We start from the raw sequence: 72,089 nt of genomic DNA, 5'->3' as shown, positions 1-72,089 counted from the left end.
TTATGAAAATATTTTACCTAATTTGGCAACTTGTTTTTCTGTCTGCCACAGCGGGTTCAAACTTTCATTCGTAGGGCTGTCAGAGGTATCGTTGGTTTGCCTGCATTTGGCGGTGAATCACTCTGGGGGAAGCACTCTTATTTTTCATCCTGCCTCGAGGATCCTTGGACTCCCCTTCTCTGGCTAATACACAGAGTGAACTATACAAAGCAGCACTTTAGTTTTAGTGATTCTAAATTTATTGCCTTTTTAATTTTACAGCGTTTTTTGCTCAGTGCATTATGCAGAATTTCAGTGTTGGCAGTCTGAATGTCTACCAGGACACACGTCCAAAAATCCAGTCCTGGTGGCGGCCGATTAACAAGAGCCTTTTGCAAGAGTCCTTAGTTTCTGCGTTTTATTCTTTCTCAGCAACACGGTTCTAAAAAGAGACAGGGTAAGGAAAACCTTCAATGGGAGGCCTGTGGGTGTCTATTTACTTCTCTGTTAAAACCTTGTATTTTTAATCAAACCTTTCAAAATGTTTCCTTCTCTGCATAGAGCGATACTCTCCTATGAGAGGCGGGTACTCTCTTTCTGATAGGACATTAAGGAGTCGTGCGGTTATGGATGCTATGATCCAACAGTGGGGCAGAATGCAGCTGGCTCGAATTGGCTCTCTCAAATCACGACAGTTCTGTTTCCCGAAGCCCTCCAAGAGTTTTACTAGAATTTCTCTTTCTTACACCTTTCCTTTCTCTACTTACCGCTTATCACGAGATCTAATATAGGGCTTCTCGAACCTTAGCTGGCATGTGAACCCCTCTGGGATGATGTCACGATACATATTCTGATTTAGTAATTCTCTGGGGAGGGCTGAATGTCTGCATTCCTCACCATGTCCTAGGAAAGGCTCAGGCTCCAGTTCCAGGCTACACTTTGAGAAACTCGGCTTTAATCTGTGTGGTAAGAGCACTGTGTATGGACTCAGGCCATTCTGGTGCTGCCACTTACCAGCACCGTGACCTTGGGTAGGTTACATTTTCTCCATGTGAATTGGTTCATATGTAGTATTATCTATCTAAAAACATTGCAGGCAGGATAGCATGGGACAATGTAAGTATAACACTTGGTAGCATGCTTTGCCTATAGGAAATACTAAATAATGTTTTTTTTAGTTGTATTTTTTATCTCCCACTCACCTACTCCTGTACAGACCACATTTTTATCTATTTGCTCAGAAAAGCAGGAGCTCCTGGGTGGCTCAGTTGTTAAGCATCTGCCTTTGGCTCAGGTCATGATTCCACAGTTCTGGGGTTGAGCTTCTGCTTCTCTCACTCCTCCTGATTGCATTCCCTCTCTGCTCTCTCTCTCTCTCTCTGTCAAATAAAAATAAAATCTTAAGATAGAAAGAAAGAAAGGAAGGAAGGTAGGAAGGACGAGCAAAGCAGAGAGGCAGGGAACAGCATCCAGAACCTGGCTAGAGGCATTCCATCACAGAGGAATGTCATCAGGCAGCATCTGCTAACCAGATAATTCTGGGTCGGGCGGAGTCTAGACAGTGGGACCATGGTCCTCCTCCTCTGCGGGGAGGTAAGCAGGGCTGGTGGGCCAGGATGGCATGAGTCCATAGTGTCCAGTCCTGGTAACAGTGGTAAGAGGGTCCTCACCCAGAGATACCTGTGTGCTGGATTGCCGTTTATGGGCAGGCGCATTCCAGGGAGCTCACATTTGAGGTTACCCAGAGACTGGTCCCAGGGTGCTCCTTCCAACATTGGCATTACCGAATGACGACCACTGACCCATTTTCATGCATCGTGAAATATCCTTCATTTGTCTGCCTCTTCATTATTTATTACACTTTTGCATATTTTTGTCTTGCTTCCTCCCGACATTTCTCCTGTGAGAGAAGAGGCCGGGTTTTGATTTTCGTAAGGACGATGAGATTTCAAATGGTCTAGAAACCTCTAGTACGTGGTAGGGATGGAGTCTTGCACGGCTCCTGTCCCTAGGCCCAGGGCACTTTGGCACTCCTTCCCGCGGCTCGAGAAAACTGGGAATGTCTCAGAAAGGCGATACTCCAAGTTCACAGCAGAGTGGACTGTAGTGGGAAATTCTTGTCTGTGTGTCTATGTGTACGTGAAGCAAATTCAGGTGCCCCAACCTCGTTCTATTTACTCTTTTAAAACAGGAGGGAAAAAACAAATGCAAGAAGGAAAGTGAGCTGAAGGTCGGTGTTATGGGCAGAGCGGTGATAGCAGAGAGTGCCAACCGTGGCGGCAGATGGAAATCCCCAGATTCTCAAAACACCCGATTTTTTTTTTTTTTTTAACGTAGGAGAAAAAGGAGAATGGACAGCAGGGAAAAGAACATAAAGCTAAGTGGTTTAGAGATCACCTATGCCCACTGACTCACTTTCCATGTAAGTAAGTGAGGCAGAGGTGGCGTGGTCTGACAACCTTGAGAATCCCAGGCCCTCCCTCTCCACTGCAGGAAGCTCCTCCCCTCTTGCTTTCCTTGCTTTCATTCTCAAGGGCAGGATTCAACCCCAAATCCAGCACAAACCAGCAATGGGTCTATTCTGTGCGGTAGGTAGTGGATCGTATTAGCTGTTTCTGCTGCTTGTCTGCTGCACAAGATGTCTCCCTTGTTTCTCTTGGTAATTGACTTTGACTCCAGGAAGGGGTCAACTCTCTGCCTGGGCCACTTAACAGGTCTATATTTTGCTCCTATTAGGTTGAGGATGAATTATGTGACCCCAACTAGCTAAGTAGAGTCTCTCACTGAGCAAAATGGGAGATAATGAACTACAAGAGTGGGGCTGAGTGGACACCCTTGCTGGAGGCAGAGCAGTGCTCCTGAGGCACCATGCCTGGGGCATCTCCTCCTCTGGAGCAGAGGAGTCACTGGCCACATTAGTTATCTGAGTTGCGTCCTGGTCATTGATAAAGTATTCTAAAGGATAAGCCGATGGTATTTGAGACAAACACCAAAGTACCTGGTTTCAAAGAGCCTTTGTCAAAGCTCGAGGGCTATTTATGGCCCATGCTGCATGCACTTTCTCACCGAATATACACCCCTCCCCCCGCTTCCATCATCTTGCATCATGCACATAACCATCAGGTTTTGCACTAACTATGGAATATGTCTTCCTGCTAGACCAGTACCATCCAGAGTAGCATACTTCCGGTTATTCTCAGAAGTACATTTTGAATGGGCAAAAATAAAGTCCAGGGGACTAGCAAATGTGGGTGGACAAAAAATTTAGGAAAGGATTTGGAATACAGGATGTACTAAGAAGACCATCTTGTCTCAGCGCCATGAGGGAGGAGGGAAGTCTCCCAAAACCAAGGGATCAGCAAATAAATATTCCCCAAAGATTAACTTTGCTTTCTCTAGTTTCCCAGGACACTTTTCCATTCTAGACCAGTTGATCTTCTTATACCTTTATTTTTATTTTGAATCTTATAATCTGAATATCATTTCACTCAATCTGAGCAGAAACAGATGAGGAAGCAATCTCTTGAAAGCTTGTGCTCATGTAAGTAACTTAAAAAAAAACCACTGTATTTTATGATGGAAAATTCTACTTTATTGTGCAAAACCTATTTTATCTATTTTACTGCGGTGAATCTAAATGGCTTCATCTAAGGTTTAAATCAATGCTGTTCAAGGAAGGAGGATACACTTTTGTTAATATGCATCATTCACTATTTTCTTGAGGTAGAGACTTTATTGGTTTTAGTCCTATAAAATAGGTACAATATAGAGTTTGATATTTGCGAAATTCTTCCATTTAGTTTAAAATATTAATTTGGTTGTCACTAAATATATGTCTTTTGGTTGGGTCATTTTATATCTTTAATGAGGTTAATTAAAATTACATAATGGGTTTATCCCTGTGAAATTTCTGTTTTTCATTAAAACCAAACTTGCAGGGAAAAAGAACATATGGTCATTTAGAGCTAATTCAGTGAAATAAAAGAGGGTTTTCACTCCTCTAATTCGAGTGAAAAGACCAGATATTCACATACTAGCCCACAAATGCACATGCATATTTCTTGGAACACACACACACACTTGTACACATGGACACACAAGCATATACTTGCACCCATAGCCAGGAAAATGGAGTTGTCTAGTTCTTTTTTGTCCTCATTAGTCGGGTGTTCTTTTCCATTTGCAGGGTTTATTTGCTCCATTTCCCTCCTTCAACATGTATGTGTGTGTTTACACATGTGTGTGTGTGTAGTTGTTGTTAAAATGGACAGTAGCTAAGGAATGGGCACAAACAGGAGAAATTTAGGGCTACTTAAGCTAGGTGAAGTAGCGGTGGATGGTTCAGAATCATCCTTACCTTGGCGTCATTTTTCTGATGGAACAATAGTTACGATTAGAGTGAAGTCCTCCAAGCAGGAAGATGTCATTCACGCTCTCATATGTTGCAAAAGAAGTAAAGCTATTTTTGGTTTGTGTTTTCCAGACGTGGGCTCTTTTGAAGCAGCAGGTGAAGAGGAGAAAAAAGTAAGGGGGTGCCCCCAAGAGAGGGTTCCGGGGCAGGTTCTGGGGGAGCAATGGAGGATGGGTTGGAGGGTTGGGGTTCCAGGAGAAAACCCTCTGGCAGAGCTTGAGGAGGTCTAGGAATTGGAGACAAGAGAAAAGTATTTTGAAGCATTGCAATAGCCTATGAATTGGATCTTCCAGTTCTTTAAAAAAGCACAAGTAATAAGTTTCTGGTTTTTAAAATTAATTTTGTTGATGATCTCTCTTTGAAATCAACTCTGTGTGAAAAAGGCCCTGGCTTATATTTGGGCATTTTACTTTTATATGTAATTTTTGGTTTCATTCTTATGGTTTTGATTCTTTATCCTGATAGAAGAAAAAAATAGAGATCATTTATAACTTTTTAAAATATTCTATTTTAAGGCTTGTTAAATACATTTACATTGTCTTTCTATTACTCCAGTGGGTTTTTTTTTAAGTTTTTATTATAATCACTTGGTGCCCATCACAACAAGTGTATTATTTAATACCCATCACCTATTTCCCTCACCCTCACCAACCTCCCCATCTGGTAACTGTCAGTTTGTTCTCTGTAGCTAAAAGTCTGTTTTGGGGTTTTTCTCTTTCTCTCTTTCTCTTTTGCCCATTTGTTTTGGTTCTTAAATTCCACATATGAGTGAAATAATATGGTATTTGTCTTTCTGTGACTGACTTATTTCACTTAGCATTATACTCTCTAGTTCCATCCCTGTCATTACAAATGGCAAGATTTCATTCCTTTTTAATGGCTGAATAATATTCTAGAGTGTGTGTGTGTGTGTGTGTGTGTGTGTGTGTGTGTGTACCACATCTTTATCCATTCATCTGTTGCCGGACACTTGGACTGCTTCCATATGTCGGCTATTGTCAATAATGCAGCTTTAAGCATGGGGGTGGATATATCCCTTTGAGTTAGTGTGTTTGTACTTTTTGAGTAAACACCCAGTAGTGTGATTGATGGATTGTAAGATAATTCTATTTTTCACTTTTCGAGGAAATTCCATTCTGGTTTTCACAGTGGCTGCCCCAGTCTGCATTCCCACCAAGAGTGTCAAAGGGTTCCTTTTCCTCCCATCTTCACCAACTCCTGTTGTTTCTCGTATTGTTGATTTTAGCCATTCTGACAGGTGGGAGGTGATATCTCATCGTAGTTTTGATCTGCATTTCCCTGATGCTAAGTGATGTTGAGCATCTTTCCATGTGTCTGTTAGCCTTTTGTGTGTCTTCTTTGGAGAAATACTTGTTCATGTTTTATGCTCATTTTTTTAAATTGGATTATTTGTTTTTGGAATGTTGAGTTGTAGAAGTTCTTTATATATTTTAGATACTAACCCTTTATAGGATATGCCATTTACAAATATCTTCTCCCATTCAGAAGGTTGCATGTTAGTTTTGCTGACTGTTTCCTTTGCTGTGCAGAAGATTTCATTTGAGGCAGTCCTAATAGTTTATTTTTGCTTTTGTTTTTCTTGCCTCAGGGGACTTACCTAGAAAAAAGTTGCTATAGCCCATGTCAGAAAGATTGCCACCTGTGCTCTTTTCTAGGATTTTTATGGTTTTAGGTCTCACATTCAGGTCTTTAATTCATTTTGAGTTTAATTTTTGTGTATGGGATAATCAAGTGGTTCAGTTTCATTATTTTGCATCTTGCTGTCTAGTTTTCCTGACACCTTTTGCTGAAGAGACTTTTTCTCATTAGGTATTATTTCCTACTTTGTTGACAATTGGTCATGTAACTGTGGGTTTATTTCTGGATTTTCTGTTCTACTGATCTATGTGTCTATTTTTATGTCGCTACCATACTGTTTTGATTACTAGAGTGCTGTAATATAATTTGAAGTCTGGAATTGTGATTCCTCCTGCTTTTCTTTTCTTTTTCAAGATTGCTTTGGCTCTTCAGGGTCTTTTGCAATTCCATACAAATTTTAGGATTCTTTATTTTAGCTCTGAAAAATGCTGGTGGTATTTTGGTAGGGATTACATTAAATGTGTAGATTTCTTTGGGAAGTATAGACATTTCAACAATATTTATTCTTCCAATCTATGAGCATGGAATGTCTTTCTATTTCTTTGTGCTGTCTTTAATTTCTTTCATCAGTGTTTTATAGTTTTCAGAGTACAGGTCTTTCACTTCTTTGTTTAGGTTTATTCTTAAGTATCTTATTTTTGATGTAATTGTAAATGGGGTTGCTGTCTTAATTTATGCTTCTGCTGATTCATCATTGGTGTATAAAATCCAACAAATTTCTGTAGATTGATTTTGTATTCTGTGACTTTATTGAATTCATGTATTAGTTCTAACAGTTTTTTGGTGGAGTCTTTTAGGTTTTCTGTATATAGTATGTCATCAGCAAATAATTAAAATTTTACTTTTTCCTTACTGATTTAGATGCCTTTTATTTATGTTTATTATCTGATTTCTGTAGCCAAGATTTCCACTACATTGAATAAAAGTGGTGAGAGTGGAATCCTTGTCTTGTTCCTGAACTTAAAGGAAGGTGGTCTCAGGTTTGTTTGTTTGTTTGTTTGTTTGTTTGTTTTTTCCATTGAGGATGATATCAGTTGTAGGTTTTTCATGTCTGACCTTTATTATGATGAGCTATGTTCCCTCTAAACTTACTTTGTTGAGGGTTTTTATCATGAATAGATGTTGTACTTTGTCAAATGCTTTTTTCTGCATCTATTGAAATGATCATATGGTTCTTATCCTTCCTCATATTGATGTGATGTATCACACTGATTGATTTGCAAATACTGAACCACTCTTACAACCCAGGAAAAAATCCTACTTGATCATGGTAAATAGTTTTTTAAGTTTATTTAAATTTAATTTATTTAGTGTTGGATTTTGTTTGCTAGTATTTTGTTGAGGATTTTCACATGTATGTTCATCAGAGATATTGGCCTGTAATTCTCTTTTTTTGGGGGGTTGTGTCTTTATTTGGTTTTGGTGTCAAGATAATGCTGACCTCATAGAATGAATTTGGAAGATTTCCTTCCCTTCTGTTTTTGGGAAGAGTTTGAGAAGAATAGGTATTAACTCTTCTTTAAATATTTGGTAAAATTTGCCTGTGAAGCCATCTGGTCCTAGGCTTTTGATTTTGGGGAGGTGTTCTTTTTTGGGTTCTGATTCAATTCTTTGCTGATAATCAGTCTGTTCAAATTTTCTATTTCTTCTTGCTTCAGTTTTGGTAGGTTATATGTTTCTAGGAATTTATCTATTTCTCCTGGATTGTCCATCTATTACTCCATTTTTAAAAGAAGGATTGTTTTTCTTTCATCTGTGACGCTCTCCATCAATGTTTTTCCCTCAGCTGGAGAGCACCCCTGGACTTTGCCATAACGTGATGCCATTTAGGACAGCTATTTGTATGCGAGGTGTTTCAGGAAAAGGCAGACTTACAAAGCAGTCTGGCACAGGTGTAACACATAGCCTGGAAGTCTGCCTAGTCACAAGATCGGTGCACCTCCATAACAGAATTTCCACTTCCATTTGACTATCTTCTGCTGTACCATCTAGGCCTCCCTTGTGGTTTTTCTCTTCAGTCACTGCTTCTAGAACTCTCCATCCTTACTGTTTAAACTCTGACAACATAATGTCTGTCCCCAGTCCTCCCCTGACACTGCTCCAGAGTTCACATTCCTTTGTTCTCACTGTCTTTTAACTCCTCATGCTTGATACTCCTCCCTGACCTTTGTCCTTCCTCTTTACTACTTCCTGTACCCCCTCACCTTCTCAAAATGTGGCTGTTTTCTATAATTCTGTCCCCCATCTCTGTTGTTCTATGACCCTTTGTTCCCCCTAAACACACATACTCCTCCCCTCTCCCAACATGGCCCATGGGCATGCCTGCCACATTCATACCTTGGGGTGTGAATGATTAATATCTCGAGTCAGTCATTCACATAGTCATTCATTCAAATGCCTTATTGAAAACATTCTCAGTGTCATGCATTGGGATAGATGCTGGCAATACAGAGATGAAGACTATATCCTTGGAAATAAATAATTCAATTAGTATAATAAGAGTCAGGTTAGGAATTTCCTTTCTGGGCCCTTTCCTTCTTTTATTTTAGTCTACCTATATTCCTCTCCTTATTACAATTTTAAGAGATACTGCTCTTTATTTCTCAAAACAATTTCTTGCAATTTTAAAGACATGATTGATTTGAAGGTGGCATGGCATTAATTGTGATCAATTATAACCATGAATACTAGATCCTGTTATCAAGTTTAATTTACATTCTTGTGTTTTTATATCAGTCACAGGGAGGAATGCAACTAGTTTATGATTGTTTAAATAATATCAATCATAAGCTTAGACTTCTGAAAAAACTTTCAAGTTAGATATCAAATAAACAATGACTCTGCATTATGACAGCGTATGCCCAGTTGTTTATTAATTTTATCAGTAAATTTCCTGTCATTACTTCCATCCACTAGACTGTGCTTTCCTTTTATCAAAATTCTGACTCTCAGCCTCACATGAGTCATTTTGTGATTATAAAATTAGTAAATGGTTAATCATATCCTGTTGGCATAAATTCTTGATTCAGTGGAGGAATTCAAAAACTCAATATGGTTGAGCTTCACATACACGTTATTCAAATTTGCAGTCAAGGAGCCAGTTTTGAAAAGATTCCTGATTTGCCACAAAGTGCGATTTAAAATGAAAAATTTCTTTATTCTTCCTCAAGTATGTTAATGCAAGAAATTGGAGATAATCTGATCTGGCATGTTAAGGGTATGTCATTCAGACGGATATATCTGTGTTGGTCAATGAAGTCTGACTCTTAGTATATTAAGATGATCCTGAATATTTATTTCATGCACAAGAAGAAAGGCTTTAACATACCTTTTAAATTTATCTTGGTTTTCTTGGATACAAAATTGAAACCATCTGAGTCTGGCTTAAAATTTAATAGAAAATTACAGCTGTCTTTTTCCTACAAAAGTATTTTTTTTCTTGATGTGTCTTTTGAAATTATAAATTTCTATACATTTAAAGGAAAATGTTCAGGCATCGTAAAAATCACAATATGCAAAATTTGATTTTGCAATAATTTTACAATAAGAAATTAATGCAGAAATTTATTTTTGGGCACTGTGGATATTGCTGTGCCATCTTTAAGGCAAAATATAATCTTTATTTCCAGTCTCAAAATGTAGAAAATTTCTAAGAATAATAGAGAAGCATTCCCACACACAGTGAAGCAGCAATTTTTCCTACTAGAGTCACAGACTGAGTTCTCTTTGGAGGAAAGAAGTGATGTTTTGTCCTTGGGGCACCTGCATTGCTGGCTGATTGTTGTAAGGCTATTTAGGATCTAAGGCTTGCCAAGTTTCTATTTTTCTTTTTTTTTTTTTAATCAAAGATCAGATCAGAATTTCAAAGGAAATATAGAGCACCTGTTTATGCCTACCTCTCCATGACTTGAGGTCTGTTTCAGTTCAGTGCTGCGTAATTTGGAGGTTAAGTATTACCAAACCTATTTGGCTCTTAGAGTTGGAGGGAGTGGTTATAATTCTAATTTTTTATCTGATATTTGATTTTTATTCACAATTTATCCCTCAACTTCTTAAGGTGTGTATAGAGGGTTCTTTTTTTTAATGGAGTACTCCTCTGAAATTCCATCAATATTGGCTTTTACTTATTTTTTTAATGATGGTTTCTCATAAAAGTTCATTTAAAGGAATTGTTCCAAAAAATAAAAAAAAATACTGGGGTGCCTGGGTGGCTCAGTGGGTTAAAGCCTCTGCCTTCGGCTCAGGTCATGATCCCAGGGTCCTGGGATTGAGCCCCGCATCGGGCTCTCTGCTCAGCAGGGAGCCTGCCTCCCCCTCTCTCTCTTCCCGCTTCTCTGCTTACTTGTGATCTCTCTCTCTGTCAAATAAATAAATAAAATCTTAAAAAAAAAAACCAACTATCAGCTGAGAGCTAAAAGTAAAAGCATAGCATTTGGGGGCTTAACGGAACTTAGAGACCACAAAAATCTAGTACTTGGAATACTCTTAAGACAGATAAGGAAACAGGTCAGGTGTGTTACTGAAATTGATTTAATAAGACTGCAAACAGCTGAGTTAGACACTGGCTCAATCTTTATTCTAGCATTTGCTCCTCAGTCATTTCTCAGTGACATTCTCTGCCATTCATCAGTGTGTTGCCACCCTATTATTATTATCATTTTATTCTTATTATTTTATTTTCTGAAATTAAAGATATGAGGAAACACCCAGCAGTATTTCCCCTTGCTCCCAGATGCTGTCACTAGTTGTCTTGGTGTTGGTGCATTCAAGAGCCCCAGCATGAACATTTTCCATGTTCCGGGCATTTTGGTTGGTGCTGAAGGGCAGAGAATCATGACCATTATTTATTGCCTTTTGGAATCATATTTATGTGGACTAAAGAACCATTCAAGATATACTAGGCTAATCCTTTTCTACTCTGTGCTGGTCTGTAATTGATGCTTCTTATTTTTTGAAGAATGCACAGCTTAGCCCAAGAATGCATGAAATGAAGTGTAACTTCATGTGGAGAAGCAGAACTGGGTGAATGTGGGGCAGAAGCCTTGGGTTTTCTCTTTCCCCAATAACAAGTTTCAAAATGCCCAGAACTCCCACACGGTACTTCCTACTCATGTGTTTAAAGCTGGACAGATTATGTCTGGGAATGATGCTGCTAGTCCTGAGTTGATGAGCTAGTAAGACCTATAAACCTCAGTTCATAAAGCATCTATGTAGGCTGAAGTGATGAGATTTGGAATCATTAAGTAGTCTGGTGTCTGTGAAAATGATTCCTTAAGATGCTCATTATTTCCAACTCTGTCTGCTTACTTCAAAGCTAGGTAAGAGAGGAGTAGGAGAAAACTGATAGCAAAAAGGGGTGGTGATGGCAGGAGCTTTGGGGGTCATGAAGGAGGGTCAATTTGCCAATAGTTTCCGAGGAACGATGGGATGCTCTTGCTGCCGATACAGCATGGATGTTCAATGGCTGTTGGATGAGTGATTGGCAATAATATTACTAATAGTGTTGTGCAGAAAGGGAAAATGCCCTGGGTATTTCCTTCTATCCATAGTCCTAGCAAACAAGTAAGTAAATAATGAAAGAATGGCAACACCGATATATGTGAGGAGAAAGTAGTAGAAATAAATAGCGACCTCGGTAGTTGTCAGCTGAGTTGTTCATTCTCTCCTCAATGCGGTCCTCGTGCCTGGCTAAGTGTCAGCTTGGTTGCTGAGGTCCTTCCCTGAAAACACATCCAGTACCTGAAAAGCCACAAATTTAGTCCAGGGGTGCCACACTCAGTCTCCAAAGGGAAACTGAGGAAGGCTTCTCGTGGAAAATAACATTTGACCTGGACCCTGAAGAATGGTCCCTAGAAAAATGCGTGTTGAAGACTACTTTTGATCAATGTGTGTATTATTTGGTGACTGGATTACCTTCTGTTAGACTGTGAGGTGGCGGTGGTGGGAACCAGAGAGGAACAGTTAGAGAAGAAAGGGAAGTTGAAGACAGAACGATGGTCTCCGAAGCAGTCACACCCTTGTGTGTGGACCCGGGCCTGCAGGCACTGGCCAGTTAGAGGGTTGTTGTTGATGGGTGTCTCTCACTGGACTGGGGACTGTCACTCCCTCCCTCTCCATGTACGCTCTGGGCTTTAGCAGGAAACTTGGCACACACTAGGTGCTCACTTATTGGGTTCCTCATGAAAATAAACCGAAACCCTTGCTCATATTTCTTGGCAGAACAAGCTAGGTAAATTCCCCCAAATAAGACGAACTCCCATAAATCCTGGCTTCCTGCATAGGAGGTCCCTTTACCCTTTCTTCCCATCTTTTGCTTACTTTCAGGTTCCCATGTTTCTTTCTGCAGCATACAAAAACCTTTCATCTGATATATTTAATTTTGTTTGAATATGAACTTTACACAACGTTACCCTTGAGGGATCTTAGTACTACTGGGTAATCTCAGGCTAGGTCTGTTAGAGGAATTTCAAGCATCCGGGGGTGGGATGGGAAGGTATGAGGTGAGGGGCTTGAAGCTGTTTCATTGCAGCAGGTTGTGTGGGTCCCGGGGATGATCTGCTCAGGGCAGGCAGGTGCTCCTGCCAGGTGTGGCCTTCGGTGAGTGCCAGCTTCAGTCCCCACATCGACTTCATTGCTGTTCTCCCGGGCCTGGACTGGCTCCCCTCACCCCCACCCCTCACCCCTGGACCCTCCGCAGGACTCGTTCCACTTCCTCTCCCTCTGTGTGCTGTAGTCTCCCACCAGTCCTGTTTCTACTTTATCAGACACTTCTTATTGCCTTCCCATCTTTGATCTAACAAGACAGTAACTGTCCGTTTGGAAGACCAAAACTGAGTTAAGCAATGCTTCGCTTTAATTTTTTTTAATATAAAGTTTGTATGCATTTTATTAAACTCTCTGAAACCAGCCATGTTTTCGTTATTTAAGATTTTCATAAAACCTCTGATCTTGGTTCAGGTTTTCCTCGTCAAGATACATTCAATTTCACCCTAGTGTTCTGCTCTACTTGTCCCGTTTGATGTTATCTGCAGGAATCCCATGAGTCTGGGGCTGCTGGAGTTGGTTCACTGCCAGGGGTGAGCTTCATGTTCACTAGCTATGCTTCCTGGTAAGTAAGAGAAAATGTGGCTTTTGAATTGAAATGAAACACAGGATAACATCCCACCCTCATAGCTTCACCTTCATGTAATTCCCAACAAGCGTGACTCAGGCGCACATGAGCACCTCCATTTCAAGGCAGAAGCAGCATCTGTGGACGCTTTCATGCTGAGTCAACTGGGAGTGTGGGTGGAAAGTGCAGCCCTTACCTGGAAAACGTAATGCCGTCCTAAGCTACTGTATGCACGGGAAGCTTGAAATGTGTTTCTGATATGGTTTTGTTGAGGCTATAAGCTCATGTTCTCATCTGCTGCAGCACGGAAAGAAATGCTTCGGGACGTGGGATGACACACAGAGTCAGGATTACAAGGGCTAAAAATGGCAGCTGGAGCTTGAAAGACTCCAGTCCCTCCAGCCTGGGCTCTGGATTTGCATCCTGCTCTGCACATGGGCAGCAGGTTCCATCTTAAGCATGTCCACGTGGCGCTCAGGTTCTTGGATTGGGGTATGTCATTGGGGGAGGAGGATGTGGAGCAGGCTGTGAATTGTGTTTTTCGACACTGGGAGTTTATTTCAGTCAGAGCTCCTGCCATCAGAAATGCTCACCTGCCCACCGAAATGTGTGAAAAGACCTGCTTCTCTGTGGGGCTGCCGTGGGGGACCGTGAAGAGCACAGTGCAAGTAAGCAGCCATCTAAGAATCATCCATGTAACTGAAATACAGATTAAAAATATTTCCTTCTTTTTTAAATCATCCTTTCAAAGCTATCCATTGGGAAGAGTAAATACTGAAGAACCTCACAACGACAGCCGTGTCCTGTAGGCAGGAGAGTATAGCAGAAGAGAAATAATGTGAAAGTAGCTATACTATGTGTCTATAAACTAGTAAGTTGACAAGTGCTTCTAGAACCCTTTACCTGTCTTGCCATTATGATACTATAGAACTGTCATACAGTGGACAGCCACTGCCTCTGTCCCCAGGGAATTTACAATCCAGTTTGAGATTTTAGGACTAGCTTTTGCAGAGCGTGATGTTAAGGACGGAAGCCATTGCCATTCGAGGACTCAGTTATTCATGCTATGCTGTGCTTTGGGGAACTGTATCTGGGCGTGTTGAGGGTGGACTGAGAGAACAATGAACTTGAAAGTCATATTTACTTTCCTCTATTGAAGGCTTGTCAAGGGTGGTAAAAAAAATAAATAAATAAAGTGTTATCTGGATTTTAGGTGGCTAGTGTGGTTCCCTGAGGAGTGTTGGTTAATGTTCCTTGACTCTTGTTAATCATTTACCTTCAGAATAGTCCTCCGAAGAGTTAGGCATTTATATGCACGTCTGTCTACACAATGTATTTCCAGTAACATGAGCCCAATTCAAATGAACACCAACTTTCCAAAAATACACCTCACAGAAGACTCTAGAGTTCTCTCAACCGAAGTTCTACCACTGAGGAACGGAAACACCAGGGCTGCTATCATGACTACAGAGCGTACCCCCTGATTTTTAGTGCAATTTGAGACATCCAGAGCTCCATGGTCATGACAATCTGGAAACCTTTTTCTTAAACTCTGCCATTCTTGCTTTTTGTGCCAACTTCACGCTTTAGGTATGAAGCTCCTCTATGGCTTCTGGTGAGTTCTAGACTAGTTGAGGCACCTGGAATCAAGACAGAGTGCTGTAGGACTATGTAGTGTCAGTTCAATAGCAATATCCAGTGGACTCAATCAAAGCAGCAGTTGTCAATGGACTGATTGGACGTTCCTGTTCTTTTTGTCTAATGTTTGGAAGTAGCACCGACCATTTTTGAGCTGAGTATGTCTCTAGAGGACTTGGGTTTGAAGGGATATAGCAAGAGGAGCTATGAAAGGTCTTGTTCACAAGGGCGTTGAGACAGTAAGTAACTGAGAGGGAAAAAGAGAGAGCTGTAACTATGTATGTTTATCTAAACTACTGAAGAGCATCATGCTTGCTACATAGGGTGGTGCAACCGGAGCCATAGGATGAGGTTTTTGACATGAAATGAAGAAGCTGAAGTTCAAAAATGATTATGTAATTGGGGCTCCTGGGGGGCTCAGTGGGTTAAGCCCCTGCCTTCGGCTCAGGTCATGATCCCAGGGTCCTGGGATCGAGTCCTGCATCAGGTTCTCTGCTCACCAGGGAGTCTGCTTCTCCCCCCACCCTCTCTGCCTGCCTCTCTGTCTGCCTCTCTGCCTACTTGTAATCTCTATCTGTCAAATAAACAAATAAAATCTTTTAAAAAATGATTATTTCACTTATGTAGGTTCACGTGACAGGAAGACAGTTAAGGCAAAGGCTGAGAACAGAAGCAGAATTCCTCCTTTGACTCCCAGTCTAGGCACTTTCCACTCTTTATTGGGGTGGTCCAGATGCTGACCTTATCTATCAGGACGTGGGGCATTTAAATAGGTAGGGGTGTATGTGTGTCATCTGCGTGCCCTCATATATAAAAGAATTTCAATCCAAAATCTTGTTTTGAACATTAAAAAAAAAAAAAAAGAAAGAAAGAAAGAAAGAAAGGAAATCCGGAACAGCAGGAATAAATATGGCATGTGTTTTGGGTTCTGAGTCCCGTAACTCTTCATTAACTTTTCGGGTCAACTTTAATGAGGAATGCCAATGCTCAGGTCTTAATTTATAATTAAATAAATGAAGGCAGTTATACTACCTCTGTGTCCCTTTGTGCTAAATTACATGATTCCTAAATTTCTGTGATTTTTATTTTTTTTAATGACTCCACCCCTACCTTATTGTTGGGGAGTGAATTGAACTGAATTTGTTAAGCTGATGGTGGGCTTTGAAGTCCAGACAGACTTGTGTTGTGAGCAGAGTCATGAAGCAATAAAAGCATTTTAACTAGAAGATTAATCTGGTAAGAATGTACTCTGATGAATGGCTACATATGAATCATCACATATTGCATAAAGCAAAAGCTATTTTAGGAGGTGAACTTTAAAGTCAGTTATAAGGATTGGAAATATGGTGCTTCAGGAGAATGTGTGGGTTTCCACTTCTACAAAACCCAGATTTGGTCTGGTGGGATTAATGACAAGGAAAGTCCTATGACCTAACAGACCAAACTAAAGCAAGGGGGAGATGCATGGCTAGAGCCACTGAAATGGTGTTGAAGGGAAAAGTCAGAAGTTTAGGTCAGTGGAGGGAGCTAATACATGATCTTGGAGACTGGGTTATGAAAAGAGAGAAATTATGCAAATGGAATTTTGGAGATATAGGGTACCCAGAGGAGATGGCCGAGGATTTCTTAAAGAATGTGGGTTTCAAGGCAGAGGGCAACAGCAAGCCCAAGGAAGATGGAGATGAATTAGACTTCAAGTACATACTCCATGTGGATTCTACCAAACGGCCTAACACCTTAGTCCTAAGAATGTGTAGCTCTAAACATCAAGAAGGCCCTATCAGCAATGCTGATACCCCTCCCCACTGCATATATGCACAGAATGGAAATAGTATTTCCAAATCGCATTAGTAATTCCATCTCCATCTTGTGTGTGAAGAGGTTATAGAACCTGGGATATGAAATGCATCCAACAAGAAGGTAAACTTCTTAAGAATACATCATTACTGTATTTATTTACTATAATCCTCCACTCCATACGTCTCTCCTCTTCCTTGTGAAAAGAGATTCGGCACTGCTGATTGTCTTCCCCCTATTCACTTTAAATGGTGGCCAAGTTCTGTGAGTCCTATTCAAAGAGGGGGGAAGAAGATCTAGAAGTTCTTCCTCACTGGTGAGTCACCAACTTCCAGGGGTTCCTCTCCCTTATCAAAGATAGTAATGCTATCAGTCTTGATGTGGGCTTTGTAAAGAAGTGAATATAATACTGATGTGGAGGTTTATTTTTTTAAAGTGGGCTATTTGAGAACCTCTGTTGCTGGGTCCTACGTGGGGGTGACCAGGAATCGAGCTCACAGCTCAATGCTGCTAATATGCGTTAGATGATAATAGTCATTCAGCCTGTGTTATTGTTTTTAAACATTGATGGTCAAATACAACAAGTATTGAAGTGTACAAAATGACACTAATTCTACAAATTTGCCTGAAGATGAATTGATGAGCAGGTCAGTAATTAGCATTCATCTAATCCAAATTCTTATGCGGCTTCTCAGGATGGCTCCAGCTCTTCAAAAGCAAATGTTGAAAAGGGAAATGTAGTAATGATTATATCCAAATTGTCTTTTCATTTGTTGAGAATAAAGACTTTCCATGTCCTCATTGTATTATTTTTAGAAAGGAGCTTGCAAAGAGCAGCCTGAAGACTCCCATTCCCTAATTTAGAAACAACACACAAAAACTATAAAAATATACTCCCTTTTTTTTCAGAAAAAGGATTATAAGCGTCAGTTTATGAAAGCATATTTGATGTTATAATTGTAGTTAAATTTCAGTCTATTATGTAAAATACATGCATGTGCACGCCTTCCATACCCAACCCAAAATGATACAGTATGCAATTTTGTATTTGTTGAAAATGCATTATTTTTATTTAATTATTTAACAGTAAATGGAAGCACGTGCCATTGTTAGGTAAAAGAAGATGAAGTTTGTCTTTAAATGTTATGAACACTATTGCATGGCACTTAAATATATGCTATAATATTGAATAATTTCCTGACTTATTTTTGAGTTAATGCTGTATATTTTGTCACATACTATACCAAAGATCACTTGGTTAGAGGTTCAAGAGTAAAGCTATAACATATCAACATAAATCTGTTGAATTCAGATCAATAGAACTCTTGAGACATACTAACATAAATATAAGAAGACAGGCATTCCGATTACTAATAATGTTTGTCACGTACCAAGTCTGTGGTTAATGGAGTAAGAAGCAACACAGAGCAGCGGTTACTCCTGCAGAAACCTCCCAGGAAACCAGAAGTAACCAACTTATAAAGTTGTTGGGAGGATTACCTCTATGTGTTTTGCCTTTCTTAACTTGGGAGGGAAATGAGTCAGGAAAGGTTCCCTATCCCTGAATCATCTGTGGAAGTCTTTCCTCTCTGTACCTATGCTACTCAGGCCTTTAATGAATCCCAGCCAATGTTGACTGGGTTTTCACTCAATGCCAAACACTGGGCTAGTTGATGGATAATAACAAGGTAAAAAACAAATGAAAACCTCCCCTGTCCTAGCCTATGTTCTAGTATGAACTGATGTGCCTTTTCCATAATTGAAGGCAGAATGATTTTCATTCATTCATCCTACGAACACTAGGGGCACCATAATGGCTCAGGCACTGTACTCGGCACAGTTAGGATAGTGAGAGGTAGTGTAATGATAATAATAACAGACCTGCAGTGGCACCTAATACTTGTCTTTACAAATGTCAGGTATGGTGCTGAGTGTCTTACATACATCCATCATTTCATTTAAGCTCATGGGGCAAGTGTTTATTGAATTTCCATTTTAGGGATGAGGACACTGACCAATATGATCCCCACTTCCATAAAGTATAGTCTCGTGGGCAAGCCAGAAAGTGAATAATAGTAATAAGTAATGTTGTGGAGCAAAGGATGAAGAGCGCTCTCAGGGGCATCTCCTATATAAAGATACTGTCAAATTACTGTAAGCATACAAAAGAAAGAGAACTTAATAATTTATTAGTTTATAATTTAAATGCCTATTTTGACATATCAAAGGACTAGAAATGATCTAATGATCGGTTCAAAGGACTTCACTGTATCACATTGGAAGAGATTTCCATTTTAATTCAATGAAAAAATGTTGCCCAACAAAAGGCAAGCATTAATCTAGGTAGCAATCTAATTAATCAAGGGTGTCAATGACTTTGGGTAGTAGAAACTAGATACAATCATAAGAAAATGAATGTAATAATCTTATAAGACATTATTTCAGTGGTGAATTTTGTCAGCATCGTTTGGATACACTGTGACTATTAAAATGAGCTCGGTATTACAGAGCCTAACACTGTGCTTGGCACACAGTAAGCACTCAGCCGGTACTTGGGCTCTCACTTGGGTCTGTCTGCTGGGTCTGCCGTAAGAGAGGACCACAGACTGTGGGACTTGAACAATGGAAATGTATTCTCTCACAATTCCAGAAGCTGGAAATCCAGGAGATGAAGGTGTCCACAGAGTGGTTTTCTCTGAAGCCTCTCTCTGAGGATCTCAGATGCCGCCTTCTCCTGTGTCTTCACATGAGCTCCCTTTCTCTGCATTCACATGTCCCCAGTATCTCGGTATACATACTTTTTTTTTTTTTAATAAGGCCATCAGTCAGATTTGGATTAGGACCCCATCCTTAAGACATCATTTAAACCTTAGTTGTCTCCTTGGAGTTCCTATCTCCAAATACATTCACATTTTAGAATAGGGCTTCATTGTAGGAATTTGGGGGGAACACAATTCAATCCATAACATTACCTGTCCCATTTTCCTGCTCAATAGTCAGCTTTCCCTGTTTGATTTGTAACTTACAACAAATTTGTAATTTGTGAGTGGTTGAGGCCTCATCCAGTCATTCTTTTATTCATTCAGTGACACTACACTGTCTCCAGTGTGTAGGGTAATACACTAGACCCAAGAAAACAGAATTGTAAAGAGCATGCCTAGCACTGGAAGCTTACAAGACCGACAGAGGAGCTCACCAAGGCCACCTGGCTAAACTGGAGTGTCAGCAAAAGCTGGGGGAGCCCAAGCCAACACACGTGTTGGGGAGGGGAATGACCCATCTCCCAAGGTGAGCAGTGTGGTGTGGTCCCAGAACTGCCACCAGCCAGTGTCAGCAGGTGGACTACACAGTGTCGGAGATAGGTCATCCTGAAGTGTTTTAGATAGGAGGTGAGAGAATGTCTTTAGGATGTATCCATGTACAATCTCCACAGAGAAAATTGAAGAAGCCACCTTGGGAAAGCGTGATGTTCAAAACTAAACCAGAGGCAGCATTTTCTTACGCACACTTGCGCATTATCTGGAGAGGGCATGATGCTGCCGTCACTGGGCTCCTTCCCAGCTATTTTGTGACATTCGACACTGAGCATGTTCAATGAATATGTACATTGAAATAATTTTCAGGGAAGACCCTTTGGAAACTTTGACTTTTTATAAACATTTTTGACTAAGAACAAGGAATTTGATGTAGAGAGTGAGGCAGAAGAAGGTATCACATGCAGAAGACAGAGAAAGGATAACGGGATCTGTACACATTACCACTGAACAGGTGGTTAGTGGTTCCTTTTTTGCCTTTATGTATTGAAGAATATCATTTGATGGCAGTCACCAAAAGTACAGTTGTCTTTCCAGAGAGAAACCAGAGTAAGGAACACCTGCTTCTATTGTCCCACGATAGTGGGCTCAGGAGTCAGTCTAGAGAACACTGTGACATGGCTTTCTTAGGAAACTTGGACTCAGCAGATGCCCATTTGTGAGTACTTTAGACAGAAATTTGTATGAAAGAATATCTTTGAGATGTCTCCACATATGATCCCACAGAGAAATCTAAAGCGTGGGAAAGCGTGATATTCAAAACTAAACCACAGTAAACATACACAGACACCCCAACTATTTCTGTGGGACCTGCCCATCCTCAACAGAGATTTCCAGGACAAACGGCACCCCACTGTGGAAGGACCTAGGCCAGGGCCAAATCTTTCTAGCCCCAAACCTCTGAGAGTTAGGATATCAAGGTATGAGGTTATGACTAATTTGAATAAGACACAGTATGCTTTTCTAATATGTAATGTTATCCTTTCTGAAACCAGATCCAGTATAATTTAGAAATTTCAATACCCATATTGTCTCATCCATTTAAAACCTAAAGACATGAGAACCATAGTTAGCAAGTAACCAATTTAGAGATTTTTAACAACTCAAGAGAGAATAGGCATTTTCATCACCATGCAAAGATTTATAGTCATTACTGATGACTGAGATAAGAAAGTGCTCTCAGATATGAGAACGGAGTGATTTGGAATTCATTCTTTTCAATGCCTCCGGTCTTATTTTCAAAGTTCCCATTAGGAACATATACCTGTCCTTTTGTAGTCTCTAAAAATTACTGAGCTACAGTTTGAGGAAAGTAAATGCTTCGTTTCATTGTTTCTGTCATTCAGCAGTGAGCTTGAACAATTGATGTGTTGTTATATTTTAGGAAAAAATGTTATTTACGTTACTAAGTTTTAATTAGAATGAACACAAAAGTTATTTAAAAATCAGTAAGAGATCAAGTTAGTTTTGCATTAAGCTTGATTGATGAAACTGTGCCTTGTAAGTCTCTCTGTATCGCCGAAATGCTAAGATGCTATTTTCTTTCTCAGGCTGATTGAATGAAGCTTCAGCTGAGGGGCTAGAGACATGGAAAACAGTGCTCATGACTTTTCTAGAGGTAGCACCTGAAGCTGTAGAGTAGCTCTTTATTAACTCATGCTTTGATCCTTGCCTATCCTAAGGTTAAGGAATAACATAACTGTGTATTTTGCTGGTATAAATGTGAGTTTCTGATCCTTGGCATTGCTGAGATGGTGACCTGGATAACTGTTGTGGACAGCTACGCTGTGCCTTGTGGGGTACAGAGCAGCATCTCTGGTCTGCAGGCACTGGGTACCCAGGAGAACCTCCCCTCAGTTATGACATCTGCAGACATTTGCCAAATGTCCCCTGAGAAGAGGGAGCAGAATCACTGTCCTTTGAGAACCACTGCTCTGACTGGGGGAAACATTACTTTTAAGTAATTAGCCCCCACCCCCATTCTACCTAAGCATTAAAAACTCAAAGTCATAGCATAAACTAAAATTTCATCTTGAACTGGCCAAAAATACCAATATGTCTAAGCTAATTTGTGTTAAGATTCAGGTGGGCCCTTTTTTCAAGCCCAGAACTTTTCTCCTGTCTGCCTGAGAGAATGAACTGTCAGTACAAAACTGTAGGGATAGAGTCACAACTTGTTCTGGATCTTATTAATCCCCGAGCTGTATACATTTAAAAGCTGCTTTCTGACATAAAAATCCTCTGCGAGGCTGTGCTCCCTGAATTTCCTCTGACACTACAGAGCGACATTTCGGTATTTGGTTGTAAGGGACTCCCATGCTCTTACTTAATCTTGTTATTGGTTTCACAGGCATTTTCCCTTCTTACCTGGGATGTTGCTGGCTACAAATTATTGTGTCATTGTTCTGCCAAAACCATCACCCGAAAGGGATTTTCCAAGCAAACCAATATCACAATGTAGACAAGATTATCATAATTTGAGAGTTGGCTTCTTCAAGGCCTCAGGGGTCTTTGTGTCAAATCTTTGTTTTTTGAGTGAAACCAGCATGAAGTGGAATTGAGAAATGCATGAGTAATTGGTATCCCCACAAAAAGGGTTGGCATGTGAAGGTTTCACGCCAAGCTGGGAGTGTGGAGGTAGATTTAAAGCAAACACTGGTCTATCGGTCTTAGATACATTTAGTTTAGTAACGTCAAATGCTGGTGATGAAACAGGCACTGAGTTATTAAAAAATAGTTCAGAAAAAAAATGTGTGTCCAAGGGAGAGAGAGAAAAGGAAGAAAGAAAAAAAAAAAGAAGAAAAAAAGTAAAAACAGGCCAAGCAAGAAAGACAGTATCGGCCCAGGGATATCCCATTCAAAACACTGAAATAATATAATCATCTCTTATGAGAAAATGAAATTCACTTTATAAGCTCAGGTGAACAAAACACCAGAAAGTGAGTTATCCCTCACTCCAGAGGAATTTGAGAACAGAGCCTGACAAATTTTGGGTTTTTTTTGTTTGTTTGTTTACTTTATTGTTTTTTTTTTTTTTTTTAAGAATTTGACCTTGTGCCCAACAAAGAAATTGAAGTGCCTTTTTAAATTAAAAGGATGAGAAAAGTGTAGGCACCTGAGTGTTTGCTATATAAGAAGACCGTGGAAAATAGGAAATAAAGACCATTTCCCTGATGAAAAATGATCTGCAAAGAACAAGGCTGGCTATGTTAAGGAGATTAATGGAGGGTCTCAAAAAGCTTGGGGAAAAGCTACAGAAGATCCCCAAAGATGTGTCAGAGTTACTTGACAAGGTATCACAGAAGTCTGCTGTACGTGATAGAACAGGAAAACAAGACACACACACAAAATCCCCTTCTAAGACCTAATCACTCAACTACTCTACATGTCATATCAATCCTCTTAACTATGAGGAGTCACTGCACAGCAAAAGCATCCAGACATAGAAAGTGAGATTATGCCTATTTGATGATGCCAAGAACAGAGCAAAATTACCCAAGGACCCCTACAACCTCTGCAGCCTAGGAAAGACAAAGCGATCTTCAGTAATGGCTTGTAAGTCGTGCTTTAGTGGTTGTACAAACAGAACATTTGTACCTTCTGGCTGATGCACGAGGACGGTGCAGGCATGCGTGCGTGCACGTGGGTGTGGGTGCGTGTCTGGGGGCGGAGGGATGGCGGTGGTGAAGCAAACTTGTAACTTGTAATGTGCAAGTTTAGGTGGTGCCACGAGCCCAGATTAGACTGAAGGCTTTCAGTGAGTTGCTAAGAAAACATGAAAGAGTCATACTGATGCAGAGAAGTCACAATTTCTCTCGACAGTAGCACTTTGCAGTTTTCCTTCTAAATGAGAAAGAAATAAAAAGAAGAGAGCTGTTATTAACTAGGAGAAACAGTTATCAACTTGGAGCAATTCTAATACTGTACAGAGAAACAGTATCAGAAGGATGTTACCAACAACTGAGACAAGCTTTTCCCCCCAGGGCGCGATGCCAGTGAAGCGGGAGTGGCAGTCCCCATTACCATGAAGTGTAGTGAGTTCTGCCAGCTCTTCCCAAGTCCCAATGCAGACAGTGAGAACATGACCTTGGTTGCTCCCTATGTTACTGCCATTTGCAAAAGAACCATTATATTACAGCTATAAAAGTGCTTACAAAGTGTAGGCAGATTTCTGCCAGGGATGCATAATATCACTTTGGGTTGCCTGGTGGGTATTCTCTAGCTCTATGAACTGAAGCTGGCTGTTTTTAGGGCAACTGAATTTCAGGACCAAATGCAGGACTTCTGGGTATAAACAGAGTTTCCATCCAAACACTGCCAGAGACCCACGGGCTCAACACTGTCGGGATGTGGAAAATGGAGAACAGAACCTATCGCAAGTCATGTTCCTGACACCTTTCTAACGGGGCTGAGTCTAGTGACAGCAAAGGGAAATAGTTAGGGAAAGTGACCACAACTGCGCTCTTTATTAAGTAATGTCAAATTCAGGGACACTGTTTTCTTCTGTTTCATTGTTTTAGAGAAGGGTTACTATGGTTTCTCCCTTTAAAATTCACATCTGGGGGCACCTGGGTGGCTCAGTGGGTTAAGCCTCTGCCTTTGGCTCAGGTCATGATCTCAGGGTCCTGGGATCGAGCCCCGCATCGGGCTCTCTGCTCTGCAGGGAGCCTGCTTCCCTTCCTCTCTCTCTGCCTGCCTCTCTGCCTACTTGTGATCTCTGTCTGTCAAATAAATAAATAAAATCTTTAAAAAAATAAAAAATAAATAAAATTCACATCTGGAGAGATTAACAAGAAGTCTTCTGTTTGAGGAGTTCCTAACACCCAACGCAAGTTACAGGACTGGACTGGCATTGCTCCAGGAACACTAAAGAAAGGCAGTGTTTAGCGGATTCCTCCTCTAGCTTTAAAAAAAAAAGAAAGTATATATAAATTGCTACATCAATACCAGGGCGTGGCCTTCATGTGTCTTGCGTGACTACTTTAATGTGGTCTTTCGAAGAAATTGCAGGTGACACCTATGAACATCCAGCCAGCTGTCATTCTTCCCAGATGCTCTGCATAATTCAGGCCCCAGCTCCCTCCATTTCTGCAGCCACTGGAGTGTACTGCCAAGGTAGGATAATCACCACCCTCCAGGGGCTGAAACACAAGGGCATTCTTGACCTCTTGGCAGCAGTTCACAAAGTTGACTTCCCCTTTTTTGCATCATTCTCTTCTTATCTTTTGTGATGCCCCTCTCCTTGATTTTCTCCTATCGCTCTGAAAATTTCCTCCTCCTCTCACTCACTGTCTCAGTCTCCTTTCTTCAGACCTTTGAGAGCCAAGCTGCCTGGGAGCACACCTTGGTTTTCCTCTCTCATTACTTTAGACATGTTCCTGGTTGAAGCTCATTCACACCCAGGCTTCAACTACCCCTGGATGCAGATGACTCTGGTCTGTGTCTCTGCCTCTCTCCATGTGAGGGTCCTGTGGGCACCTCCAGCATGGCAGGTCTATAACTGGGCTCACAGTCTGCATTTCCACACCTACTACTTGTCTAATGCTCAAAGCCTCTTGCAGGAAACCCAGCCATGCTAGCCGTTTTCTCTGTTCCTCAGCTCCTTCTTACCACTGTCCAAGTGCTGGGGGCCTGACATCTAGTGCTGCTGGGATTCATCCATTCCTTTTTATTCCTGCTTGTCACATGGATGACTGTGATACATCCCTCTTAAGACTACTAGGAGTTTTCTTCCTATTCCTCCCTCATTAAAAAGAAGTTCTAGAGAGAGAAGATACAACCAGAGACATAATATGAAGTGATCTCAAGCAAAAGTCAAAATATTTAAGCTTTATCTTAGTGTAAGTTTATTTGAATGCCACCTTCTTCTCCATGCCTTCCATTCTAGACATGCTGGAGAGAGTTTAAACTCCGCACCCCTGAGAAATCCTGAGTGCTTTGTGAAGGTGCTTCCCATGACCGGTGGCTTCGTGACCCTCAGCCTAGGACCACCCAGCCTTTATCAGAAACGTAGTCCAACTACTCTTCTTGCCCCTACTTTCCACTACCACCATTTTCCTCACAGTCCTGCTAGGGAGATTTTTAAGCTGCGTGTCTGATCACTGTCTCATCCTCCTGATCACAAGCCTTGGTGTCTCTTGCTCCTTCTCGAGATGTGCTCTGACTCCTCAGCTCAGTGCAAGGGGGTCCTCCAGCCCAGTCTCCCACCTTGGACCACGTCCCCTCTTCACTCCAACCATATGAAGATCTTTTGTGTTTCTGTATAGTGTGAGTTCATCCTTCATGCCCGTGTTGTCAACGTGGTAGTCTCGCCCCTCCTGCTTTTTGTCCTTCTGGTTTCTACTGGTCATTCAGCATCATTTGAAGTGTCAACACCCATGGGCACTTCTATGCCATTATTTTTCCATGGCATCTTTGCACATTTATTGTTTGATTGCAGGTTTCTGTCCCGATGTTACTATAAGCTTATTGGAGCTTAAGGAGCCACATTTTGTAATGCTTTCTACTGGAGTATTTGAAACAGTAGATGCTCAATCTATATTTTTCAAAAGAACAAGAAAGAAAAAGAGAGAAGGATGGTGAGAAGGAGGAAGGGACAAATCCCGCCTTCCTGCCTCTCTTCTTTCCCAGTCCCACTGTCTTGCCTGTAGTTAGAGAACATGTCTACCCTTGAAACTGATTACTTAATTAAATTGCAAAATGCTTTATTGAACACTTATCTTAAGCCAGGCATCGTGTTGTGTGATGAAGATAAATAAGATCATCTCTGCTCAGAAGTGGTTCTACCACTTCCTTCCAGTGTGATCTTGGGTCAGTTAACAAATTCCCCTGTCTCAGTTCCCTTATTTCTAAATGGGGATAATAACGATGCCTTCCCGTAGGGTTGCCATAAGAATTAGGTACATATATAACTGCTTATGGTATTTCTTAGAACAAGTGTCCCCAGATAACCGTCTTTTCCTCTCTGTACCAGTCTTTCATTCCTGACGTTGAGGTTATGCTAAGGAACTGGGGATGGTGTAGGGGGTTAAAGAAATCCATGTCTTCCCATTGCAGAAGCCATGTTCATCTGTATATGAATCGCCCTCTGCTATTCACTAAATGCGAGTGGGAATTGGGGCAAGTTACTCAACGACTCTGTTTAAATTTCCTTTTCTTCAAGATGGGGAGAATGATAGCATATATCTCATGGGGTTTTTCAGAGAAATAAGTTGTTGCTTGCATTAATATGAACAACAGGACAGGGTCATAACAGGCACTTGGTAAGAGTGAATATTACTAGCCATCCAACTACTTGCAGGTTTCTCACCGGATGTGCCTCATCATTTTTATTATTTATTATTATTATTTTTAATTATATATCCTCTTCCTTCTCTGCATGGCAGCAGCCCTACTCCATGGCCTTCTCCTGGTTCTCTGTTTTCTGTGTTTAGTGTCATTGCTCTCTCAACTCACTGGTTTGTTTATTTCTCTAAATCACGTTACAGGGCCATCATGAAGACATGCTGTGAAGGGAATTAATTATTATCACCTGTAACTCATCCAGTAGTTTCTACATGAAACCTCTGTGATGATCATTGTAGTTCTTCTACAAGGGGACTTCAGGATCAGTAACCTTCTTTTCCAAGGCAGGCAGGGGGTTTGGGGGGAGGTTGGCTGTCTTTGTGCCTTTACTCAACTGGAGGTATGGGGGCAGATGCTTGAAGTTCTGTGTGTTCAGTGGTATAATAGGGGGATTATAAGGCATGGGGGCAGAGGACAGACAGCAGTTCTGCATGTAGGGTCAGGGAGACTCCAAAGAGGAAGTGACCTTTGCCCCGGGCCTCCATTACAACCTCTCGGAAGAGTTTACAGTGCTGATTGGTGTAGATAAAATTAAAGGAAAAGGAAAAAGCAGAGAACTCCCAGTCAGTCTGAATCGTCTGACTCAGGCCAGATGTAGATCAATTGTGCCTCTGAAGAAATCTTGACAACTTAGGTCAAAGGTTCACTGTTGATGACTCAAATGGGTGCGATACCAAAAAAAGATAATCCCACTAGATCCATGGTTCCCAGGCTCTTAGAAGGCAAGGATGCCTTTTTAATGCCTTTTCTTCTAGAATTTTCCATGTAACAGGAAATATACTTTTAGAATCAATCAATTAAATAAAGGGTTAAGAACAAGAATTGCCATGAATTCAGTATCAATTGTATGTGAATTTGCATTTTTCTTCAGTGAAAATTTGCATTTTCAATTGAAGCATACATTTGAAAAGTAGTAATACATACATGTGCACAGCCTATTATTTTCTTTTTCGGTTTATATGGATTCTTAGAAATCTTGCAATAACTTCAAAGTCCCCTGGGGTCCCTTTCCTATACTTCAGGGTCCATTGATCTAGATTTTAATTAGAAAGTTTCCATCGAGAGATATATTACAGAAGTTTACAATCTATAAGAATTGTACAATTTTAGTATTATAAGATATTTACTAATTTTATAGACAGGTTACTTGTTTTACAATCAACAGAAAAACTATGACCAATTAAATGATAACTAGAATTAGAATGATAACCAATTTGATAAATTAGAATTATAGGCATAATTTGCCCCCTTCTTAAGAGCATGTCAGTGCTATTTGTCCCCACTAACGATCCTGGTTCTGTAAATCAGGAACGAATCTCCCACCGTCTTCTTAATTTTCTTGTCTCTTGCAACAAGGTCAGCGCAGATGGTAGATGACGTGTGAGGGGAATCGCTCCACAGGTCAGCACTGCCTGGGTGATCTGTTAGGTGTGGGATGTATAAATCAAACTGGACAGTTCTGGAATGTCTGAAAATCTGGGCCACATGTGGCCTAGGAGATATTTTTGAAAGCTGACTGCTGTATAAGCTGATCTAGCCAAAAACTCAAGGGATGTGGCTGGGGCTGGAGGTAGGCAGAGAAACATCTTACAACTTACAGAAACGAACCACTCTCTGAGAAGAGTTATCCTAGCTTTAACTATGTCCGTGGCTCCCGTGCCTTCTGCTCATTTCTGCACCCCCTGGTCTCCCAGGAGGTCAGTTGGATGCTCAGCCCAGTCAGACCCAAACCTCCAGAAGCAGGGCTGCCACAGAAATGAATCCTCGTCCGGGCATCTGGGTGACTCAATCGGTTGAACACCCGACTCTTGATTTCAGCTCAGGTCATGATCTCAGGGTCCTGAGATGGAGCCCTGTGTTGGGCTCTGTGTGGAGGCTGCTTAAGATTCTCTCTCTCCCTCTGCCTCTCTCTCTGCCTCTCAAAAGAAAAAGAAAAGAAAAGAAAAGGAATGAATCACCGTCGGGGAGTGTCTCAGCAAAGGGGGTGGAAGGGTGGCTTTCACGTGGCTCTTGGGATTTCTTATCAGTGGAGGCTCACCAGTGCTGAAGTAGAATGGAAAGAACATGTGTTCTGCTGTCATTGAGACCTGAGTTCGTAATCCACTTTTACGATTTATTAGCTTTGCCTTCTGGGGCTATTACAGAGTGTTTCTGGACCTCTTCCTCATCTCTAAAATAGAGCCATGCCTTTTATGCAGGCTGGGGTGTGGGTTGATTGCAATCACGCATACCAAGTGCCAGGAAAAGCCTTATGGAGCTGGGTTAGAGCAGAAAGGGGTTGCAACTTCTTCTGAAGCTTCTCGAGTCATTTGCATGTTATAGTGCAGCTTCCTTCTCTTTGGACCACGTGTGTATGTCCCCCTGGGTGGTGAAGGCTACAGAGGAAAATAATTGTCTGCCAAGAGAGCACAGCATCTGTCTTCCCCTCCTCAGGGTGTAGCTGCTCTAAAGTCACTCCTCTCCGTGCACGTGCTCTTGGCGTAAAGCCGTGCTCCAGTCTCTGACGTGGGCATCCCATCTTTCCTCAATCTTCTCCTTTGAATTAGCCTCCACATTTTTTACACTGTCTCCCAGCATAGGCTGAGCAGTGGGGAATGGGAAGACCTTAGCTCTGTTGACAGCTCAAAGGGACAGAGAGCATTAAAAGACTGGGAAGTCCAAAGGCCCTGCAGACAGATTACAAACAGCTCTCAACATGACGGTTAAGGCAAGAGCTCTTGGGCAAGACTGCTCAGCATTCCCACCTGCTAGCTGCATGGTCTTGTGCAAACAACTTCAGCAAACAGCTTAATCTTCCTGCGTCTCTGTTCCTTCTTCTTAAATATGAGGAGCATAATTATGCTATCAACCTCCTAGGTTTTTCACAAGAATCAATAGAATCATCGATATAAAGGGCTTGGAACAGAACTCAGTTCACGTAGGGCATTAGAATTAGCAATGACACAAGTATGGTTTAACAGTTGTCAGCTAAGAAACAGGACCTGCAGGTAACGTAGCAGTAGCGAGGCGGTGGGTGTGTGAAAGGGTATCTATCATTAGGCTTAATAGAGTCCAACTGCAGGCTGCAGCCGCTTTAAAATTCTGGTGTCATGTGGGAAGTGACTTCTATGCATTGGCAGCCATAGGATGTTGATCCTAGGGGGGTCACAGGGCAGAAAACAAAACAAAACAAAACTCAGAGATCAATTTAACTTCCCACACACCATGGTTTATTAATCTGTTTAAAACAGGCAGCTAGTCTTGAGGGGAAGAACACATGGGGTGGGCTGACAGGATAACTAAAGTGTTCGACCTGGAATGTGGGGCATGTGATGTTCACGCGTTCCATCTCTCTACCTCCTCAGTCTTTCCTGCAGACTGGGTAATTGAGGTGTGAGCAAGGTACCCCAGGTCAGCGACAGACACTTGTTCCCTTGGAGAGACAAAGAGATAATGGCTGCAGATTGTCAAAGAGCCTGTTAAATAACCATGGGTCTTGTCAGTATTTCTGGGGTTGGATGCTCTGGGGACAGAATGGGTTGTCACCAAAAGGTGGCTGACTGAAGACCTCACAAAATACTGAGAGCTCCTGTGCATTTTGGTCTATCTTGAATACATAAATGTCTTATACATCCAGTGTGTCATGTTTCATCCATAGGTAGAATGTCTTGACTATTTAGCACTCTGATGGCTTCTGTGTATGGAGTGCCTCAGGCATCTCAGGATCTCCATCCTCCCACTCCTTCATATCTAGGTTTAATGTCATTATTCTGTTCACTCATGGCTTGTGGGGATCACCCATACCATTTATTTTCCTGTTCTGGTTACAGGAAAAAGTTATCAAACAGTATGAACAGCGGTGGGAAGGTGGAGCTCTCCTACTGGGTGGCAGGCTTAAGGAACTATTTAAAATGCATGTTTTGCAGCCTTGACAAATGGCCTCTGAGCAGATCTGGGGGTCACTTAAAGAGGCCCTGAAATCAGAATTGTCTAAAGAGGGACCAGTTCAACATGCTACATGCAGCCCAGCACATGACAAGCTCACTATGAAAGTTTGCCAAATTAATGCATGTTTTAACTTTGCAAGCATGAGTGAATGATCCTAAATGGTGTTTCTATGGCAATTTGTAATTTGCAGTGTGACTTCATACGAAATGCCCCTTTTCATTTTCACAAAAATGCTGGGAGGCAGGTAGAACAGGATTTACGATGTCTGCTTGACAGATGGAGAACTAAAGTCCTGAACTGTAACTGGCTTAAAGTTACACACAGCCAACCCCAGATGGAATAAATTCTAGAACTCAGATGTTCTGATTCCTTGGGTTCTTTGGGCCACGAGTTGTCTCCTTTCTCTCTATGACCCCAGCCACAGAGCAGGGGCTGTGCCCTCCTCAACGGGACTGGTAGGATCTCCTGGCTTCCAGGTAAACCATAACCAGTTAGCTGTGAAAGTTTAGCACAGTTGTGGGATTCTGGTAAACATAAACAGCCTGCTCCTTGCATTACCTGGTTATTTGGCTAATTTAAAAATACATATACCTGTTATATCCATTATCACTAGTCTATAAACATTTGTTAGAGCATGCACAATACTGAACTTTATCTTTTAAGAGTGACCTGTATTTATACCAGTAAAGCTTTGAAAAATAAGTTTATCAACTGAGAAGCGTTTTGGAAACAGTTTCACTTTTTTCAACTTGCTATTTGGAAGGTTCTGCAGTAATCTGAGACTTAGAACAATCTTGCCAAATGGGTGCCAGCCATATTTAAGCCTTCCAGAATCCTCACTGCTTAGATATTTTGGATAATAGAAGCACTTGGCTGCTCTCAGAGCCAGATTCACGCCATGTAACCCCCAAGGGAATTCATTCATACAGGATGTAAACTGGCCATCAGCGCCCCAGGAGGCCAGTGAGCTAAGCCATACTTGTTCATAACCCTCCACACACCCTAAGATAATGATGAAACTACTTGTAGAGAATGAGTTTGTGGTCCTTGTGCCTCAGAGAAGATACAGAAAAAGGACAAGGATGAGCGGGTATAACTGGGTATTCTTTGTGGCTCTTAAGACAACGCTTTAAGGGATGGACCCGTGTCAGTACTGAGCCGACCGGCATATAGATGACCCTCCCCAGCCTACCCGTGGCCACTGACTGCCTCCATTCAGACTGGCTTCTGTGGTGGATCCCAGCCCTGCAGAGGATTTGTTTTCCCCTGAAGTCGCCAGCTGTGGTCATTGAGTACAGTTGTGAGGAGGCTGCTCTGAATTTAGTTTGGATTTCTCTAATTTCAGTCGCATTAAAGAGCCCCCGGAAGGGATTTGCAATGGGTTACAACATCCTTTGATTTTTTTGGCCAGTGAGTGTCACACAGCTGTGTGAATGCATTTATACGTCGAAGGGTGTGTGTGTGTGTGTGTGTGTGCGCGCGCACACACCCGCGGGCACGCATAAAAGAAAGGGAGAGAGGAGAGAGGAGAACGAACAGAGAGGAAGCTGTGGCGACATTATCTGCCGTTTTGATGGCGTAAAGAAGCCACGACAGCTTCAGAGCTTTTTAATAAAATTAACAGTGAAATTTTAAGTAACGAAAGAAAATAAATATACACATATAATGATCACAGACATGCTGAATTTTTCCTCTATGAAGTTCAATGCCACCAAGAATACTAAAAAATCATAATGTATTGATGCATTAATCAAATAAAGAAAATATGATGGAAATCTTTTTTCTCCAAAAAAGTCTGTGCTATGTTGAATTATCCTGAACAATCTAGTTTTCAGATCTTTGATGATTTTCAAAGGCAGTGATAAATCTTGTGTCTGGCAACATAAAATGGAACTAATCTCATGGTGGAAATAATGAGATAGAATGGTCTTATTTTCATTCATGACACTGAACAAAAATATGAAGTATAGTTCTTCTCCAAATGTTTCCATCATCATATATATTTGATTCATCAAAATATTTCTGTGTGTGTGTGTAAGTATACATACATAAATAGTAAGAGCCTATATCCTTATTGTTTTGTTCCAATACTTCCTAAAAACATGTCTTTGATTTTCTTAATGACGACTTAGAGGGCACTCACAGCCAGCAATCCTGCTTATGGTCATCATTTATCTGAAACCCTGAAAAATTAGTCCCAGTGCTTTTTACTTTTTGTGGATTTCTTCATTCAGTCTCTGTACTAATTCTTTCTTTATTTTTCTCTCAATGAACTTTCTAACTATTCTTTCTTCTCGAGCATTCCAAAAACAATTTATCACTTGAGATCTATAAGGAACTTGAACAAAGCCAACTGTATATATATATTCAGAAATCCAATTTTCATTTTACAAAAATAATAGCCATTATTTACCAAGCACCAGGAACTCTACTAAGCATTTTTCAAAGATCTTTTTTATTAAACCTTACAAAATGCTTGTATAATAGGTGTTATTATCTTTGTTTATATTGATAAGTAACTGAAGCATACAGAGTTTAAGTAATTTGCAGGAGAAGGCAGAGCCAGTATGTTACAGAACAGAAATGCTAAAGTGCTATCTTATATTATTTCTTTTGGAAATACACATGTTTTTAAAAGATTTTTGTTTATTTTTTTTTAGAGAGAGAAAAAGAGCATGGAGGGGCAGAGGGAAGGGGTAAGAGAATCTCAAGCAGACTCTGTCCCGAGTGAAAATTCCAAAGCAGGGCTCTGTCCCAGGACCCTGAGATGATGATCTGAGCTGAACCCCAGAGTTAGCTGCTTAACCAACTGAGCCATCCAGGCACCCTGGAAATACACATTTTTTTAAGCTTAAACTATTTTTTAAGAGGAGGATTGTATAAAGGGAAGGCCAGTTTACAAAACTGTGCCCCCCCCCTTTTTTAAAGAATTTATTTATTTATTTGACAGAGAGAGATCACAAGCAGGCAGAGAGAGGTAGAAGCAGGCTCCCTGCTAAGCAGAGAGCCCGATATAGGGCTCGATCCCAGGACTCTGGGATCATGACCTGAGCTGAAGGCAGAGGCTTTAACCCACTGAGCCACCCAGGTGCCCCTGTGTGTGCCCCTTTAACACAGATTTCCTTCAATATGTAATTGCTAATAAATATACATTGTAACATAACATAGACTCTACTTGGAAATTACTCTCTTTGTAAGATTGTTATTCTTAACATATACTGTTTAATGTTACTTCAGTACTTTCAAGATTTTTTTTTCTTTTCTTTTTTTTTTTCTCTTTGGAAAGAGTGAACTATAATGTGTGATGTTCTAGTTAGGATGCCTGTTGTGCCCATTGGGGGGCATGGATTCAACAGACCCTTGAGACTAAGCCAAAATTTCCTCGCGGACTAAAAAGTTTCCTTATATTTTGGACATGAAAAAAGTCAGAGGTGCAGTATCATTTTTCAAAGCCTTGAGCATAAGGAAAAAAGGTGTGCTTATTATACCTTCTCTGTGTGGGAAACCAAGGAATGTCATTCGTCAATGAGCCAGATATCCATTTGACAATTGTTAAAGCAGGTAAGACTTTAAAAGAAATCCCTTTCTCCTGTCAGGAGGACTGGGTGGCAGGAGCCTAGGCTAGTACTTCTCTGTTTCCAACTAAACCAAAAGATCTTCAGGTAAAGCTTTTCTTAGAACTGTTGAAGGCACATACTGACTTGTTATCGTTCATTGGCAAATTATTACCACATGAGCTGTGAACATCCTTCTATTTTTCGATGGCAGCTGTATTAATTGCCTTCTTTGATTATGAAATAATACTCTCTACAAGACCAAATTAGTGAGCAGAGATAAGATTAGGGCTGCCCAAGTTTCTTAGTAATTTGTTTGTCATCTCTTACAGTGGCATCTTGAAACTCCTGCAAATTGCTTGGTTGATTTTAATGCTTTTTCTTCAATTGAAGTAGAATCCTTAAATACTTTGGGCTTTTATTTTTATTTGTTTCCCCCAATCTGATGGACTCAATGGTACTCGGGCCATGTAGTAGGAAATTGGCAGTCACTTTTAACCAGATGTGTGTATCGAGGGGCGCCTGCATGGCTCAGATGGTTAAATGTCTGCCTTCAGCTCAGGTCATGATCCCAGGGTCCTGGGATCGAGTTCTGCACTGGGCTCCTTGCTCAGCAGAGCCTGCTTCTCTCTCTCCCTCTACTGTTCCCCCTGCTTGTGCTCTCTTGCTCTGCCAAATAAATAAATACAATCTTAAAAAAAAATGTGTATTGAATGATACATTCAATACATTCAGTTCTGAAGTGCTGAACGTACCTTGTGTTGCCTGACAGACCCTCTGTGCCTCAGCCCAGAGGACTTGGCAATGTTAGTGGGCTAGTCCAGTTAGACATACCGCAAGCAGTGAATGAGGATTACAGGCAATAAGCATTAACAAGGATTCATGAAAAGTTGGCTCTCAGTCATAGGCTACGGACTTTCTTTTATCCAAATAAGAACATTACCACTGATGAAACTTGAACATCTCCATTTGACCACTTAATTCTTAACTCTGGATATAGTATATACTCTACATACCTAATAGTTCATCTGTAAGATGAGTGACAGTGTTTTCTATCATCTTTCTAACCCTATATATTCTATTTCTCAAAGCTGCCAGCGTTTTAAAAAATCTGTATTCTTTCTCCAGTTGGGAAAACAGCCATGCGTAGAGGGTATTCATGAAACTACAAGGCAGGTGCAACAAATGATCCAGTGTTTTCTTCCTTTCTAGTATTAAAATTCCATGCAATCTTCAGTCTGCTGTGTCTTTCTTCACTCCTGAACCTTCGGAGAGACTCACGGCATGACTCACAACCCCCCTGAATGCCCGGGTACGCGATTCATCTTCATTCTCCAGCGTTCCAAGCTCAGCTAGCTGCAGGCACTTGCCCCATTCCAGCTACTGCAAGGCTTTCTGAGAACTGAGGTCTGATCCTTCTGTCATCCCCATCTCTCATATAGCTTGACTGATTAGTGGTGACACGGATTTGCTTAATTTAGTTTTGTCGTGTTTATAAGGAGAGCTTGGTCAGAATTCTAGCACCTTCAGAATTTTCATGGCTCTATGCAGACCACCCAAATTCCTATGTGATTTTGTGAAAAACACGTTTACTAAGGTAAGGCATTTCAAGAAAAGCCATTGAAGCTGACACTCTCCTCTTTTAAACCCAAATGTACTTTTGCCCCTAAGCTCCTTCTAAATAGTAATTTGGCCGGCACCATTAAGTTGGACCATCTCTGTCCAACTACACATTGTAACCTGTTGTCATGCAGCCCTGCACTGGATCTTTACTTGTCAAAGTACTTCCTAAATTTTCCCCTTTCCCATCTATTTGCTCCAGCCAGACTCTCGTCCCAGTGATTTTGTGCCTCTAATGAGACACATCCAATTAGTATCCTTCACCAAGCACTGCCTTGGTTGGCTGTTTGGAGCTGTTTTTTATTTGGTTTTGTTTAGTTTTAACTCAGAAATGAGAAGCTTGTTAAAGGAAACCATTAGCATTTTATCTGGAGGAAAACTAGAATAAATCAGATCACACTGTTGTTTCTGCCTTGCTCTTTGGAAGGGTCTTGAGGTTTTCATAGAGACACCAATATATAGAAGAAAAGCTAGCCTCAGGCAAGGATGGGAATGGTGTTATAGATACCAACAAGCCTGTTCTCTGGTTAGCTTTTCTAGCTAACCACCTGAAGTGTCCTGTTAGAAGATGTCTTCCTTTGGCCTACATTGTTTTGTGAAGGTAAAAGGAAAAAAAAGAAAAGAAAAGAAAATAGATCTTAAGATGTTGTCAGTCACACACTTTGTGTGAATTTCCTAAGAGTCGTATCGTTGAAGAAGTCAACCCCCAAAGAGACATGCATTTCTCATTGTCAGTGGACATTGAGGGAGAACCACAGGATTGATCCACATCATAGATACCCTAAAAAGGTAGCCCAAGATTTCATGTAGACCTTCCTGTGGTAGGAAGTAAGGAAGAGCTGGAAGCAATAATAAGATACAGCTTTTGTTTTAAGAAAACGTGCATTATGAGGCCCCATAGGACTTCCTGCTGAAGACACATCTGGAATCCAAGAAGAGAGAGCCAGCTTTGGACACATGCCAAGTAGACATTTTTTTGGCAGCAACAGATGTTAGAGAAGTAGAGATGGAAAGAATCCTACCTTTGCCCAGGAAATGAAGAACTTTGTCTGTTTCTCTTTCCCTCCTTCCCACTTCATGCTGGAAGAGCAGGAAACAGTTAGAGGTAGGAGAGAAGGCCCAATTCCTGCCATCAAACCCTGTGGGTCCTATAAATATTATTCTTTCTTATTTGGGGAAAGGGAAGAAAAGTGCTTTGAGTCAAACAGAAGACCCACACAATCAAAAAAGGACCAAGCGCTAAATACTCAAATGATGCTATTCAAATAACTCAAAGTGGCTCAAAGCATATATTTTGGCCCGATAAGCATTAAAAGAGACACCTACTCTGGGGAAGAGATGTTAAGGATGGCACAGAAGGAGACATTCATTAACACAGTGAAATCATTTCACTGTGTCAAATGTCGACCTCTTTCATATTGCCATTGAACTAACTTTGGTGTTACTGAGAACTGACCCAGTTCACCTTTTTAAAAATATTTTATTTTTATTTATTTGTCAGAGAGGGAGCAAGAGAGAGAGAGAGCAAGAGTGGACAAGCAGGGGGAGTAGCATGACAAAGGGAGAAGCAGTCTTCCCACTGAGCGAGGAGCCCCATGGGGGACTCTATTCTAAGACCTCAGGATCATGACCTGAGCTGAAGGCAGATGCTTAATGAACTGAGCCACCCAAGAGACCCTAACCTGGCTCATCTTGAAGGCTACAATGGACCAAGTAGGTCTGTGAATCACATTTTTGAAATGAATTCTCAACTCTCTATAATTTGTTTATTCTGTAACAGATAGCCCTAGTACATCCATATTGAATTGGCCATGGTTCTAAAATCTATCCAGAATTATTTAATTTATACAGAAACAAAGATGACAGAGGTGAGTATAAGGTTGGTTTATCATTCCATGTGACCTGAGATCTTGAGAGAATGAAAAGTGGAGCTGCTTATGCTATTATAGGGGTGGGTGCCAGAAAGGAGACACAGCAGTGACTTGCAAGCTTAACACATGGAAGAAGGACCAAAAGCTGGTTGAGCGAGCGCTATCAACCTGTATTAAAATCTATGTTTTGTTGGTCAGTGGCCAGAAGACAGAGGAGATTGCTAACCTTTCTTGACCCAACTCATTTATTTGTCCAGGTTCCATACTGAAGAAGGATTTAGTAAGTGAACAGCCCATCCTTGTTTAGTTATGTATTTGTTATACATAAACGTTAGTCATAGGTTAGTAGTTATAGATCTCCCACCGAGACGTACTGTCGGCAATATAATTCAACAGGACATTTAAGGGTGGCTAATAAGCATTTATGTTAAGTGAAAGAATATGATTTTGTCTCAAAATTATTTTAGATTTAATTCCATTAATTTAAATTGATACTGTATACTTTATCTGTGCTGAAAGGAAAAGGTGATTCAACTCCAATTTTGTCTAGACGTTTTCATTTGTAACTGATTTCCTATAGTAATAGTGTAATTTTTTTTTACAAGCAGAGAATCAGTAAACAATATAAATATCATGTTGATATTTATTGGTCTAATTAGTTGCATTTCCAAAATCCATTTAATATTCAATATTAAAAAATCTGTGATCCTCTAAGAAAGAAAGATCATCACCTACCGTGAAATTAAGCAGAGCTTACAAAATTATCTAGTTTTTGTAGTTTATGTTTTAATATGCATAATGAATATTAGGTATTAAATAGATCTGCATATCAGTGATTTTTTTTGAGCCTGCATCTTGTAACTTAAGAAACATTATAGTCTTCATGGCATACATCTAAACTTACTGTGTTTCGATCTCATCATGATGAAGTACTTTGGATCATTAAACTTCTCACAGGCCCCGCTGTCCACATCCGAGATGAATGCATGCCATTTGAGTGGAGTGTATTATCCGGTGTTCTCCACAGGCCTGAGTGGAAAGTCACTTTGACCTGCTGCACATTTTTACTTAAGAACTGCTTTTAACAATAAGCCAGTAGTGTACTTGTTTCTGGACTGACTTGAGTTTTTGGCACAATATGAAAAGCATTTGGAAAGTATAAGTAAAAGCCTTCCATTTCAGAAGAAATAATGGCCCCATTTGCCATGGAAACCGGAGGACTTTATGAAAATGCACTCAACTGTTTTCTGTACTGAGCCTAAAATTACTCTAAAAATAAGTTGTATTCCTGGCATCTGCTAGCCAATGCACAAAGATCTCATCTCATAAGGTTTTCCCCTTCAGAGAAAAGTGCCATGCCATTTGAATATTTCATTTTTCCTATTGTTCAGAAGGTATAGGGAAATATATGTGTTACACACAGTAGGCACTCAATAACGAGTTTTTAATTAAACTAAATGTCTTTTGAAAATCATCGCATAGTAATTGAGCATGACCCCCGAACACAGAGCATAATTACAGAGATCAAATACAGGATTTTTCTTTTAAGTTAGAATGGGCGGTATTCAAAGTATCTTTTTTTCCCCCTTCAGGTTATTTTTATGTATATCATGGGAAACGAATGAAATAGGATGCTAAGTGATCATGGACATTTTGGCAGACAAATGCAAGCAAAGAGAAACAAAGGATCATCGTCTTTGACCAGAAGTCCCATGTGATGGATCCTGTCATTGAATCCGAATGTTCCAATCCTGTATGTGGGAGACAGGGAGGAGCAAAGAGGTAAAACCACGCCCTGCTAACTCTGTTTCCCAGGACCTTTGCGAGGGGATCTATTACTTCACTAAAGTCTAAAGAAACCTCAGGCCAGAGGCAATAGGCCATTTCTCACCTGGAAAGCCAGGCTGACAGGCTGAAGGCATGAAGGAGAAGAGTAAATAAAACCTTCACAATGGGATGTGCCAAAAGGTAAAGGAAGTCCACAGAAAGATGGCAAGGTTCACATCAGGACCCACATGTCCTCACCAGCCTAAGAACATATTCATCAAGTCTCAGAATCACACTGGACAGACTAGGGCATGAAGGAACATAAATATTCATTAATTTAGTTTCCTCATAGTGAATTGAGTATTTAGTGTCTGTATTTGTATGATCCAGGAACCACGTTAGCCACAAGGAAGATAGCAGTGACCGATCGCAGCCCTCCAGAATTGACTGTTCTGTGATGGCAAAATGCCTAAGTACTCACAGATACTATGACAAGGAAGAGAGAAAATCGCTTCCCTAAACCTGCTTGAGAGGGGACCACGGGATTTATAGGGGAAGATGGTTATAAAAATTTGGTTCATCAGTTCAATAACTCAGGGGGCCGTAAATAATAATTTATTATCCACCTTAGGACATTGTGGGAGTGAATCAGAGTTACAGGTATGAACTGGGGTTTCTTGGTGGATCAGGACACATAATTAATCTCTACATACACCTGAGGTCTATTCTGGGGTCTAACTAAACAATCTTTTTACTGTATAATTTACTATCATTTAATTAGTAGGGATTCTTAAAGGCCTTTATTTTACAGGTTGGCCGGGATGAGTTTATAAAGTAACAGGGAGTTAAGAGGGTGGTATTGAAACCTGTTGACCCAACCACAGATACAGAGAGCAGAGCATCAGCCTGGCACACAAGCCATGTTTCAGGACTGGGAATGTCTCAATTAACATCTTTATGAAGACCTAGATAAAGTTATGGCTGACCTGCTTGTCACGTGTGCACAGACCCAGTGTTGGGGGCCTAATGAATACTTTGTCTCCAAGAAGTTCTTAATAGGTTAGAACCACAGGACAGTTTTTAAAAGGAAGGTACTTTCCAGGGGTAGAGATAAGATAGTGCACTTAAATTTAAACCAACAGAATTTGCATACATATGACAGGGAGGATATGTGGATTAGCAGTAGTATTTGCCAAAGAGCCTTCTTTGCTATTAGTGCTAACTCTAGGGCAGTAGTACAAAGCTTTGGCAGGGACTTCATGGAAGGAATTCATGCCTTTGCTGGATAATTGGGCAAGGATGGACCTTCAAATCCTTCGAGTCTGTATTCTGGACGTGTGAGGCAGAGGTTGTATCTCATTCACATCTGTCCCCTAGCTATAGAGGGCACCTCAATCATACCTGCTAAATGAATCAACCAGGAGAGCTCTGATGAGGGAGTCCACAGATTTTGAGCAAGCCTGCATACCATTTCCCCAGGGACCACCTCCCCCCTTCCCTGAGATGTTCATATTCAATCTCCCCCCTGTGTGGTCTGTTCTCATTGCCTTCCTTTATACATGCGGTTAGAGGATTGAATATACGGCCCTGGAACCAAGAAGACCTAATAATTTTGTGAAGGCAGTTCTCACAAATCAGTAGTAGAGTATTTTTTTTATTTCTATGTCAAAGCGTTATTTACAGAAGAGTTATCAAGCACATCAAGAAGATAATCAGCATCCTCCCCTGCAGCAAGTGGACAGACTGGTCTGAACAAGGTTTTCCTGGGCTAGCTTGCTTTCCACACCCAGATTTACTCCTGTTTCTCCTGCAGGCAGAATGCTGCCGGTGGACTCAGGCTGTGTGTTTGTTTGCACCGTGTCTCTGCATACCCACCGGAGGCAACACCGCCTGCGCTCTCTCACCTGCCCCACAGCCTGGAGATCTCGAGAGTCAGTTTTACCTCCTTTTGCCCATCTTAAATCCTCTTTCAATGAGTCAGTTGCTTGAGGAAAATGCGGACGACTAGGGTTTGAATTACCTTCACTGCCCAGTTCCTCTGCTTAAATCCGCAGGTTAATTACAGATTGGTCATTGCGCTTCATGCCGTGCCCAGCAGGACGTGGCAGAGGAGACCTGGCCTCATCTGTCTCGTGGTTATTTAAAGATGGAGCCTCAATAGCCTATTTATCAAAGTGGTTTAAAACTCGTAGGCACACATCTGTTAAAAACCAAAACTTCATTTAATCTATAGGTTATAAATGGTAGATAATTATAATCTTTGAATCATTTAATCTGTACATTAGGTTTTCTCCATCTAGAGATAGAACTCCTGTAACAGGTACTTTTAATGAAATAATTTATATAGTTTAAACTATTTCTCAATGATTTCTGCCAAACAGTCCACTTGTATCTAAGATTTCCATTCTTTAATGTGAACTGGGTTGTTTTTATTTTTTTAATTTTTTTAATGTAGCCATTATTTTGAAAAAAAAAGATACAGTTTCACTACTATAGAGACAACCCTATTTTAAAAGATTCACTTTTTTTAAAGATTTTATTTATTTATTTGACAGATGGAGATCACAAGTAAGCAGAGAGGCAGGCAGAGAGAGAGGGAAGCAGGCTCCCTGCTGAGCAGAGAGCCCGAAGCTGGGCTCGATCCCAGGACCCTGGGATCACAAGCTGAGCCAAAGGCAGACACTTAACCTACTGAGCCACGGAGGTGACCCTGAGAAATCTTAACGTATTTAAATCTTTTTTTAAAAAGATTTCATTTATTCATTTGACAGAGACAGAGAGAGATCATAAGTAGTCAGAGAGGCAGGCAGAGGGGGAGAGGGAAGCAGGCTCCCTGCTGAGCAGAGAGCTCGATTTGGGGCTCCATCCCAGGACCCTGAGATCATGACCTAAGCTGAAGGCAGAGGCTTTAACCCACTGAGCCACCCAGGCGCCCCAAGACTCACGTTTTGAAAATAATTTCAAATACTCCAAACTTTACAACTATGACAAATATGTGTATACTATTGTTATTAGATGTTACAGGCTACTTTCTGTCCAGTTTTGCCAGAGAATCTCCATTCATTTCACAGCAGGATTTTTAGATATTTCATTTATGAAACTGAGCTCTGAAGTATGTCATTCTTGCTTGTGAATGGAGACTTATCTCACCATTTGCTGGAATAACAAATTTGGATACAGACTTTGGCAAGCCAGTAAACATGCTTACTCCCCAAATAATGTTTCTTTGTTCACTAACAAGTAAACTTATTGGACCTGGATGACGTGCTCATAAAGGCAAATTTAACAAGATGCTCATCATTTCCAAGACTGTTTGATTTATGGAGCTTGGAAAAGCATACTGACGCTTCTTCTTTTAAGCCTGTAGGACCTATGTCCCCCAGGTAAGAGTCATTTGCATTTGTAATCTGGGTAAATTAGGTGTCTTCCAGAAAGTAAAACAGATGCAGGCATTTTACTGGGTTGTAGATGCAATGTAGCTTTGCAGTGGCTAGGCAACCACTGGGTGGGAAGATGGTAGAAGGTATGCAGTAGGTACTTAACAATTAATTACAAAAATTGTCTAATATGTCATCATTTATTCTTCTTTTCTGATAGATCTTTTTTTTCTACCATTCTCCCTTGAAAGATACAGCAAAGATAAATACATGAGTAGAATGTTTTCTGTTTTCAGAAGAAACAAAAACTCTATTTAACACAGTTCAATAGTCAGTAGCCAACAACGCCACACATTATAAACACTGGATTTAAATTCACTTAGGGTTTAAAGCCAAGAAACTGATGTTAATTTGTTTTTTTGTTTTTTTTAAAGACTAGAGAATTTTCAGATACTTGAAAACATGTATTAGATGGTCCAGTGTGAGACTTTGGGCAAATTACTTAATTTCTCTGTGAGGTATTTCCTCATCTGAAAATGGGGCAACAGAAAAGAATATGTGAAGTTACAGTGAAGATTAAGTGAGTTACATTTGTAAAGTTCTTTGAGCAGTGTCCAAGATACTCGTGTTTCTGTTATCAATATTAAGATTTGTTAAAATATGGAGTTCTCAAATGTTCTCTGTTCCCACTCTCTCTACCAGAGCAGCAAGGATAATAGTTCTAGCAAGTGATCTGGACTGTGACAGAGTAACAGAATTTTACTGAATAATATGCTATTAGATGAGACCTCAACTATGCCACCGAGAATTTAGTTTTCTAAATTTCAAGATGTTATGGCTTAAGTGATCACCCTTGAAGTGTCAAAACCTACGTCTGCAAATTGATGGTCATCTTCCTAAATGCATTATTTATCTCACTGAATTAATACTATGATACATATTTCTATGCACAAAGGTTATTTTATAAGCAGCAAGTATTTTATCACAATATTCCAGTACTGGTATGACTTGGAGGTGCTCTTTCCTCCTGCACAAAATGACCAAAGACGCTGTGATTTTAGAATCATTGTCTCCTTCTCTTCTCCCTTCCCCTGTTTCCCCTCATCTTCTCCCTCTCCTTCTTTTTCTTCTCTCCTTAGGACTAATACTATCTAATGTGGTCTCAGAATGGCATTGTATTTCCAGACTCTTCCTAGTACATATTAGAGAATTGAAGACATGCTCACAGGACACCAGCGAGTTAAGTTTTAAGATAAGCAGTGTCAGTTTTATTCACAATTCCTAGTCAACACCCCCTCCTGAGGCCTTGAAGGAACTCCATTTTTCCACTTTGAAAAGGATACACAGTGACCGTTACTTCTCCCAGTTGCCACTTTCCAGGTCTCCTAGGATGACTTAGGAGTTCATGGCTCTGTTTGGATGGGAGACTTTTGTGAATATGCTCTTTGCTAGGTTGTGTGGAGGAGAGAGCTTCTGGACATTGGTTATTTTTTTAATGCAAGTGAAAAATAAAAATGTTCACAAAATATGGGATCATCAAAAAGTTGGAAACTAGTATTGTCTCTTTACACGAGCAAAAATGATGCTTGCCATGGATAGTCTGTTCCAATGAAGTCTTTTTTATTTTATGAAGACATTGATGAAGGTTCTGCCAAAATTTCCTGGGTGTTAAGCTTTAGGCAGCACGGCAGAACAGTTAAATGAGGAAAAAAAAAAAAGGACCCAAAACTCTGTAGTCTCTGTAGTGATGTATCACATGTAGGTGGACTAGGGCCCCTGAAGGGCAACCAGAAGTGAGAAGATAAAGAAGAAAATCTAGTTTTTTTCTGAGTCGTGCACCATCATGAAGTGAGAAGGTCATTGCCCAGAGACTTCTTCTTAAAAAGAGATTTTAAAATCCAAGCTTCAGTTAGTAGTTTGTTTGTTAACTATTGGCTTTAGCAATGGTACCCAGCACAGGATCTTCCACTAAACAGTTCTTCTGCTTGCATAAATTGGGGAAATAATCAGCCATTCTAACCTCAGTGGGGCTTTTCAAAGGGGTCCTGGGTATAATTATCTTGTAACTTCTGATCGCAAATCACTGGAACCTCAAATCTGGGTTTGGAAGATGGACCAGAGTTATTTCAACCCATGCAGTCAATGCATGGGAAGGGAAGTGGTTTCAGTGTACAAGGGAACAAAAGTTTAGGCTTGAGCCCAAGACTCACTAAGGTTTGACAGTTTGGGTGTTGGCAAGGGCAAATGCGAAGAGGCATGAATTGAAGGGAGTCAGAAGAGGTAAATGTTGCCTTAACCCCTGGATGAGTGAGTCAAAGAGGAAAGAGTTCCTTAGCATAAAACTGCTCCATTTCCAGACCCTAGTCTCCTTTCAAACCATTGATAGAGGTGATTTGTAACTAGGAAACCAGGCTGGAAAAACAAACAAACAAACAAACAAACAATCTCTAAAAGTCTTATAAAGGCAGGTTACATAAATGTTGGCATTAGAAAACAATTTGGGGGGGAGTATTTTCTACCTGAAATAGCAAAAATAATTTAGGTGTTGAAATTCTTCTCCCTCACTTAAATTTAAACTATGTGGACCCTAAATTGTCCTAATTAAAGTCTGTCACTAACTTTGAAATCTCAACTTGGAAAAAAATAATCTGGCATAAGGTGACAGTCAGTATTTTCGCCCGGTCCTAAATGATCACGTTATTTCATGAGAAACAAAAAGAGCTAAAGCAATGAAGTGATCTGTGTGATTTTGGGTAAGTCCATTGTGCAACTTAAAGGAAAAGAATTTCATTTATTTGTTTATTTTTAATTGGGAAAGAAAGTGAAAGTTTTTTCCTAGGTGCAGAAGGGATTCTAATAGCTTCTGGAGTTGGCAGTATCAGACATTCATGATGGAGGGATTGGAGAGGGAGGCTCACGGCTGTTGCACCCAGTTGAACACATGTCAGCCCTCAGTGTTCCTTTGGCCTTGAGGCCCGATAGAGTGCTTATGGCCAGTACTGGCTTCTTTAACTTGGCCTATCGTTCTCAGCATTTTAATAGAAAATGATGTATTAGATCTCTCCATGCTCAAGGTCCTTTGAGAAACATGAAAGAAACTAGACCATGTTACATTACTCAGGTGGGGTGCAGTTAGGTGGGGGGGGGGGGGGAGATAATACGTATGTGAATAATAACCCTAAAACATGTAGCCTGCACTTGTTCAGACTCTAAGGACAGTAAGTACTGTCAGAGTTGGGGAAGGTGACACCGCTTAGCCAGGTAAGAATCAGCCTGGGACAGGAGATAAAGAGACCTCAGAGTCTGGCTGGGTTTATGGCTTTGTAAGGGAATACTTTTCTCTGTTCTGTACTCCTTTGTTCCGCTTAAGCTCTTGCATCAGTGGCCTCCAGGCATGTCCAGTGCTTGCTAAGTCTTAGACCCCACAGGGAGAGGGGAGGGGTCTTTCTACAGCAGCAGGCTGTGGGAGGTGTGGTCAGCTTGGAGTGGGTCCCCTGGCTGGGGGAGCAGAGAGCAACACAGTGCACGGAGCTGGCTTTCTGTGCTCTCCTCTCCTCAACATTAAGCAAATATTGGACCACCTGAATGAACCTGGTACAGATGTCTGTTCTCAGTGACTCAAATCCTGGTCTTTTACCTGTGAGGCTTTTACTTGCCTTTTAACCTTGAGGGCATCATGTTACATTCTGTCCTGGCACAGCGGGACCACCCTGTGAGTGTTGGAGCAATTAGAGTCAAGTAGTTGAGGGGATAGCTTTCAGTGTTGATGGTCTAGAGAGATACACCAAGGCAGCAGGCTTTGAGATAGACATTGAGAATGGGTTGGATTTCTGTAAAGAGTCAGAGGCCCCTCCAGTGACGTGTTTGGCATATAGAAATGTATACAGAGTGGAAATCAAAGGGTGTGCTCACAGACTTGGGAATAGAGAGTTTATGTAGCAAAACAGTGCGCAAAAGGGTTGGAAAAGTAGATCAGATCAGACAGTGGAGCCAGCTTGAAATTGATCCATCCATCAGTAAATTACAACAGAGAAAATATATCAGAAGTTAGATGCTTATTACCACCTAAGGATTTCAGGTGGCATGCATGTGGAGAATTGGGGCTGGAGAAAGCTCCCCAGGAAGGATATTGATTCACTCTAGTGATACTGAAAATATTTAACCATCGGTACAGCATGGCCCTGACCCACCAGACTGGGGGCAAATTGGAAGAGTGTTGGTCCTGCCACAGTCCTCAGTAAGGCAGTGGGAGTGCACTTAGATCTTTTGAACTGCACAAGGATGCAATCAGTATGCTTCCTAGAAAAACCCAATAAACCACAGTGAAAGGATGGAAATGAAAAAGGCATGCATTCCAGTTTGCCAGATTTTTGCAACTATGATGTGTTCTGAGACCCAATTAGAGTTGTAGCTGCTGGAATATAAATGAAGAGAGACACATGAATAGATTTGGAAGATACATTCATGTTAGATAAGGAGACAAAGTTCTTTCTGAGGACTGGAGTTGACTTACATGGAAAATCCATGATGCTCCTGAGGGAAATAGCAGTTGGGTTTTAGATATGTTCAGATAAAGGAAAGAAGAGTGGAGATACAATGTTAGAACTGGATTTGAATCTCGGTTCCACCTCGATCTAACGGTCATGGGACTCCTTGGACATGTGACTGGACCAATGGGATTTTTTCATTTGTAGAATGGAAGTACAGTAGTAGGTCTCCTGTAGAGCTGTGAGGTTGTATTAAGAGTTCTCCAGAGAAGCATAATCAATACGGTGTGTGTGTGTGTGTGTGTGTGTGTGTGTGTGTGTGTGTCTATTTATCTGTCTATCATCTATAACATAACACTATGGGAAAGAGAACGAGAGAGAGATTTATTATAATGAATTGATTCATGTGATTATTGAGGCTGACAAGTCCCAAGTTCTGCGGTATTAAGCTGGAGACTGAAGAAAGTCAATATGTAGTTAATGTTTGAGTCCAAAGGCCCAAGAACCAAGAAGGCAGATGATGTAGTTCTGATCCCAAAGTCATCAAGCTTAAGACCCAAGAGTCAACTTTTCAACTCAAATCTAAAGGCAGAAAAAAAGCAAAACAAAACAACAGAAGAACACACACACACACACACACACACACACACACACAAAACCCCACAGTGTTCCAACCTAAAGCAGTCAGGCAGGAGGCAATTCTTTTCAACTGGGGGAAGCTCAGCCTTTTTGTTAAGTTCAGTCTTCAACTGATTGGATGTGGCTCACTCACTCTGAGGAGGGTAAGCTGCCTCACCCAGTCTAGTGATTCAAATGTCAAGCTCATCTAGAAACATCCACACAGACAGACCTAGATAATATTAGACACATATTTGGGCACCCCTGGAACAGTCAAATTGACATCTAAAATTACACACTGAGTAATTAATCACAGAGGCCAAGTAATCTGAGAAAGCTCAGTGAACTGTGCCATATACACGGTTTGCTACATCTAGCAGACACTCAGGAGAGGTCTTTAATTGAGGTTGATAATGATTATGGCAGCTGCTACACAAAGATCCTGCAATATCTAAGGGTAGATTTAAGGTTTGAGAGCGAAGCATTTGGAGTCATTTCATCATGCAGAGATGTTAGATTCATAAAATTAAAATAACGATACTTTAAAAAATGAGTATAAAATCATTTTGCTGAATCAGAAGAGGAAGTGCAGAGTGAAAAAGTGAATGGATCTTTACTGGAGTTTCTAGAGTCAGGGGAAGGTCAGCAGTGCTGTAAAAGAACGCAGGATGAAGAAGGGCCCCATATTTGGAAATTAGTTATCAGTGGTGACCTTTGAGAGTTCAATTTCAACTGACTTAGAGAGTGATTTTGAAATGCTGCCAAGATCAAGAGGCAGTCAAATATCAGGTGTATTCCCACTAATCTCCATTCTTAGTGGAGAGATTTACAATGGGTATTGTATTAATTTCCTCAGACGGGGTGGCTTACCCAGCAGCCCTTTATTGTGTCCCAGCGCAGAGGCCAGATGAAGGTGTGGGGAAGGTTGGTGGTTTCTGAGTGCTCTGAGGGGAAGCCATTCCATGCCTCTCCCTGAGTGGGCTGCTCCGCCTTTCCTTCCCTAGAGAGGAGATACTTCCTGTGCCTTCCCATCACCATCCTTCAGTAACTGGGGTTCTTTCTGTAAGGACGCCAGTCATGCTGGCTTGGGGGCCTGTCCTACTTACATCCTGTACAACCTCATCTTAACTGGTTGTGGGCATAACCACCCTCTTTCCAAAAAGGCCACAGGACACGTTGAAGACACACACCTTAGATACTGTGAAAATTCTGGAGAGATCTTTATCCCTTCTGCACTTCAAAATGTTCTTAAATTAGTTTCAGGTTACAGAATTCTAGTACAAACAGACTTTCTGTATTTCAGGGAGAAGACGCTTCTGGCCCACCGTGGAGATGCTGTGTCTCTCCCTTTCCTGCTCAGCTCTGCTCACTGATGTGCTAGTGTCCGGGATGCAGGTGTGTCTGCCTTTAGCGGGCGGCCAAGCCTTTTTCCTCTCACAGGGCTATGCTTGTAAAGAGTCTCTAACAGAGGAGGAAGGGAACTGAAGTCATACTGGTAGGTGTTTAATTTTTATGAAAAATTCTATATACACCAGGAAGCGTGATATGATAAATCCAGTACCTATTTTGAATAACTGTTAGTTTGGGGCAGATTTTCAAGTAATTTACAGGAATGTGAACTGCGGAGTAGTAAGTGACAGTCCGTCACTTCTGTACTTTCTTAGAAGTGAAATCACTGGACAGAAGCAAGGTTTCCTATCGGTCGGGGAAGGCTGAAATGACCGTTGGGAGCTGTTGTTTAACAATATCCTTCTCCCCAGTGAGGCCCCCAAATTACTAGAATGGGCCTCGGTGTCACTTAATGAGAACAAATGAACCCACAGTTCCTACATCAACAATCAACTCGTAAACATCATCTAAAGAAAAGTGTGGGTCCAACCCCTTTTTCTTACCTTAATAGACTTCCTTTTATAACATTTCCCTCACGCGGGCCCTTGATGAGTATATGTTACGCCTTGGTTTTATTTATGTATGATTATTCAGAGTGGGGAACGAGGGAGGAAAAACTGACAGAGTTGTCTTCAAGTGCCCCGTGCTCCCCAAGGAGACTCCATTCCCAGCGAAGGACGTCTTCATTGTCACCGCCTCTAGAACTCCAGAGTACTTCTGCCCCTAAGGCTTTATGGCAGCCTGACCCTTCCCTTGCAGGTCACAGCATCAGACGTTTGAGAGTGGAACTGAGCTTCAGAAGTAATACGTGCCTCGCAGATAAAACAATATAGTCTTGTGAAGCTCGTATCTGGGCAAAGAGAGATGCTTAAGCAAAATACAAGGTATTTCTGTTGTTATTCAATAATTGGAAAACAAAAGAAATGTAAAGAGCATAGACATTCTAAAAGAACCTTTAAACCAATATGCAGGAACTTCTGGTGTAAGTTTCTGTGGTTTCACGTGATCTTCAATTCAGGAATTCAATTTCCAGGCTTTCCACCATAAGCATCAGTAACTTACATGATAATGGACTCCGCTATTAGTAATAAACTGTTTGAAGTACATCTTCTCCCTCTTTATGGAGGCACTGACCTTTGCCAAACTGAGAAGACTTTAAACAGTTTGCCCCCGTCCCTGCCCAAGACTCAATATTATGAACGACTACGCACAATTTAACACACCCTCCATCTGAAGTCCATTCTCTACTCTGCCGACACAGTATTCAATTTCTTAGTAATGGATAGAAACCACTTTATTCTGCATGGTTGGAAGTTGCTATTTTATGTTTGGAAATGTATTATGTGTCAAGAAGAGTGTGAATAATAAATATCTGTGTTGTTGGCCAACTGGTATTCAGATGCTCTAACATCTGAGCAAATATCGTGAGCATGGGGACTGATTTCTCAAAAATATCACTAAATCCAAAATTAACACCTCTGTGGCTGTCATACGAAGCCTTCTGGACTATTCATCACCTCGGTGTTTTTCTTCTAACCAGACTTCCCGTTCCAAGACAATTGGCAGGTAGCAAACAACTGCAACGGACATTCCAGTAACAGATCACTGCTCATTCTGGTTTAGAAGCAAGATCACACCAAATCTGTTCAGGAAAAGGGCTTCAGATAGTTTAGTATTAAATGGAGAAAACTAGGAGAACGCTGAACAGGAAGGCAACGTTCTGTTATGACAGTGGGCATCTAGTTGTTTGCTGGAAAATGCAAAGAATTTTGGAGCTAGAGAACCTCGGAAGTTCTCAGGTCCAGACACCCTATATTACAGCTGAGATCATCGAAGGCCAGAGACGTGTAGGGAATTGCCAAAGCGCAGTAAGGTAACTCAGCACGACTGCAGACCCGGTCTCTGGACAAGGTTGCTTGTTACTCCACCATTTTTCTGTGCTCGATGATGACACGATGAGAAACTCACACTAGAAAAGGCTCCAATCTGAGAAAATTGTTACTCCCATTTAAGAAACTTCTCCTTAACGGAGTTTGGAAGAGTAATTTTGTTCTTGCTCTGTGTGTATATGTGTGTGTGTTGTGTGTGTGAGAGAAAGAGAGAGAGAGAGAGAGAGAAACACCCTTATTGAGATATAATCCACCAGTCCATACAATTCATCCATTTTGAGTGTACAATTAATTTTTCTTTGTGTATTTATGAAGAGTGTGCCACCATCATCACAGTTTTAGAACGTTTTTATTCCTATTCACAACTCTTCTCCATTTCTCTCCTGCCCACAGGGGGAGCTCTTTCAAGGATGCAGCTTTCTTTTCTTTTCTTTCCTTTTCTTTTCTTTCTTTCCTTCTTTCTTTCTTTCTTTAAGATTTTATTCCTCTGAGAGAGAGAAAATAAGCAGGGAGAGTAGCAGAGATGAGGGAGAGGCAGACTCCCCACTGAGCAGGGAGCATGATGCTGGGCTCCATACCAGGATGCTAAGATCATGACCTGAACCAAAGACTGACTGAGTCACACAGACTCCCTTTAAGGATGCAGCTTTGATGAGTGAAATAAGTCAAGCAGAGAGAGTTAATTATCATGTGATTTCACTTGTGGAGCATTAAGGAATAACACGGAGGACATTAGGAGAAGGAAAGGAAAAGTGAATTGGGGGAAATCAGAGGGGGAGACAAAGCATGAGAGACTGTGGAGAAACAAACTGAGGGTTTGGGAGGGGAAGGTGGGTGAGAGGTTGGATGAGCCTGGTGGTGGGTATTAAGGAGGGCACGGATTGTACTGGGCGTGGTGCATAAACAATGAATCTTGGAACATTGAAAAAATAAAAGAAAATTTAAGAAAAAAGATTCAGCTTTGAGAGAATAAAGTGTTGTTGAGACTATCTATACTGAATATGTGACTGAACCCCATCAAGACATCTATATAAACTTTGAAGACACTGGCAGGCAGATAGAGATCTACATATTTTGTAGCTGCTCAAGAAAAGACTTGTAAGTTCCTTTGCTTGTTTTTTTTTTGTTTGTTTGTTTGTTTATTTACAGCATAACAGTGTTCATTGTTTTGGCATCACACCCAGTGCTCCATGCAGTACGTGCCCTCCCTATTACCCACCACCTGGTTCCTCAACCTCCCACCCCCCGCCCCTTCAAAACCCTCTGGTTGTTTTTCAGAGTCCATAGTCTCTCATGGTTCATCTCCCCTTCCAGTTTCCCTCAACTCCCTCTCCTCTCCATCTCCCCATGTCCTCCATGTTATTTGTTATGCTCCACAAATAAGTGAGACCATATGATACTTGACTCTCTCTGCTTGACTTATTTCGCTCAGCATAATCTCTTCCAGTCCCATCCATGTTGCTACAAAAGTTGGGTATTCATCCTTTCTGATGGAGGCATAATACTCCATCGTGTATATGGACCACATCTTCCTTATCCATTCATCCGTTGAAGGGCATCTTGGTTCTTTCCACAGTTTGGCGACCGTAGCCATTGCTGCAATAAACATTGGGTTACAGATGGCCCTTCTTTTCACTACATCTCTATCTTTGGGGTAAATACCCAGCAGTGCAATTGCAGGGTCATAGGGAAGCTCTATTCTTAATTTCTTCAGGAATCTCCACACTGTTCTCCAAAGTGGCTGCACCAACTTGCATTCCCACCAACAGTGTAAGAGGGTTCCCCTTTCTCCACATCCTCTCCAACACACGTTGTTTCCTGTCTTGCTAATTTTGGCCATTCTAACTGGTGTCAGGTGGTATCTCAATGTGGTTTTAATTTGAATCTCCCTGATGGCAGTGATGATGAACATTTTTTCATGTGTCTGATAGCCATTTGTATGTCTTCGTTGGAGAAGTGTCTGTTCATATCTTCTGCCCATTTTTTGATATGATTATCCGTTTTGTGTGTGTTGAGTTTGAGAAGTTCTTTATAGATCCTGGATATCAACCTTTTGTCTGTACTGTCATTTGCAAATATCTTCTCCCATTCCGTGGGTTGCCTTTTTGTTTTGTTGACTGTTTCAAACCTTTGCTGTGCAGAAGCTTTTGATCTTGATGAAGTCCCAAAAGTTCATTTTTGCTTTTGTTTCCTTGGCCTTTGGAGACATGAAAGAAGTTGCTGTGGCTGATATCGAAGAGGTTACTGCCTATGTTCTCCTCTAGGATTCTGATAGATTCCTGTCTCACGTTGAGGTCTTTTATCCATTTCGAGTTTATCTTTGTGTACGGTGTAAGAGAATGGGTGAGTTTCATTCTTCTACATATCACTGTCCAGTTTTCCCAGCACCATTTATTGAAGAGACTGTCTTTTTTCCATTGAATATTTTTTCCTGTGTTTTTGCCCACTTTTTATAATAGGTTGTTTTTTGTTATTAGTGAAAAGTTACATATTCAAAATACAATTTCCTTATCAGATATGCAATTTGCAAATAATGTCTCCCATTCTATAGGTTGCCTTTTCACTTTCTGGATGGTGTTCTTTCATCTTTGTCCATGATCTATATTGAGTTAACTTTTGTGTATTCTGTGAGAAAAGGGGTATGAATTCATTCTTTTGCATGAAACTATCCAGCTATCCCTGCATTATTTGTTGAAAAGACTATTCTTTCCCACTGAAATTTCTTGGCACCCTTGTTAAAAATCAGCTGACAGGTAACTGGGTGGCTCAGTGTGTTAAAACCTCTGCCTTTGGCTCAGGTGATGATCCCAATGTCCTGGGATCGAGGCCCGCATCAGGCTCTCTGCTCAGCGGGGAGCCTGCTTCCTTTCCTCTCTCTCTGCCTGCCTCTCTGCCTACTTGTGATATCTGTCTGTCAAATAAATAAATAAAATCTTAAAAAAAATCAGCTGACAGTCAATGTAATCGTCTATTTTTGGATTTTGAATTTTATTCCATTAGAATATATGTGTCTATCCTTATACCCATACCTCACTGTCTTGATTAACTATAACTTTGTAATAAGTTTTGAAATTAGGAAAATATGAATCCTCTAAACTTTTTTCTCTTTCAAGATTGTTTTGACTCTTCTTGGGCTCTTGCATTTTCATATTAATTGTAGGAGCAATTTGTCAATCTCTGGAGAAAAAGAGAGTTGGGATTTTGATAAGGATTGTGCTAAATATGTAGGTCAACTTGGGAAGTATTACCATTTGAAGAACAGTAAATCTTCTGATCCGTAAACACAGATTTTTTTTTCTAGTTAAGTCTGCTATAATTTTTTTCAACAATGTTTTATAATCTTCAGAGTATAAACCTTGCACTTCTTTTATTAACTTTTTTTTTTTTTACATATTTTATTCTTCTGGATGCTATTACAACTGGAATTGTTTTCATAATTTCATTTACAAGTTGCTCATCATCACTGCTCAGGAATACAATTGATTGTTATATATAGATCACATACCCTGCAAGCCTTACTGAAGTACGTTTATTATTATTATTATTAGTTCCAATCATTCTTTTTTTTTTTTTTTAACAAATTCCTTAAGATTTCTTATAATTGAGATCACATCATCTGCACATAGAGCTGGTTTCACTTCTTCCTTTCTAGTCTGGGTGCTTCTATTTGATTTTCTTGCCTAATTTCCCAGGCTAGAATTTCCAGCCCAATGTTGACTAGTAGTGGTCAGGGCAGACAGTTTTTCTTTTTGATTGTAGGTGGAAAGCATCATTCCGTTCTCTCACGACTCAGTGTGACCTTAGCTGCAAGTTGTTCTGTAAGGGCCTACTCAGCCTGAGCAGCCCCACCTCAGTAGAACAGCCATTTTGTTGTTTATGCAGTAAACTTAGTATGACCCTGCCCCCCAGAGGAACTCACTTAGAAACTGGTCTGGGAAACTGGTAAAATATGGCTGACCAGCTACTGATAAAAGAGCCCATATACCAGGACGTGTCAGGTCAGGGAGAGATAACAGAGCCCAGAATGCAAGGATGAGTTAGGCCAGGTGGAGACATACAATCAGTAAACACACATACTGTCTCCCTAACTACCAAAGAATGTGGGCCCCACCTTTTGGGTGCCTTTTGGGCGCCAATTCTGACCAAGATGATAGGCTAGTTCAAACAGCTACTATAGGGTGAATTGTAATTCAATTGGCCACGCGTGTGTGACCTAGCATACTGTGCAGCTTTCTCTGTGTGTTACAATCTCATTGGCAACCTGTGTGTGGCCAGGCTCAACCACATGGCCTTTGCTCTATAAAAGTTAGTCTGTAAGGCAGGGAGGGGTCACCTTCTCTGTGAAAGGTGGCCCCGACAGGTCGGTTTGGTTCTCGATGCTTGATACAAAATAAAGATTTGCTTTACCTTCGCTTTGTATAAGTCTCGTCCTTTTGTCCACAGACACTTCAGTTCATAGACACTCTTCAGCTGCTGGAGAAAGTTGCCTTCTGTTCCTAAACTGTTGTGTGTTTTTATTATTAACAAGCATTGGATTTTGTCAGGTGTTTTTTCTGCTTTCAGAGAGATGATCCTGTGGTTTTTGTTCTTTATTCTATGGATAAGGAGTATAAAGTTAATTGATTTTTTAAGGATTTTTATTTTGGGGAGAGAGAGAGAGAGAGAGACTATGGGGGGGTGCAGAGGGAGAAGCAGACTCCCTGCTGAGCAGGGAACCTGATTTGGGACCTGATCCCAGGACATTGGGACCTGAGCTGAAGGTGGATGCTTAATAGACTGAGCCACCCAGGTACCCCAGAAGTTAATTGATTTTCATGTGTTATAACAACTTGGTATTCCTGAGACAAATTTCACTTTACCATGATTCTCTTTTGTTTGATTTTAGTACTTTGAGTTCTGTCCTTCCTCTTTCTAGTTGAAGGTTTGTCAAATATGTTGCTATATTTTTTTAAAGTTATTTTGGTTTTTAAATTTATTTACTATTTTCTATCCCCTATTTCATTAATTTCTGCTCCAGACTTTATGATCCTCTTCCTTCTGATTGGTTTAGATTTCTTGTACTCTTCTTTTTTCAGGGTTAAGTTTATGTCTTTGTTTTGAGATCTTTATTTTTCATATGGATGTTACAACCATACAATTTTGTCTAAATATTGCTCCAGGTATACCTAAAATTTGTGATGGGTGGGAACTACATTTTTATTTACCTCTAAGCATTTTCTAATTGCTCTTGTGATTTTTTTCTTTGACCTATTGGTTATACAGAGGTATATAGTTTGATTTCTACATTTTGAGAATTTTCCAATCTTTTTTCATTACTGAGTGCTAATTCCATTCCACTGTGGCCAGAGAATGTGCTTTGTATGATTTCAATCCTTTGAAATTTTTTGAGATTTTTATATGGCCTAGCTTGTGGTCTATCTTCAAGAAGGCTCCATGTGCACTTGAGAAGATATGTGTCTATGATTAGAGATAAATTTTTATACAATGAAATGATGAAATGTATCGATCTTAAGTATACAGCTCATTGAACTTTGATAAACGTGCACACTTGAGTCAACCATCCTCTCAATCAAGATATATCATCAACTTTTGGGGCACCTGTGTGGCTCAGTGGGTTAAGTCTCTGCCTTCAGATCAGGTCATGATCTCAGGATCCTGGGATTGAGCCCAGCATCGGGCTTTCTGCTCAGTGGGGAGCCTGCTTTCCCCCCTCTCTGACTGCCTCTCTGCCTACTTGTGATCTCTCTCTCTGTCAAATAAATAAATAAGATCTTAAAAAAAAAGATATATCATCAACTTTTGAAGATCTCTAGTGCTTTCTTCTGGAAAAAGTGCATTGCTGAAAGGCAATCATTATTCTGATTTCTACTACTAATTTTAGTTTTCTTGTTTATGCCCTTAAATGCATAGACTCACAATGTAAGAAACTTTATGTGTCTGGCCTTTTTGTCATTCAACCTAATGTTTTTGAGATCTATGCATACTGTTTTGTAAATTACTACTCCTTTTATTTTTATTGTTGACAAGTTTTCCATTGTGTGAACACACCACAGTTTGCTTATCCATTCTCTTGTTGATTGACTTTAATTTTAGTCTTTGCTGTTATGAATAGAGCTGACATAAATATACTTGTATGTGTCTTTTGGATCCACATATCTTTATTTTTCTGGGATAAATGGAAAGAAGAGGACTACTGAATCAGAGTGCAGGTATTTCCTTAGTTTTAGAAGGAACTGTCAAACATCTTCGGAAGTCATTGTGCCATTTTATGTTCCACATAAAAATATAACAGAGTCCCACTTGTTCCATAGTCTTACAATTTTAATATGTTCTTGTGTTTTCCTATTTAATTTTAGCTATTCTAGGAAGCGAGAACTGGTATCTCATTGTGGATCTAATGTGCGTTTCTTGGTGACTAAGAGTGTAGAACACTTCATGTGGTTTTTGAGCATATATCTTCCTTCTTCAGAGTAACTGTCCAAGTCTCTTGCTTTTTTTTTTTTTTTAATTGAGTTACTTGACTTTTTGTTATAAATTCTGTAGTTCCTTTTATATTTTGGATGCAAATTCTATGTCAGATATGTGTATACACATGTCCCTTAAAGCTATTTTCTGTTTCTCTGTGGCTTACTTTCCCATTTTCCAAAAGTCTTCTGTGGATACAAAGGTGTCTTCTTTACTTTGATAAAGTCCAATGTATCAAAAACTGTCTGTTTTGTTTTAAAACATAATATTTAAACATAGAACATTGCATAAACATAAAAACATTTCAGAATATGGTTTGGGTCTCTTGTTTAAGAAAATACTGCTTAGCTCAAAAAATATAAAAATATTTTACTATTTTCTTCTTGACATTTCACACACTTAGTTTCTACATTTAATTCAGTGGCCTATTTCAAGGTATTTTTTGCACAGGTGTTAGGTAGAGGCTCAGATCTATTTATTAACACACATCTCTTAAGAGAGGCAATAGGGTCAGTAGAAGGCACTCCAGCCTTGGTCCTAATGTGAAAATAAGGGAAGCAGAGACCCCAGGCGAATCACAATAGGGAGCGAAGGAGAGAAAAGACAAACCAACAATTGATGAAACAAACAAGTAACAACAGCAAAAACCTTTTGGGATTATTTAGAGTTAGGAGTTATTTGGTTACCAGAGCATAATGCTATAACCTATCCCAACTGGTCAGAGTCAGTTAGTACTCACAGGTTCTGGGTTTTACATAGAAACGAGGTGATGGGTCTTCTTACCAATTCCTTGAATACTTTATTTTTTAGAGCAGAACTACATGGTCCCTGAGACCACACTCTCCCCTGAAAATGGTCCCTAGAGTTGTTGGCTCTCAGCACTCCACTCACTGAGGCTTAAATCCAATCTAAGAGGCTAGTTGGAGGATATATAATAGGCATTGAAACTTTTTCATTCTTATCCACCTGCTAAAGTGAGCAATTGGGTTTGGAAAGAATGTTGCTTCTCTGGAATAATTTAGGTTTGGATTGAAACCAAGCCGAGAAAGTTAATCTGAAAGAGATCTTTTTGTGGAAAAGTTATGAATAAGTGAAAAAAGCTGAGTGTAGTATGATGTGCTTTAATGATAGCATTGCATTTTCTTGAAAACACTGTAATAAGAGGAGAAATATAAAATTAACAATTTTTCCAGATAACCAGCTTCATTTATAAAAAGTAGAATGTATATTTACTTTAAGAATAGGTTACCCCCTATCTCTTCAATGAACCAAATAGTCTCATATATACATTGTGTTAAAATAGAAATTCAGAATATGCATTTTCCACTCACATTTACTTTTCAGCAGGTTTTTTTAATATCAAAGAGGAAAATGCAAAAAACCAGAGCTTGTGGGAAAAAAGTTTCATTTTCTGCTTTTCTAAATTTAATACAGAAAAGTGTATTCCTTTAATTAGCCAATGATTCATAAAAACTGTTACTATTAAAATATATGATAAACATTAACATATTTACTGTTTAAAAAGGAAAATTCTATTATATCTTCTTAATATTAACTTTACTCTTTAATTTCCTTCCATGGAATCTGAAAGAGCAGAGTGCCACATAGGGGACAATGTGACTCCTTTTGTTCTACTCATAGTTTAAAAATCACAGTGTTTGGATGCATGTTTCTCATCTTGACACTACTTAAATTATAATTCTCACAATTTGATGAAAATACATGTACTCGTTTCTAAGTTATCAATGTCCCAGAGTATTGTATGCTTTAGATTGTTTTTAAATCAACAAGGTATGTTTAAAAAATCATGTAAATCCAATACATCTGGTTATATTTTCTTCAACTTCTCCAGGATAATTTGCCTTTGGATTTAGACCAACTCTTGAAATGTAATCTGAAAAGAGATTGTTTTGTGTAAAGGTAATGAATAAGAGAAAAGGGACGAATATGCTACGCTTTCATGACACCATTGTTTCCCCTGCAAACACCACAATAAGAGGGGAAGTTCACAGAACATAAAGCAAATAATGAAAGGAAATGCAATGTTCCCACATCCTCACTGTAATGCTAGTGAATGAAACAGGAAACATGATGGCATACGATTACCTGACTATATATACTTTTGTGTGTTGAAATGTGACATCATTTGCCAATAGGGATTCCCTTTGCTGATGACTGTAAATCTGTTTTTAGCCATTTTTAGCCTTCTTTAAAAAACAAAACAAAACAAAACTATTTCTGTAAAGTACTCTCCAAAGTAAATTGCCTTTGCTGTAGATGAAAACACATCCTTTTTTCTATTGTTAAATCAGTGGCATTGGGGTGAGATACTTCAGGCCCTATGCAAGCGTCTAAGTACCCCCCCACCCCCTTTTGAACAAAAGGTAATTATTGAGCAATTACTAGTATTACTATAAAGCAATAAAGGACTTAATTCTCATTTAAATACAAAGCCCAAACATAGCCAACCTGTTTATTTTTACTGATTCAGATGATCATCATGGATCCAATCAGTTCTTGCTAATTGCCTATTCTACAGCAGAAAAACAGAAAAGATGTCAAAATGCTTGGGCTGCATGATTGCCTCATTGGCAAAGCATGGGCAATGTGGAGATACATGTTATCATATGAAGGGATTCCAAGGAGTACAACACCCTGGTGAACACCAGATGTCTGGCTCCTTAAATATGGCTTTTAGAAAATGCTTTCAGACCAATTCCATAGGTGCACAGGGCATTGGCATGCCCATGAATATTAATCACATGATCATGCTCCTGTCTTACAGTCAAATATAATACATTTGGGGGTTTCTTGAGGCTAGTAGGTAATTTGAGGAAGGAGAAAAGAGAGCTCTTGTCTAGTAGAAGAGGCAGGTTGTGCAAGCGTCAGAAGCTTCTAGAGGTTCTTCTAGAGGTTGTCTGGGGGAAGTTGTATCATCCCTTGGGAGATGAAGGATGGTTACTGTGATGGTTCAGAGCTGATACTCAGGAAGATTTCCACAACTTTCTTTTCCTTTTTCTATGTTCTTGCTATTTATTAAAGATGGTTTTAAAAACGCCAGCTTATTTTCGGTCCTAAGGGATTTCTTGGTCTTATTTTGTTGTTAATTTTTTTTTTTTTTGGTCCATTTTAGATCAAAAAATGTAAGGGGCAAAGGCATTTCATAATGAGAATAAGGTATCTGGTGGTAGCAGAGGGAATCACAATGTGACAAATTCAGACAAAGAATGAACGCATAGGAACAGATTTGGGTGTTGCCTGGGATACTTCTTGCCACCTTTAGGGAATCATCCCAAACTCCTCTCTGCCAAGCTCTTGAATTTTTTGTTCTAAAAATGCTTATCTCTTAAATTCCACATATTAGTGAGATAATGTGGTATTTGTCTTTCTCTGAATGACTTATTTTACGTAGTATTATATTCTCTAGCTCCCTCCACATCATTACAAGAATTCATTCTTTTTGATGGCTGAGTAATATTCCACTGTATAGTTATACACATCATCTTTTTCCATTCTTTCCGAATGTCTATGGACATTTGGGCTCTTTCCATGATTTGGCTATTGTTTCTAGTGCTGCTATAAACATTGGGGTGCATGTATCCCCTCAAATTAGTATTTTTGTATCATTTGGGTAAATACCTAGTATTATAATTGCTGGATTGTAGCATAGTTCTATTTTTAACTTTTTGAGGAAACTGCATACTGTTTTCAAGAGTGGCTGCACCAATTTCCATTCCCACCAACAGTGCAAGAGTATTCCCTTTCTCTGCATTCTCACCAATACCTGTTGTTTCTTATGTTAATTTTAGCCATTCCATTGGGTGTGAGGTAATATCTCATTGAGGTTTTGATTTGCATCCCTGATGATGAGTGATATTGAGAATCTTTTCATGTGTCTGTTGGCCATCTGGATGTCTTCTTTGGAAAAAATGTCTCTTCATGTCTTCTGCCCATTTTTTAACTAGACTATTTTGGGGGTATTAAATTTGACAAGTTCTTTAGATATTTTGAATACTAACCCTTTATCAGATATATAATCTACAAATATCTTTTCCCATTCAGAAGGTTGCTTTTTAGTTTTGTTGACTGTTTACTTTGATGTGCAGAAGACTGCATTTTGGTGCAGTCCCAATCGTTTATTTTTGCTTTTGTTTACCTTGCTTCCAGAGACATATCTAGAAAAAAGTTGCTACAGCCAGTGTCAAAGAGGTTACTGTTTGTCTTCTCCTTCAGGATTTTAATAGTTTCTTGTCTAACATTTAGGTCTTCAATCCATATTGAATTCAGTTTTGTGTATGTTGTAAGAAAGTGGTCCTGTGTCATTCTTCTGCATGTTGCTGTCCAGTTTTTCCCAACACCATTTGCTGAAGAGACTTTCTCACTGAATATTCTTTCCTGCTTTGTTGAAGATTAATTGATCATATAGTTGTGGGTTCCTTTCTGTGTTTCCTGTCCTGTTCTATTGACCTATGTGTCTGTTTTTGTGCTGGTACCATACTGTCTTGATCACTACAGTTTAGTAATAGAACTTGAAGCCCAGAATTGTGATGCCTCCAGCTTTGCTTTCCTTTTTCAAGATTGCTTTGGCTGTTCAGGGTCTTTTGTGGGTCTACAGAAGTTTTAGGATTGTTTGTTCTAGTTCTGTCAAAAATGCTGATCATGTTCTGATAGGGATTTCATTCAATATGTGGATTGCTTTTGGTAGTATAACATTTCAACAATTTTTTCTTCCAACCGAAGAGCATGGAGAGTTTTTCCATTTCTTTGTGGGATCTTCAATTTCTTTCATCAGAGTTTTATAGTTTTCAGAGTACAAATCTTTTACCTCTTTGGTTAGTTTTATTCCTAGGTATCTTATGGCTTTTGGTGAAACAGATTTTTAATTATAGTGAATAAACTAATGGTTACCAGAGGGTAGGCGGGCAGGAGAGATGGGTTAAATGGGTGATGGGTATTAAGGAGGGAACTTGTGATGAGCACTGGGTGTTATATGAAAGTGATGAATCACTAAATTTTACACCTGAAATTATGATTACATTGTATGTTAACTGGAATTTAAGTAATAACTTGGAAAGAAAAATAATTTTTAAAAATGAATGTCATTCTAAATTATGGAAAATATTTGAGTGGGATTTATTTGACTCAAGCCACAGAGTAAATAACTAAAGGAGACAATATGGTATTTTACTGAGTTCAATTTTCAAGGAAAGAAAAACTAGTTTTACCTAAGGATATCTTCTGGTGAAGTGCTGAGAGTTTTTAAGTTTCCAAGGAAGATGCAAAGTGGATTTATTCCTCAGCCTTAGAAAAAATCGACAATTTGCATGAATTGTCTTCAGGACCCTGTTTGCCTTGTCTTATCCTCTGGCTTCTCAGGACACTCTTGTTGTGCTGGTTTCTTTTGATCTGCCATTCTAGTGAGTCCCCCTCCCCCCATTTTGGTTCACCTACTTCTCTTCAGGAAAAATGTGCTAGTGTTTTTTTGCCATTACTTTTCTTCTAAGTGACTATTAGCTCAATGAAATAAGTTTTGAATTTTAAGAGAGAGACTGCAAGCATTCACCTGGACTGGACAATATGGCAGAGGCAGTATGAAAAATCTTTTTTGGTCAGAGCAACAGTCATCCAGTGAAGAGACTGGTTCAGTGTCAACACTGGTTGTCATTTTCTTGATCATCTACTAACTTTCTGCTTGTGTGAGGGCTCTCAGATGTCAGGCACTGCACAGAATTGCTCCTCCCAATTCTAAAACATTTTGAAATGTTTATGTGTTCTAATTATCCATGTACATATTTCCTCCTTTAAGAGGAATTAGGTGTAACCCCCTTAAACTGAAGGTCTGTTTCAGAATGTAGATCAAGGTCTCGCTCTCCACAAGTGTGCCACAACCCTAAGAGAGTGCTCCATGTGCCAATTCTAGCATTTGTCCAGAGACCCCTGTAGCCAGTTGGTTTATATCATCTGCTATAAGCTTAGCAGTGGTTAAGGTTTGAGTAAACCATCATTTAATATTAGTTCAACCGTATTTGTTTGAGAATGTCCATTAGATCATTTTTTTTCCTCTTTGGTGGACAGTTGCAGAATGAATAAGTAATTTACAGCCCCAATACATGCTTATTATTATTATTATTATTTTATAAAAAGGTCTATCTTCAGGGACCATTTCATAACCTGTATTCTGTAAGCTTGTATGCTTCTAAGATTTCTAAAAGTGTAGACATTAAGGTATTAGGTAGCCTCTTGGTAAGGGACATTTTGCTTACTCTTTTAAACACAATATATGGATACTTGAAATTTCAAAAATGAACTTTTGACCCATTGCTTAGTGAACATTGGCACAGGTTGACACTAAAACTTTAAAATGGTAGAAGTGTGTCCCAGTCTACAGTGCAGGGACAAATATACTGAAGCTTCCTATGTCCTCTGGGATAGAAGGATAAAGGTGAGAGACGTAAGCTTACACGTCCAATCATCTCTTTACTTCCAAAGTTGTTTTTTGACTTGGCTGAACGGATAGACTCACGTTTGATTCCTCATCACTGCTCCGTGTGTGCTCCGTCAAGAAGGTTTGCCAGCCCAGTAACGAGTGAGGAACCGAACTTCAGTTAGGGATGCAAAGTAACTGCTCCCCTATGCCAGAACTCTGCTTTCTTTAGGGCAGGACATCCCTTTGAGAAACCAAGAAAAATAGGAAAATGACCATTTGTCTTAAGTGTGTGTCCCTGGTCGAACCCAGTTTAAAACACTTACGCTTTGATGGTCAGGATAAATACTTCAGCAAAAGGCAGTGCCCTGAGCCAAGTTATCTTACTAGTTATTGCTGAAGTAATCCCTGCGGAAACCAGGATCCAGACTGTATCGAGTGGTGTGAAGGGTGATGTCAACACCTTGAATTAAACTTTGAATATATATGTGTATGTTCCACCATAGAGAAAGTCTCATTTAAATGTCCATACAGTATTACGTTTTCTTAGCCATATAGGGGAAAATAAATAGTCAAAAATCACTCCATTCCTCGACTAATGGCATTGCAGGATATGGACATGTTTCTAGCTTGTATTAATTCTGTTTTCGTTTCATACATGTGTGTAAAGTAACTGTCAATGGATTTTTTTTTTATTTGTGTTAGTTTCTTTGGAGAAAAAGTGACATAGAGCAGTAAAAGATTATTTTTTTAACTATAGAGAAGCACATTCTATGTATAATGATGGAGAAATAAATTGCAGTGTAATTCCAAAGCAACCTTTTAGTTTTTCAAAATAAGATAGCATTTATATCAAAACCCCTGGTGCACCTTTTAGTGTTTTTGTGTACAGTATCTAAGAAGGCATACGATGGTGAGTGTTTCTCTTGGCTTAAAGGTGGTATCTAAATAGATTCAGTGCCAAGAATAATGCTCAGAAATGTGAGCATTAGTCACCACATTTAAAAATCCATATATGGTAAAATTCATTTAAGAGAGACATGTGTTTTATGCATTATCCAAATCAAGTGTTAAAAAGACAACTTGGCTGAAATTTTACTGTTTCTTTTGTTCTCTCTCTCTCTCTCTCTCTCTCTTTTTTCCTTTTGGCATCCACCTAAAAGTTGTGTAAAGCAATAACTTACTCCTTTCAATATTTTCTCTGGTAGACATAGTCCTACTTGCCTACTTCTTCTGTTTAATTCGCTAAAATTTCTAATATTCTCTGTTTATAAGTTTATTTTATTTATGTAAGTTTCTCTGTTAAATAGAAAATCTAAGTAACAAGTGCTAATTAAAAAAAGTGCTCTTCATTTACCAAGACTGAGAGAGAATGTTGGGGGGGGGTGGAAATGTTTTTCTCCCAAATTCTGCATCGATACTGCATTATTTATTAAAGAAATGTAGCTTTTTTCCCCAGCCATGCACACGGGACAGCTCCAAGTAGCTTGGAAAGTCTGAGTTGACCATATGATATTTGGTTCTTGGTTTTCCTGTGTTCCACTCTTCCACTACAGAATTTGTCACTCCATTTGTAATGAACCGGGAACTCTATTATCTGGCATCCTTAGAGGGCGGTGTAGGGCTTAAATCTTCCTTATGATTAGTAAGAAAGAATATTTATAAGTGCTCAGGAAGCCATCACAGGATGGATATTAGCAACCTGTAGAATGGAACTGCGGAAATTCTTCTGTGCACGGGGCCTGGGTAGGCGGGCTGTGCTGTGGCACGATCCTAACTACCAGCAGACTAGAAGTGGCATCTTGATGCGTGGGCTAGCAGAGAACCGCAAGGTGTTTGGAGAGGGAAAACAATAGAGGTGAACTTGAGCCAAGCCCTTGAGAGATATTGGGAGTCAGAACCTGGAGAGATCACATGCAAACACCAAATTTAAAAACAAAGGATAGAGTCATGAATCAGAAGATAGCAAAATTATAAAAGAAGCAGACTGGGAACAAAGAAAAGCAAGGGTTTAAGAGATCACTGTGAATTCTTACTGGGCGGGGAACCGTTGGAGAGAGAGCTAGCCCTCATTTGTTACAAACGCATGGAATGTAGCATGTTGGGCTGGTACTATTTCTCAACTTTGGTTGCATACTGCAGTGACCCAGGGAGCTTAAAAATGCCTTAGACTCACTCCCACAGCTTCTGACCTAATTTATTTGAGACTGAGCCTGAACATTGGGAGCTGTGAAGTTTCCCCAGGTGATTCCAATACACAGTGTGTTGAGAACCTCAGCCTGGCATAGAGGGTTGAAGGTAAGTCATAGCAACGGCATGAGTGGTAGTAACTGGGGAAATGGAAGCTCATGGAGATCAACGTTTCAGCAGGACTTACTCTAAGAAGTCTTCCAAGAGTCACTAGTGGTGCTGGGGGCTTTGGTTGGACTTCAGTTCACTCTCTGCATAACTGCCATATCATGAAACCCACACCGGAGAAAGTTTCATGAAAAAGTTAAAGGTTATACCAATGAACTACTCAGCCAGTATCATGTTTAATGGTGTACATGGGAAGTACCATGCCTCATGATTCATCCGGTTGGGAAAATCTATTTTCAGTTCGGTACTCCTAAGAGAAGTTGTTCTTCCTGCCAAAAGGATTATAATATTTGTCTCCTCATTGTAGGATTGGTGGAACACAACTCATGTGGGATAGGGTTTTCCGATGCAGTACAGGATGAATTGAAATTCTGATAAATTATGAGTAAATTTTTTAAAAGTAAGTATGTCTCTTGCAATACTTGAGACATACTTATACCAAAACATTATAAGTCATTTTTCAGAACTTCAAATTTAACTTAGCTCCCAATTCTGTTTGCTTTGTCTTTGTTTTTCTAAGTTTGGCATCCCTTGCGGAAAGAATCCATAGCCAGCTGAGTGAGCAGCATTCAGAGATAAAACAGAGATGAATACACGTTCCTAGACAATGAGCTCCATTTCTGGGATAGTAATGAACTGGTGGTAGGTATTTTGTAGGTCAGGTTAGATAAATCCATGCTCAAAACAACTGTCGACACCACAGCTCAGTATTGGGATGATTTTTGGTAAATTCTCAAGCCAGTCAGGGATTTCTGCCATTTGCTATAAGACACAGAGTAGTAACTGTTCAGTGCCATCTTCGTGTAAGACAAAGACCAGAGCGGAGCCCACAGACCAGGGTTCCAGAGCCTGCAGAACTCGGTCAGAAGGGCGTAGGCAAAACCAGTCTACGGTGAGAAAAATCAAGTAACAGGAGCACCCATGGTAGGGCCCTGACTGGTAACAGGGCACAGGAGACATTTTTGGAGGGAGAAACTGTTCTGTATCTTGACTGTGGTCACAACGGTGTATGCATTTGTCACACTTAAAAAATGTTCATTTAAGACCTGTGCATTTCACAACATATGAATCATGCTTCAATTATAAAACACATTTAACAGTTCAGAGATCTGTGAGAGAGACAATGGATACATAGATTGAATTTGAAAATGGAGAACATCTTTTTTTTTTTTAAGATTTTATTTATTTATTTGTCAGCAAGAGAGAGAGCGAGCGTAAGCGCACAAGCAGGCAGAGAGGCAGGCAGAGGTGGAGAGAGAAGCAGGCTCCCTGCCGAACAAGGAACCCAATTCAGGACTTGATCCCATGACCCTGGGATCACGACCTGAGCCGAAGGCAGCGGCTTAACCCACTGAGCCACCCAGGCGCCCGAGAACATCTTGTGAGCATTTTTAGCCTCAGCAGGTTGGTCCTAGTCACCACTGATGTGGCTAACTTTGACAAAGACATAAAGCTCCTTCCAATCAAACTTCAAGATTAAATTAAACGGAGAGAAATGGCATGTGTGCTTGTAACTCAAGATCCAAAAACATTTTGAAGAAATGAATTGAATTTGCCAGCAGACATTTCTTCAAAGCTTGTGAATCCAAGGACAGCAAAAGTGCTATTTTATATGTGTGCGTGTTCACGGAAACTCTTAGCAATTTTAGTTTGAAGAATGTATTTGCTTAGAATCCACAGTGAGGCATGCTCATCAGTGAAGCGACTGTGGCATTGAAGAGGCTTAAGAGCTAACAGATGGAGGGGGATGGAGACGGAGATGCAGATGACTCCTTCCTTCTAGGTCAAAGAGAGGTTTCAGGACTTCCTTGGTTGTGGGGTCACAATGGAATTCTGGAATTCTGACCCTGAACTCTACATCACACAGACATAACCACACAATTTCAGGAGGTCCTGAAGAACTACTGACCTCTCACCTGAGGGCAGCACCTTTACCCTCAAAAGCTAACATGGCAGAGAGCAGCACAGAATGTTCACCCCTGGCCTGTTAAGAAGGTGAGGAGCAGACTTAGGATCCCCATTTTTCACCTAAACCCCCAGTCTGCTAAGATACTCACATCTGACATAAGACAGGAGGCAGACAGAGAAACCAGAAGTGGTAGACAAGCAAGTGTTCCTCAATTGTGAAGGACTGGGGAGTGTTTCCTCCTAACACGAAGCCACATTAATGATCAATGATCTGTGAACAACAGTACTATGTACTATGTACTATGAGATCTCAATAATACTGATAGTACTAATTAGTACTAATAGTACTAATAGATCTCAATACTGCCAATGTCTCCAGCAATCCACTAAATAAAACAGCTCTTGATATAGTTTATTTAAAGTTCCTGAATGCATTTAATTAAAACACTTGTAAATACGTAAACCTACCATCACAGTGAAAAATATTAATAGCGGAAAGTAATGGAGAGATAAACCTAAGATACCAAATGATAAAAGTTTGAGGTAAATCTCTTGATTTGAAAATTGTCTTAAAACGCATGATACAGTTTACAGTGAAAAAATACAATCCATTTTACAAGGAAAGACAAGTCAAGTTGTAAAGAACAGCCTACTGTTGGTGAGTTGACAGCTACGGAGAATCAGACATCAGAGCAAAACGAAGGTCCATGGGAGGTTCTGGCCCCCAGTGAACTCTGGGTTGATAGAGCATGAGTGCTTCAGATCATTATTTACCCTAGTTGAATCACTTCCTCCTGGAAGAGAGCTTCTACCCTGATTAGAATGATGCCTTCACAACCAAACTAGACACAAAGAGAAAAGAAGACAGGAAGACTTTAGCTGGCGTAGCAGAATAGGAAATAGGCCCACTGTTTTCAAAGATGTTGATCAGACCATGAGGTCAGGAGGGAACAGATAGGGTCAGCAAACACGAGCAAAATGAAATCACTAAAATGGTTGGACATACACCAATGTTTCACACACACACACACGGACAACAAATAATTATTACGTTAAAGAACACGGTACACGGGTGCTTCTTACTCCATTTCATCTTATGTATGTGAGAGATGCTAAACACAACACTTATCGTCACATAGGTGAAGATCAGAGAAGAAAGCCGGCAGTGAACTCATTCACTGCAATCATTGTCTGAACCCAGGGAAGGTGACAGAAACATTTAACCAGAAATGATATCTTTCCACCTGGGGCCATACCACCCTGAACGCACCCCATCTTGTCTGATCTCAGAGGCTAAGCGGGGTCGGGCCTGGTTAGTACTTGGATGGGAGAAATGACATCTTCCCTGTACTCAGCTTTTTCTTCTTCTCCCGCGCTTCCTGAAACCAGTGTGGGGCTCCATCAAGGATATGCCGGTTTGTCCTTACATTACAGGCTGAGACAGTTCCGGAGAGGACCTGGACAGAGAACCCAGCAGATAGCAGCAGTTCCAACTAGGGCTCTATTCTGATGGTATTTACTTAAGGAAGGGGGATAAGCCCTTTTTCTCCTTTACATTTTCCCATCAAAGCATTTGGTTCAGTTCTCATGGGAAAAGGTCATCTCAGCTCAAGGAGTCGGGCATGATAAATGCAATTGGTGTGCACGTCATCAGAAAAATATCGAAATGTCCCAAAGAAACCCTTCACACTGGCATTTACACAATGATGCAAAAAACCATTTTTTCTAAATTACTTATGTTCTAACGATCTGAACAGTGTTACAAACCTACGGGTAAGTTGTACATTTAAGAAAACAGATAGGGATGGAGAAACTAAGTGGTTTTTTTGTATTGGTGAAAATATCTAAAATCTTCAATCATCTCTTCAATCTGGGTTCTTTAATTTTTTGTTTTTTGTTTTGGTTTCTGGTGAGACTTGAGTATGAGCTGTTTATACATAATATTATATTGCTTCAGAAAAGAAGGAACAAAGCAACTAGCTGAGGTTTGATAAAATGACTGTCACATGGCTTATTTTGAGAGTATATCACGAGTCATTTTCAAGCATTATCAGCAAACCAATTTCAGAATCTATTAATTTAATTTAATTTAATTATTTTTTATTTTTTATTTTTTTTGGTCAGCAGAGGGTATTATGAGTATCAGGCCCTTAATGTAAATGGGTATTTTTAGACATTAGTCAAGAGTGGAGGGGATTGTAATATTCTGAAATTCCTTTCAATAGTTTGGGAAGCAAAATTTGCATTATCTAATAAAAATAACAATATGAGCTCAGCAGAGCCTTTAGACTTAAGGTGAAAGAAAAATCGTGGAGTTTTCTCTAAATCACAAAGTCAGGTCTGATCCTTGACAAATATGTGAGAAAACTAAAGTTGTAAAATACCATTTGTTTTAACAAATAGGAAAGAATGACATATACTTTACAATAAATCGTGAGGTCAACTCATGCAACTATTGAAATATTTTAAATAAGTTAAACAATGAGCAAATGCTTATGTCATTACTTCAAATAGTACTCACTATTGACAGTTGGGGCAGATGATTACCTTTTGTGGGGTCTGTCCTGCATTGTGTAGGGTGCTTAGGCATATAATTGGCTTCTAAATGCTGGGCTTCAGTAGCAACCCACAGTCTCCAGATATTTCTAACACCCATGGTGGAGCCAAATCGCTTTGGTTTGAGAATCACTTAATGAAAAAGAAAAAAAAAACTGTTTCTTTTTATGTACAAACAGTTTTCAAAAAAAAGTGACAAAAAATACACAGATTTCTTAGTGGTGAAATTAGAAGTGTATATTTATTGAAAAAAATCTTATTGTTTATTAACTCAATTTTTTTTATCTTGATTATTAATTAACTTTACAATACAGTTATCTTAAAAGGCAAGCCCATTTTTCAAATTAAACACAACTTGTATTTAAAGACTGTTTTAAAATGGAAGAATTTTTTTTTTCTATTATGAAATGAACTAATTCTTTTTGTTTTATGCGGCATCTCCTAAAACATTATAGAAGTCTGGGATAATCAAACACATTTAAAAAAGTTATTTTCCCTTATTTTTAAATTTTCAGAATGCCAATATCATTTTAAAGCAATCGAGAGATCAGTCTTCATTCACGTGTTCATATCAGAGGAGAATGACTATGAATTTAAAAGATACTAGTCTCGCGTCCTTTCGGTCC

This window comes from Meles meles, chromosome 14 (assembly GCF_922984935.1).
Source record: "Meles meles chromosome 14, mMelMel3.1 paternal haplotype, whole genome shotgun sequence".
NCBI lineage: Eukaryota > Metazoa > Chordata > Mammalia > Carnivora > Mustelidae > Meles > Meles meles.
Note: the sequence above shows the minus strand (reverse complement) of the source record.